General features: G+C 40.7%; 1 protein-coding gene across 1 annotated transcript; it reads right to left on the bottom strand.

The window, feature by feature from the left end:
- Window positions 1–15,115: 15,115 nt before the first annotated feature.
- LOC119731553 (soluble guanylate cyclase 88E-like) lies at window positions 15,116–46,375 on the bottom strand. The gene is made up of 2 exons (XM_038204734.1): window positions 46,285–46,375; window positions 15,116–16,833 (listed from the first exon to the last, which is right to left on the bottom strand). The coding sequence occupies exon 2, from the start codon at window positions 15,812–15,814 to the stop codon at window positions 15,116–15,118; it is 699 nt and encodes a 232-aa protein (XP_038060662.1). The 5' UTR covers window positions 15,815–16,833; window positions 46,285–46,375.
- Between the last annotated feature and the right edge of the window lie 25,714 nt (window positions 46,376–72,089).

Here is a 72,089-nt window from a genome sequence, read left to right as displayed (position 1 = left end):
AGTCCATTCTTGATTGATTGGGAAGAAATAACACTCGTGACATATTTACTTGGACGTTGGACAGTGGTCGGCCCTTTTGCTAAGACGTTGCTTCTTTCTTGGCTCCCATGCTCCACTCTCAGATAAAATGAGGGGACATTATTCAATTGTGTACACTTGTGACACCGATAGTAGGCACGCATTGCACAGACTTGATCAAGTGATTGCAAGTGCAAATTGCAATGGCGAATAATAATGCATTAAAAAAAACCCTACTGAATGACGCATTAGGCATTACCAAACAAGACACACTGTTGCGAGTATGTTAACACTGGCAATCGTGATCTGGTACACGGTACCCTCTGGAGACATGTGCACAATAGGGAACAAAAGATTGTACACGTCCACAGAGCAATTTCTATAGGTGAATACGTCTCCACAAGGTTATCACGAAATAGATATATGGATTTTACAAAAAAAACCCCAGGAATTTCCAAGGTATGTTGATTGGTCGCAATTTGAAATATTTTATGTAAGGGATATCAAGTCCGAATTTCAGCCCAGGAAATTAATTCTGGTTAAAATAGGAGCATTTTGAAAGAACACTTTCAAACTCGAAAACGTGTGGGTGCATGTGTGTACGTCAACATCTACTATTTTTCCACAGGATATTTCTTACAATCGAATCGGCTCAGATGACAATTTTTTCCTAGTTTGATCACTGGTTACATTTTCATTGTTTTGCAAAAACATTTATCTCACTTTGTTAGCCCTGGATTGCTGCATAGCGTTTATCGAGGTTCACTGACCCCAATAATCCACTGCATGTGCAACTTCCATGCTGATATTTGAAGGATAATACTTGATGATTGACTAAAATTGACTTTTATTACCAGTTTCTTTTTATCTGATACTGGCGTTAGTATTGATGTATTTCCGTTTGTTCGCAAGATATTGTTTCCCCTTATATTGGACAAGCTGATTTACCCGATCATAGATCGGGTAGGGCGTATAGTGTTGGGGATGGACATTTGGGGAGTTAAATGCAGTTATAGAAAAGCAATTTCTGTGGTGTGATCTGAGGCAATTTCTGACCACTAAAACCAATTTCAGCAAAAGATCATCTTTTAAAGTTTTGAGTTTGGAGTAATTGAATCAGCTACGTATTCTGAGTAATAGAATCATTGTTGTAGGCTACAATTTTTATTCGGGGAAGAAAAAGTGGGGGGGGGGACACCAAACAATGTCCCCCGGTTTAAAATGGGGGGGGGGGGGGGGGGTTCCCCCTGTCCCCCGTCGATTTACGCACATGATAATTATGTACCATGGCAACTGTCTGTAAATGTTCCCGTTGGTCTGTTAAATGGGCATTTTGTGAGGCAGTCGCATTTGGAAAACGCAGTGAAAAGGTTACCGTAGTACACAGGCGAAGGCTGATTGTACAGTTTTGACAATAAATCATAATGCAATAAAACGTAAAGGTGTCATTTGAAATGAAAATGTTGAGTGTTACCATAAAATTACAAACGGTCTGAATCATGGAGGAAGGTCATAATTAAGTTTCAGTATTGGACTCTTCAACAAACGTAAACTTGAACTTCTTACAATTTGCGAGACCGTCTGCGAGGAAAAAGTCGATTTAACTTTTATTGAAGTTGGTTCAACCATCTATATAAGAGCAAGTTTTACTCGGCCTCCGAGAAATGTTTGCTCCTGAAAGGATCCGAGACCGCGGTCTCCCGCGACACCAAAATGGCTCCACGTCCGTGGAAAAATGTGGGTGTCTTCCGCCGGGTCGTACACTTTTTCGTAGATTTTTTTGTGAATGCATCGATCCTTCGTTGACCCCAAACAGGCCCCCGAAATTATAACACGACACTGAATTATACGTGGCGGGCAGCGAACTCACAACGCTCAGCCTTGGTGGTGGAAGCATGGAGCTGTAAACACATTATGGAAGCAACAGCACTGTATCACGCGACGTCACATGCTTGCGCTTCAAATAGCGAGCACCGTAGACCCAACCTCGTTTCCAGGGTGTGGAGCATGCTGCAGTACGCGTTGCCATCGACAGTTTTGCATAGCCCGGAAATAGTACGCAGTGTAGACTTTTGATTGGTCAGACCACGCAAGGCATACTAATGTGTAGTTCTTCTGAGTATTCGTTGCACTCGGTGCAGGGGCGGCAAGCAAATACATGAAAGCATAGGGACACTTGGTGGCCACGCACCATGGAGAAAAAATATTTTACCAAGGTCACCCCATGCTAACGTTTGGTGAACACTTTTGCAGAACAGCCGAGTAGAACACGTAAACGCAACCCCTAATTCGAAGCCGCTGACCTCGCACAGTCTAGACACGCAGAAAAAGCCAGCACAGGGGGCGACCAGACAGTCAACGTGAAAGCGCACACGACGGCAAATTCCTGCGCAAAATGCAGTCACGAAAAATAGACGAAACGGATCGCCGGTCCGTACGGGAAAATCAGGACGACCCGAAGTGTCCGACCCGGCGGAAGACACCCTCCGTATTTTTCCACGGACGTGGAGCGATTTTGGCGCAGCGGGAGCCCGCGGTCTCGGATCCTTTCATGAGCAAACATCGTCTCGGAGGCCGAGTTAAACTCTCTCTTATATATATAGATAAGTGTTGCTTTTCCTGCCCTAAATTACACTGAATAGCATTTATCGAAGTTCACCGAACCCAATGTAACGTACTACACAGCTTGTATTAGACTGATTTAAAAGAAATATACTTGAGATTCAATACTTGCACGAAACAAGAAGGCCCCAGCTTGTAGTAATCACTTGCGCATGCGCAAACCCATCAAGTGATTGAAAGAGTATCTCGTGCCATTTGCTATAACGATGTACGGTTTTTATTTCTGTGCCTATAAGGCCAGTGTTTTGGACAATGTGAACGTGGTGTGTTCGAATCTCATATGTCTCTTTTGTTTTCTGTTTTTTCCCTCCCCTCCCAAATGTACAATTCTCTTTTTTTCACGTTATACTTTCCCATGAAATACATGTTATCTTTTCTTTCTGTTTCGTGGCTCAGGAGGATTTTATAACGGGACTAAAGTCTGAGAACACCACAGTCACGTTAACAACTGACACATACGCATTATGGCCAATCATTTGCAGAAATAAAATAATTGCGGCCGGCAGAAGACTTAACAGGCGCATGCCTATAATCGTCTGCGACGGGGAGGATTTCCCAAGGCGCCGGGCGGTCATCTTTCGTCTCTCCCGACTGCGCTTGATGACTTCTGGGCACATGGCAAATCGGCAAGGCACGATAAAGGAAAACATTATCCTTCGCAAAATTGCGCTATGTTAGTCGGAGAATGCTGCGAATTTCGTGGAACGAGACGCATGGCCCGTCATTGGTTGTATCTATAGGTATGTGGTGCTAGGATCAAACGCGTTGGAATGAAGCCAGCATGATCGATCCGGGCTGGCTAATTGAGCATGTGCCGTAACACCATGTGCCGTAACACCAGAATCACGATGAAATTCAATAGAAGGCAAGAATACAATGTTGACACAATGCAGGCCCTCTATACTAAAAGAAAAGAGTACAATTAACATGGTGTGGTATTAATCTATATTACACGTCATTTCTATTGAGTTATTTTAGTCTGTTTATTTAATGGGGCACTTCGTTGCAGGACAGGAGCAAACTTCACTGAAACAAAATAATGCACCCTGCCCGGCAAAAAAAAAAAGGTACACGTTGTAAAATGAAGATTAGGATACGTCATACAATGAGAATTACTTTGTTCATACCATTTCTCGAAAACTTAAAATACTCTACCATACATGTATTCGCAAATTAGCAAATATCAAATCACAGGGTAACTTCCGTGTGTGGTCAAGACAGACAGCATTATAGAGTTACCATAGTAATCATGGTAGAAAAAACACCTGTAGTCGGCTTTGTCCATCAGCACCCCAACTGACCCCAAACCCTTCTGGCAATGACCCTGCTCTTTTGATCCCCGTCGGGTGTCTCAACTGCACGCAACAGAATTTCATAACAAAATGTCCCAAAGCCGACCTTTTTTTTCAAGTTGACGATTTCGAAGCGATTACATACATGAACTGCATGTTACGGGTACACGTCTAACTTGGTTTGCGTGATAACCCACAGATCGCTCTAACCAAAATGGATTTTCCAAATCAGGTGCTGTTTGTCCAGCTTTACCAAAGGTATACAATTCCAAATGAAACAACACAAACAAAAAAAACAAAAACCGACAATAGATGAGTGAAAGAATGAAATTAAAAAAAGTGTCAATAAGAAGCGTCTTTCCAATAGCATTAAACTATAATAACTTATATGGATACCAATTTTTGCGTGTAATACATGATGGCAAGATAAGCTTTCGAGAAACCACATGAAAAGCAGAGGGCATTTTTACTGTTCATCTGTCTCTTTTCCGTTCAGAAACGTATTCATCTGTGACAATTAGTTACCATGGGAGTGGAGATTTTGTTTCTCTCCAGGAGAACATTGATTTGATGCCTTTGATGTCAACAGAGCTATTTGTCATTGGAAGAAGATGTGAAGTGGATCTGTTTTGTCTCTAGTAACCCATGCGTAAAACCTAGACAAGAATTGACAATTACACTATAGAAGCATTTGGTATATTAACGCTTAATCCATATTAGAACACAATATACCTTATTCGCGAGGACGGCATTTTCGACAGTATTACCTAAATCTAAATTGTAAACTATTGAAAGGGATGGTGCCAGACCATTTTGTGATTGGAGTGCGTCCCAAGCCTCGCTTTCCATTTTTTAAAATGCTGCTTAACACATTAGGGTATGCTTCACAAATTTTAAATTGTTCATCAGAGCAGACTGGTATTAATTTGTAATGAACTTTTATTTCATTGCTTTCATTTTTACTTGCAAGTTCCAAAGATGAAGAGATAACCTCGCTTTCAATTTAATATGGCCGGCTCTTGATAAATCTATATACCAGATTCTCCTTTCAACATAGTTCGCGCAAGCCTATGAGATAGAACTGGAATCTTCCAAATGTTCACCTCAGTGGTATACAATTAACTCGGGCATTGACAAGATAACATCGGTATATACCTCACATGCAAAAAAACCCCAAAACATCAAAACACTTAAATGATGGAAATAAACCTACAGCGGAATGCTTTTGTAACTGATCTGCACTCGTTTATCAAGTTCCACCGACAGCAATATTTGCATGTCTCAAAGACTAACAATGAGACGATGTTACCCATTCATGTCAATTTAGCAATGCATTGACATCGTTGCTCTTAAGTTCTCTTAAATTACAATTTCAAATCACGACGCCGCTCTTTTATTGTTCAGTTACTGCATATGATATGGTGGAAAGCATTCTGTAAATTCACCTGATTGCCTGCACCCTGTTTATATTTGTGTATCGGAGACGACTGATAAAATGGTGCGTACCCACAACGAATTCAGAGTTATACTGTGTCCTGTGATGTATTTATTCAATATGCAGTAATTGCTACAACAGCACATGGAAAGTCTTGCATCTAGATTATCATTAAGTACAACGAATCTATTACACGCATATAAGTGCAAAGATAATCCGATACCCGCGGAGTTAATTACTACCCACACATTTTTTTTTATCAGAAGAGAAAAACTTCCGATGTGCGCGTATCGCTGACATTCCATGAAATGCCTCACACACGGAGAAAACCATTATAGAAATATCCGTGCCTCATAACGCAGCAATCGCACAAGATTGCATCCGTTTCCATAGACACTGATAGCCCTAAGGCACAAACCCACCGACGGTGCGAGAACGAAAAGAGCTTTGTTTTACTTTCCTATAGCTGTGAAAACAGGCGTGCGACAGCCGGTTAGTCAACGACACGGGCATATCGTGTCTTCTATATTGTCTACCTGCACGGTTATAACAACGCGGATTCCGCGCCTGATGTAACACTCTCCTGCACTCCTTGCGAACATTATTAAAACGAACTTGCTATGACAAATTCCCTTTTAGTTACGGTTTTATTTGCATCTGTCTGTTTGTCAATCAAGCCGGGCCATCTTAAACCAACGGATTGCTGACAAATAGTAAATGATGACGTCACATCAATCAACCCCTCTCCCTCATTGTAGGCATGACATTATCCAACCATTACATTAAGTTTACAGGCACGTCGTCACACTTTACACTCTTCATCCAGGAAAGAACAGGCGAAGCCGTCACTTACTCAAATCTTAAACCACTGCCTAATACCTATGTATTCGCATACCGATCCATCTTGAATGTAGAATGGTTCAAGATAACGCGGGTAAACTGCACAAGAAAGCAGTGCTATATTAACACTACAGTATGTCCCCCAAAATGTGTCCGTCTGACTATTTTTGAAATAACTACAAAACCATGAATTCAGTTGTGAAATTCTTTAATTGTGCAGATACTCTTTATCCTTGGCCTTGAGTTTTATTTAATTTCAGTCACGCATCACTACACAATTGTCAGTTGATCACAACAACATTTTTGGACACTGTGACCAACGTCCTTGCCTTAATGAATGTCAGTGCATGCTGTGTTATGTTATGTAAGCTGTGTAAAACCCTGCATGTTGTGAAAAGGGTTGCGGTCGGGATTAGAATCATTTGCCTGGCTATCAGTCATCATGGCAAGACCTCAGTTTAATGCCCAAGGGCAAACGATTCCAATCCCAAACCACATCAGCCTTTTTTTTCACAACATGCACAATTTTACACAGCTTACATAACACAGCACTGAAATTGATTAAGGCAATGAACTTAAATGAAACTCACAGGGTTATATAATGCACAATTTAACATTTTCAAAATTGGCTTCATGGTTTTGCAGTTATTTCACAAAAAAAAAGTCAGACTGACACTTGTTTGGGACATACTGTATAGGGGCTTTCACAACACGGATATTTCGGGAACCCCTTTCACACGAGCAAGAATCCAACATGGTTTTTACACGGGTACGGTGCTCTACACGGGATGGTCGGAACCAGGGTTGCGAAGTTCTAGCCAGGTAGAAAATATAAAATCTACAGCCGACCTGTGTACGTACATGTGGACACCGTCGTTCAGTGTGAACGGTTTGCCTGGTCTACCCGTGTTCGACGGGTATGTTTACGGTAGATCGGATCGGATGCATGTGTGGATTTCAACACGAGCAGGGGAGAGCATAGTGTGAAAAAGCCTCAAGACTGTGTGCATCTACACTTAACGAGTGCACGATCCAGCATCATACAAGATTAATTCGACACCAGTTTTGGGCAGTACTCGCACTCAATCCAACCATGGAGGAATGAAAAATCCTCCATGATCCAACATATATAATAACACCACTTAAGAACAATTTCTACGGACTTTCCTAAACACTTATTTTAATCTCGGAGTCTATAAATCGATCGCTTCCTTCCTTTCTTAATTGAGGCACTGTAGTGCATATCGCATGACAGTGTATTAAGAGATACCAAAATATTGATTTGGAGACAGGATAGCTCATGATTCAAGCATTCCCGTAATGAGTATCGAATATAAACTGCCGTGCATGGCAACTCGAAGGAATAAACGCCAGATTTCAGACATACGCAAACTAAGTTAAACAAAATCCGATGACAAGCAGACAGGATTGACAGAGAGAGAGACAGTGAAAGGAGAAAGTGGAAAAGTGAGGACTGAGGGGGAGAGGGGCTGATTAAATACAGGAATGGAACATAATGGATTGTGTGTAACTGTAAGTCGGTGCTCTCAATAAACACACCTGACCCTATAATCCTTGTCGCGATAATGATGACATTATTTTTCTGTTGCTAGATCCAGTGCAATTTTTTTTTGAACTTTTTTATTTGTACTTGTACTTGTATGTGTGTTTTTAAGGACCCCGATGGAATTAAGCCGTCTTATAAACAGCTTTTCGGGTTATCCTTGGCTTTGTATTTACATGAAATACGTTCGTTTTTTTTATACCATTGTATGTTTGTTTGTTTTTGCCAAAATAAACAAATAAAAAGCCATTTCTGAAATATTGGCTCCCATCTGGAAAGACATGAGAAATATCAGCTTCATGTTCAGGCAATACGATCTAACAACTTTATAGTGCCCCTTTTAATTATACTACTTGAGGAACAGGCTCGCCCCAGATTCCAAGTGCCCCTTTTAATTATACTACTTGAGGAACAGGCTCGCCCCAGATTCCAATTGGCTGTTTTACATCTAGGCCTGTTTTACTCAGATCCAGATCTGCTTTAATACTCAGATCTTCATGATTTCGTATTGGCATTCTAGAGAGATATAGAGTCAAAGTCACGGCCAATACCCATGCTTTCAGAAAGAGCCGGAGGAGAATTTCTCTTTGTTTTGTGGGTCTTGTTCGAAACTGGCTTCCAAAGCTAAGACTACGTCTATAATCAGCTGGTTCCCACGTAGTGAAATGACAAAAAAGACCTACAATCAACCGCTTTAGACAACAGATTTGAAGGCGGACATTTTTAGTCTTTAGTCTTTCTTTGGCAAAAAAGAAGCCACATTAATGCAAAGCGTCACCCTTGAAGAGTCCACCAATTTCCTTCGCACGGTCATCAGATGACTCTGTCGCTGCAAAAAAGGAACAGCTCGAGCCAAACATGGATTCCTTTCTGAGACACTTGCCGGACAGAATAGTAACACCGACTCTAGATTTGATAGCTGACTATAGAAGCTTCCTCCATTCAATGGTTCAAGACAATAGTCAGCGAGTTATCCCATGATAGTACGTAGCAACTATGTAAAAAAAAGACTGCAAAGTACGCTCAAGTAACACCCTTGAAGAGTCCAACAACTACAGAGTGTGCCAAAAGAGAGAAACATTCAGAGAGCAAATAATTAAAACTGTTTAATGTTTCTTTCCCCGTCAATTAAATTATATATTACATAAAAGCTGGACCATTTCTCAATCCACAGTTTTAACTATTTGGTTTTTTTTGGCACACTTCTGTAGTTGTTGGGCTCTTCAAGGGTGTGACTTATCCCTAATTTGTAGTCTTTTTTTACATAGTTGCTACGTTCCATCATGACAGTTCTGGGCAGACTCTGTATTATACACGGTCCGATGGTCGAAGCTACTTTTTCGCCATTGCAAATAGAAATATCTCGGGCCAAACACCTAAACCATTAACGATACATTTTACTTGCTGGACAGAAGAGCATATCCCTGACTCTCTAGTTTGGATATAGCTGACCAAAGAAGCTTCCTTCGCAAGTTATCGATTGTTTTGTTCTTCCTCGTCACCCTGGTCAGAAAAAAAGCTAATCCGATATCTGTCCTCGTGCTGGCGTGACACTAATGAAAGTGTCTTCTCTCCTTGACACAGTCCATAAGTAACTCTCGGAACAGGACAGTCACGCAAATGTCGAGGCCATTGTTTCTCAGAAAGATTTAAAAAGAGGGTGGCTGTATGACAACCCTACTCCAAAATCGACCGCACTCCGGCAGTTTTGACGCTGAATGACTCCGGCTTATCGAGCCGGGGCCTTGAGCCTATTATGACCCGGCGAAATGGAAGAAAATTGTTCAATCTTGGCCGGATAGCTGTCACTTTTCTTTGCCATATCTCGGCTCTGGAATTTCCGGTCCTTTGATTTTTGAGCTGAGGCGCGCCTCTTCACGGGAGCAAACATGCAGAAAACAATTCTGTATAAGTTCTCCGATACCTGCAATCATCTGTTGGGAGGGGGGGGGGGGGGGAGGACACAGAACGAATCTGTCTTCTTGCCTCATATCTTATATAGACAACGACTGTTTCGTGAAATGTGTTTGATAAGGGGAATAGATGAGTAAGCAGTCAAGATGATTATCTTTCTAACTAAACATTGTAGGGATTATGGAAACATTATAAACATAAGTTTGTACATTTTGAACATTTCCTGTAATATGGGTGCTGTATCTTTTACCTGTTTGTATGGTTGCTGCCTAGGTATAATTTTGTTGAAACCTAAACTTGCAAATTCATTGCGAGGCAACAGTTATCCCCAAGTTCTATTTGTAAGAATCTCATGGTTTGATTATCAAACCATGTAAAATTAATGGATATCACAACAAACATCACATAAAAATAACTTAGATACCACAAGGTTTCAATTGAAAACCAGAGATTTTTTCCGAACATTTATTTTCAATAGCTTTAGAACATTTTCCTAATTTCCCAAATTTTTTCAAAAGCTTCGAATATTGTTTAATGTCTTAGATAAATTTTGCATAGGGGAAAGACAAATTTCAATGAAAAATATATACCTATTATACTTCGGACCATTTGTTAGGTTCACGAAGTGCATTAACTAATTACTCCACAGACAGATTTAATACGAGGCCTACTTCCAAAGGTGTAAATGTATTTACAGAGAAATCTACTGAGATGGTCGGCACTTCAAAGATCACCTTCTTTTCAAAATCTTCGACCGAAATTTGAAAAGGCAACGGTACATGTAAGTGCAACGTCCAAACACTGATCTACGCTGTTCCCTTGTTCATGTTAGACAGAAGGGAAGAAAAAACGCCGCAATTCCACTGCTGTTCCGGACAACAGTGAACTGCGGTAGACTGCTCAGGTGTTTTGAGATGAATCCTTAAACAGCCGTCGGGTTTCCTAATCCAATCTTGACGAGTCCATTTCATTATGGTTGCTTTTAGTGCGCGTAATTCGATTTATGAGTGAGCGCACGCTTGGGCTGCACGCCGTCGTACCGCGGAGCGCCCAGCCGCTCTTACGTGACCGCAAATCTCGTATTATTCCCCCGTCAAGTGTTGGCTGCTCTTTGCAATCTCTGATTACCGCGATAACGATAGCAAAGGGAAAATGTTTGATTTACGGGCGAATCTTAAAGCACCGGGAGGGCCTGCTCAAAAACAGGCAGATTGGATGTCTTTTACAGAAAATTCCTTGAAGGGCAGACATAGGTGGTTGATACATGGCTTGTGGATAATGATTCTGTCATTTAGTACAAGATTCTCAATCATAGTTAAGGCTTCGGTCGCTGGCCCAAAAGCATGATGCAAGAAAGTTATCGACACCGAATGATCCAGCATTATATTTTCCAGAGAAGATGCGATCAATCCCCGTACGGTGGGAAAATATCTGTAAATATTTAGAGCTTGCCGTTTTATGCTGGGAAAAGCAAGGGATGATTGATTTACATTAAACAACTGCCCCTATAGTTTGTTTTGATAAATCATTTCGGTAATGTTATATTTTGCTATACACGACATGACGCAAAGCGGTCATGAGCTATTTTGGGCTCACGATTGTTATTCCGTGGACACGTTACACTTCGCCAAAGTGTCAGGGAAGTCGTTTAAGTCAAGTTTTAGCTGTGAAGAAAGGTTTACTGATTACGTCCAAATTTAGAAGTCAAAAGTGTCAGCAGAGTAATGTCTCATTGGCGTCGCAGCTAAAAGGTTTCTCCGTGTTGGGTATAATACAGGGTGTTTAAAAAAAAGAAGGAAACCCAACTTCAAAGATTGAGTATGGACAGACGATATGTTTACTGGCTATAAAACTGGTATCATCTGAAAGCGTAATCTCTATGCTTTTCAATGATACCGTGTTTAGGTTGTCTGAGTCATGCATCACTGAGCATCATTATCTTGAAAACTGGATGCAAAAATGCAGTTGGTTCACTTTCGTAAAAAAACCCACTGGGCACGGTGTGCCTATTGTTACGGAAATGTCTGTGAAATGGCTTGAACGTTAATCCTCGGGAAAATGGCACATTCTTTTGAACGTGGCTTGATCAAAAAGAGAAATTCATGACCAACAATAAAATCCAGTTTTGAAACCAACCCAACGTGTTTTTTTTGGTTTCTTTTTATGCACTTTTTATGTTTTTATGCACTTTATATGTTTTGAACGTGGCTTGGTCAAAACGAGAAATTCATGACAAAATCGTCCTTCTTGAATACTTATCTCATGCACACCATGCCTATTGTGTTTGACATGAAAGTGAACCAACTGCAATTTGTGGCGCTCAGTGATGCATGAACCTTGAAATGTAAACAAGGTATCATTGAAAAGCATATAGAGATTACGCTTTCAGATGATACCAGTTTTATAGCCAGTAAACATTTAGTCTGTCCATACTGGTTCTTCAAAGTTGGGTTTCCTTTTTATTGAAACACCATGTATAGGCAGATCACTCAAACGGATGGTTTGCGACAAGCTATACGGTAGTTTTGTTTACACAGACCTGATTGTGCTGGTCTGGAGCTGCTGAGATAACTGGTATCATGTCCTGCTGAACCATTGGGTGACAAGTATTAAGCACTTGTGACTATGCATGGTATAAAGCGCTAACCACCAGATTATTATAATTTATTTTACTGACAGAAGAACACATTGATCGCTGAAGAAAGAAACTCATTCCTATGGAACTCATCCATTTCCAGCCAAAAATAGAACTGAATCAAAACGGCCGAGGAGGCGGAAGGATTTACCGTGAATAGCCAAAAATCAATACTAGGAAGAATATAAGATTGACAACGAAATCCATTAATTCAGGTAGAGGTATAGGGTTAAGGTCATCCTCGAACCTGTGTCCAAAAATTGAAGATCGTAAAACCATACAGATTGTGGAAAGCCGACTAGTAGACAGAGATAGCACAGGTTGAACTTGAAAACAACATGAGTGTCAGGTATGAATGAGCAGACAGAAGGGCCGGTTAATGTGAAACGCGAATTGGACGTCACGAAACTTCGCAGATAAACTGCGTTCAACTTATGCGGATTCGCAACGCGATCACCTCCCCGTGTCGTCACAATTTCGCATTCGAGTTCGCTTTTGCACAGTAGTCCAAATTCACGGCATATTTCCCGTGGAATTCACGAAATAAAATGTATGACACGATAACTATCGGCCCCATTCTCATCGGGGTTTTCCCATCAAATTGTGCATAAACTTTGCTCTGTAATGTCATTCTTTACTGCGTCTGATGAAGTACAGCCTACAGAGTGTGCCAAGAAAGGTGCAACATTCAGAAAACAATACTTAAAACTGTTTGATTTTTTTATCTTCAATTAAATTATATATTACATTAAAGCCTGACTTTTTCTCAATTCATTTCTTTTTACCCACGTCCCAAGACGTCCCTAGACGTGAGTGAAAGGGTGTAAATTTACTTGGGCCACTCTCACCTGTGATGTCACCGACTTCAATGCCTATTCAATGCTTAACCAGGTTCAGCATGTCCAGGTGAGAGTGGCCTAAGTAAAATTTACACCCTTTCCCTTAATTGATTGTATTTCTGGATCTAGGGACTCAAATGGAATGGGGTAAAAAGGAGTGGCTTGAGAAATCGCCAGACTTCAATATTATTGGAAAAAAACATTAAACAACTTAAATTATTTGTTTTCTGAATTGTGCCTTTTTTTGGCACACTCTGTAGTTGTTACTTCGAAAGCTGATGCAACTTATTATTTTAATAGGTGCTATATACCAAAGAGAAATTCCAACTAAATCTGCCTGACTATCACGGCTACCCACCACTTAGCTCGATAAAGCGGCCACAACGACGCAGGCAACGGCAATTTGTTTCCATCCGATGAAACACCTGTCCCGCTCGCACGGCAATGTTTCCGCTCCTCTCGTGCAACTCAGAAACAATCGGTAATGCTTTCATCAACAAACCAGCCCACATCGCGTGGCTTCACTTGGTATAAACCTAACGCCGATATCGGGATCGCGTTCATCCGACCGTCTTTTGGGTATTCACACTAACAACATATTTGGTATAAACATGAAACAGCCACATATATCTATGAAGTGAGGAGGACACTGCCTGACACGATTCTATAAAAACCGTAAAATACTGCTTAACATTTTGAAAACGGTAATCCGTTAGCGCTATGGGCCAAATTCTCTCGACACACCCAAATAAACTTGCGCCATATAACTGTGGTTGCGCACGATAAAAACGAGGATTTGTACGTGTTCACAATATTCACTCAACTAAAATGTTTAACTGACTTAAACGACTGTGTTTATCCACATGTCAAATCCTGTTTTCATCCACTTGTCAAAAACGTCAAACCACGTTGGAAAACCAAATAAGCTTATTGTTGCAGCTGCTTCAGAAAAAAAAGTTGACATACGAAGAATAATTTTTCAAATTTCAACAGGGTTGCTCATGTTCAAAGAACATAGAATCAAAGAAACCGCACACTACGACCGCCAAAGAGTCCAAACCAAAAGAAACAAACAGTCAAATAAACCAAACGTGATCTGATTGACCAACTACCAGCATTACCATGCCGTGAAAAAAAATGTAAAGTTTATAAATTCAATGCAATATGCCATCCTCAAGTTTTACAGTACAGGGTACGTGACTTCTAGCGCACTACCGCGTTACCTTTGCACTAGTTTCTGTGTCAACAGAAAACATCATCGGCGTTGGACGTGTCAACACGTGAACGTCTTCGTATGAACTTGCGCGCAAAGTGCCTCATGGGCGGCTTTCACACCACGCTTGACAACTGACGCTTGAAAACCGACGGCTTAAAGGGTCATTCGCGTCACACGAGGTCTGTTCACAGTCTGATCGTATCGAGACTGCACTGGAGGGACTACGCACGGTATAAAGTGCCAACTGACTGGTTTTTTTTTTGCATTTTCTGATTAAAGAATGCAGCTTCGGTTTTTAATAACAAATTGACCAAGCGTCAAGGCATGCATGTGCGTTTGATAGTTTCATTACAGTTTACGTATGTCATGTATTTTTTGGCCTGTTTAAGTTTGCCAGAGTCTTGGATTTTAGTAGCCGTGGTTGTTGCTCTTTTAGTACATGTCTGTTATTTTATTTTTACTTTCTACTTCTGCTTTATTTGTCACATCCATATCAACTTTTCAAATATGTTTAAATGTAATTTTCAGGTAGAGCTGTTTATTGTAAACATAAACATTTAAGAAGTAGGTATCAAAATGAAATTAGTGTGTCTTATCTATCAACGGATATATAAGATGGGTTTTTTTAAACCCCCAAAGGGTTATATATACCCTGCTTCATCCATTGATGTATCTTCAGGGTCGGAGCCAGGTTTGGTTCAGAAGTGGGGTTTAGCTTTCAGGAGGGGGGGGGGGTGGATTCAGACTGCGTACTTACCAATATTCTTGATCTTCATCTTCCGGTCAAACATGATGTGAAACGGAAACAGGTCAAAGAACAGCGATGCCTTCACGACCGAAGATTTCTCCAGTGCATAGCTGTGCCTGTCCCTCTCCATAAACTCTTTATTGTCAAACAAAAGTTTGAAGACCACAAAAGTCGTGTCACCACGAGTTTCCTCAGACATCACCTGCACAGCGACGTCGAGGTTGTAGAACATCCGCCCGACGGATTTCAGTTGACCTTTGACATAATGCAAATAACCCGGCCTGCGTGACCTGTAGTGGAGGGTCAACCCCTGGCTGCTTTCGTCCGAGCAGAAGAAGCTTGGCGGCTTCATTTTGGGGTAACTGAAGCGAAGATACTCGTGGAGGTTGTCCAAGCCGTTCATGAAGTCGCTCATGCTCCGGCCCAGCACGCGAAGCATCCTATCGTACCCGTACTTACTGAGGAATTTGACGAACTCCTTGCCCGTGAGATCCATGAATTCCTCGGCGGTGCAGCCGGCGTACTCGCTGACGGCCTGGGCCAGCCGCGGGATGATCCGCTCGCTGTACATGCGGTGCGTCACGTACGTGTACTCGTGGATGCGCGACTTCTCGCGGATAATCAGCCACGCTTCCTCGCCGTACGTTTTTTTAATCACCTCAATGGTGTTTTCCACTAAAAGTCCGTACATGTTGACCCACACTCACACTAAACAGTATCAGAAAAAAAAAACTCTTTGTCAATCGACTTCGCACTGCAATCATCGAAACATGGTTTGACTCAAAACTGAATCACCGTCAAAGTGAATAAGGATCCATTGCGAATACACAGTGCCTTTCGACATGAAATTATCAGTGGGCTATAAGACCCGTCCACGTTAGCCTGCGACGCCAAGTTTACTTGAATGCCTTTTTGATAACATGGATCTTTTCCAATCGGTGTAAACATGGTCTTCCTAACGAGTTGCTCACTTCGCAGAACCACCCTGGACAAAAATTATAAGAGTGCATTCAAGAAATAACAGCGTGATGCTTAAAGAGTCGAAATCCTGGAATCCGAGGAGATTCTGCACTGCAGAGATCATACGGACAGTAAGTCACGTAGCAAGCCGACCACGGTCAGACGAGGTCTGTACTCTGTTTACGCTAGCCTTCAAGATCTCACATCAATCATCTCCGGGGAACCCGCCGGCTCTCGTACGCCTGTCCTCCAGCCTGATGACGAATTTACGTTCCCTCTGCATCGACTAATCGCAACCTGTAAGCCCGGCGCAGAGTGGATGAATGCGAACTGATGATCGTTTGATGTTGGGTAACGCGCACGCGGTGAGTCGACGGTGAGTGGAGCCTGCTGCGCGCGCGGAAATCTCCAAGGTGGAAGTTCAACCAATAAGAGTATCGTCTGCTCGTCACTGCTAAACTCGTTGAAATGAATACAAACAGGAGTAAAAAAGAGGCACTGCGTGTCAGGCTGAAGATGACAAATCAAATGGCCCTGCCTTGATCTCTGTCCCTCGGGATGGGACGCTTGTTTGATTGAAAGCACCGGGAAGTTAACTAAATAAACGGCTGACTGGTCACCGCTGGCACGATCAGGCTGCAGACGAGGGAAAGTGAATGAAGTGTCCAGGTGCGCCACTAGCGGTAGGAAAGAAGCGTGACGTGTGAAACGCTTCGGCAGGGAAAGTCACGGTGATCGTGAATCACTATCCTGCAAAGAGAATGGAGAAAGGCCGTTTAATGCTCAATTAAATACAGGTTAACTACGAATATTAAAAATTTGGTACAGACACAACTGAGTATTGCTAATATAGATTTTCCGGCTATTTTAAAACGTTTATCATTCGAATTTACCGTTTCTAACATTGAAATTCGTCCAGATCAATCAACATCAATTTAGTACACTTCGAATGTTTAATTTAATCTTTTGTCAGACAATTTAAATTCGGTTCCAGCAAATTAAAACAATGAGCACACGTTTTCGTCCAGGAATATTCGATTTCGTCTCATTTACGCCCAACCCTGTTATTCAGAAATCAAATGCGTCTAATTGATTTATATAAGACGAATTCGATCTTTGAATGCTGCCATTCATCAACAGCTTAGACGAATTTGATCTGAAATGACGAATATTCTCAACCTGGTGGCTAAAGTGGGTGACCAAATTTTAAAATTGAATGGTAAATGACTGAATTGGTTTTGTTGAAAGCATGTGAATTTGTTTCTCGGCCGAAATTGAATGTTGGAGTTGGTGAATTTGAATGAAAAATGTTTTAAAATAGCCGGGAAAACCTATACTTGCGCATACACACAACTTCTGATAAATCATGATGCGCGCAATAAGCAATTATCGATAACCGCATCAACACGTCAACTAGACGCTTCTATATTATACCTTAATAAACCCCCAGATATCCGGTGTTGCAATGCTATACGAATGTTCGATTATCGACTTTAAGTAATGATCCTTTAAGTCTTAAAGTCATGGCCCTTTAAGACTTAAATAAGCTGAGCCTTCAGCAAACGGGTATGGGCTTTTGACCTTCTCACGGCCAGATATTATTAGGCCTACCAGTGCAATGGCAGATTCTGTTGAAACTTGATGTATATCAAGACATCCATGGTTAGTCTATTTGTAAACATTAAGTCCAAGTTAGCAAAGCCTTTCGTGACTGTCATCATTAAGGATTTCTACCTAAGGGTCATTCTATAAATCTACGGTCCAGAGTTTGACATTTGTCCTGTCCCTGTTGTCTCTAGCCTCTGTAATTTACCATTCAAGTTTAATTAAAAATGACTAAAAACTATTTTAAAAATTATTTTGTTGGGTAGGTAGTTTGCTATATATAATTACTCTTGGAAGACGACTGCATTGAAGAGTGCATTCAGAAACATAAGATCATCGATAGATGTCAGATGACAGGACAAAAGTGGATCTCAAATTTATCGAATGGCCCCGTATCGCAATCAATGGAAAAAGTGGCCTCTTGCTCCACCCTAAGTCCAAGAAAATCATTTTGAGAAAACTGTTCGTTCGAATTTTTAAATGATGCTTCCAAATGAGAATAAAACATCCTTAATTGTTTTTTAAGGGTAGTGATATTATCAAGTGGACGGAAATGCCTCCTGGCCGCAAGAACAACCGTGAAGCGTCATCGAATCTTGTAAATACAAATTTAGGCCTGAATAAATGTTCTGTCATCATAAGAATGATGAATGGTGCGTTGTGTCATTTTTGTTTTGCGGATCCGCAGCTGCTGAAAAGGCGCGCCCCGTGAAGCGTGACACGGTTCTCAAATGAGCATCAATTAAGGGAAACCGTGTGCTTACCAATGGCTTGTACCGATAGTCAGTTGAATTATTTACTAGTTTTTGATATAGCTATATATTCGCAATCGTGCAGGTTGTGTCAGCCAATGCTATTATGATTTATTAAGTGTTAATGGCAGGGTTCGACCGTTACTTGTTATTTTTCACAAGTCAGCCGGGCTACTGAAAAAGACTCTTAATTAGCCCGCGGGCATTGTCACTGGCCCGCATGTTTTTCTTTTATAAATGTCTCAGAAGCAAGAATGGGCATACATGTACAACGTGTATCCTGAGGCAATCTTGTCAGTGTTTTTAATAAACATATCTAATAATTTAACCCTAAACAGTTAATAAAATTAGCCACAAATTGATACAGGTTTTTGGCTAGCATAATTAATTAGCAGATAATTCCAAAACCCTTTAACCTATAGTCATGAAATTTATTGGGTATGTTTATATTAAGTTGTTCTATGTATGCACCAAATTTCACCAAATTTTTCGTCAATCAATGACCAAGATCTGGGGGGGGGGGGGGGGGCATCCGCCCCCGCCCCCGGCTGTGAGATGGTCTAAATAACCCGGCTCCTTTAGGATTAAGCCTTTGAGCAATATGTTGCTTCAAATGAAAACACAAATATGCACGAAGAGCAAAGGATCTTGTGTATCTTTCAGATCTGAAGTTGTAATTTTCATGGGATCGGTACTTAATATTGAGCAAAATATGGCCATTGTCATGGGTCCGCTTATACCACAGAAAAACACACAGGGCTGAGAAATACAAAGACTACCACATGTACAATTAAATTTTCATGATATTTGATTTGTTTTATTAATGCGTCTATATATACGCCTCCCCAACAAAGACGGTTTGTTGTTCGCGCCTGTTGCTACGCGATATCGCATGTTTACACCAAAACGCGATGAATATTTCATCTCTATCAGACAGACAAAAGTCATTGAATATTATTTGAAAATATGATAAAGGCAATTTACAGATGGAAATATTCAACACATTTTCTTTCACTTTGGAAAATGTTCTCCACTGATGGCAATTTTACAAGAATATAAATAGCGCAATGGGTGTTACAGAATGAGGTATTTACGCAGCTTCAATTCAATTAAATTCAATAGACATTTATTTCCAAACATTGCAGAGAAAATAGACAAAGAATACTTACAGGTAAGATAATTAAAGGGAATGTACATCATTGGCTTTTGCTGTAATTTTCAGAATTGAACTATTTGGGGGGTTAGTATAATAGATCAAATATTGTTACACTGACATGTTTGAAGTTTTGGGTTCGAAAATGCTGGAAAACCCAAGAAAAACAAAAATATTCAATTAGTCTGGTTCCCTGACTCCACTAAAGATGAAATGGATCAAACATACCAGAAAATTGTAAGGTAAGGGAACCAGACTAGCTGGCCTGCACCCGTTCATGAGCATGGAACCAAAAGCTAGCAAAACTAAATTTAGACTAAAAAAAAATGGTAAATTTGGTGCAGTAATTGAAAAATAGTTAGGTTTTTCGAACGATGGTCAGCCGACCAGCGTTGGAAATGTAGACAAATATACCATTTTCTTGAAAATGGCTTCACACCAGGTGCCATATTTTTACAGGATGCTTAAGCACGTCATTTACCAACATCCTAGTAAGGTATTTCGTAACAACTTGGTAGTTTTATTTTTCGATGTTTGCAAATGTTGTTTTTTCCCTTTATACAAACGTATGGAGGCCATTTCACAGAAAGCAAAAGCTTGTTACGGAAGGCATTGATATATATATATATATATATATATACACTGTATTCAGTTCTTACCATACCCTACTTGTGGGGTGATGTTCCTTTCAGGACACATCACCCCACTATCTTAACAATAGAAAAACATCACCCCAGAAGAGGATCTTTAGAAAAAGGGATAAAAGGAACACAATGCTATCACCCCACAATTCTGTCTGGCTGGGATGTCCGCTTGGACGGAATTGTTTTCCTAAAAAAAAAATCGCACATGCCTGCACCACTGCCCATTGGCGTCGCGAGATGGGAGCAAGGAAGCCGGGGGTTGCCTGCCCCCTGGAAAAGCCCCCCCCCCCACCAACAAAAAAGGAGGAAAAAAGAACAGAAAAAAAGAAGACGACGATGTGCGAAGTACTATTGCTGTTAATGTGATACACATTTAACAACATGGGCGTCCGCGGGGTGTCAATGGGGTGGGGTGGGCAAGTTTCCCTCCGCCCACCCTCGAAAAATGTTAAGTTGAGAATATGCTAGAGAAAGTACAAGAATTTGGGGAAATAATGCGCTTTGCCTCCATCTACAAAAATTCCTGGCGACGCCTATGCCACTGCCTTGTTTTTTTTTTTTAATTTCAGCCTCGAGTTTTCCCCACATCTTATATTCTCAATCCACCAGCAGGTGGTTGAGTAATTGCACCTGAATTACTCGTTTTCATTTGCCTCACGTGTTTCACTATAAAATTGACACGATCAATTTTCGTTTTAATAGCCTGGTAACGAAAACGAGATAGGCCTATTCATATACACTGTAAAAAGGGACTCCACGTCATGCACGTGAATCGACAAGTTGATGCACGCGAAGAGTCAAGTACGTCAAGTACACCATGTGATACGTAACTGGCAACTTCCTAACACCTCATGCACTTGAGCTTCACTTTTGTGTTGTTGCAAATATATAGCCACAACTGTCTCAGTTTCCTGTCAAGAGCCTCAAGTGCTCATGATTTTGGGACAAAAATGTGCAGTGCAATGGTGCATGAGGTGCCGTCAGTTTTTACTGTGTATAGTTGAGCAAAATACAGAACCGCCTAATGTATTTGTCCTCTATTAAATGCAAAACAATTGAACTGTCTACCGCATTCAATTGACAATATTGACAATATTTTAATTCAGTTTACTATTTATTGCAATTCAATTCAGTTCAATTCAATTCAATTCGATTCAATTCAATTCATCATTTATTTCTATTCAAACATGGCATACACCCCAAGGTATTAAAGCATGAGGATTTCCAATGTCTATGCATTCAAAAAATAAGTGAACACAATATAATGGTTAAATAGCTCCAACTACAACCTCAACTAAGATTTCCGATTAGAAAATTACTCGAGCATTTTTATATGCTTGTATATGCATAAACGTTTGGGCTGATCATAAACAATGCGTAGGCAGAGTTAAATTTCAAGGAACCTCATCCTGTAAAAGTGCATATTTCAGCCATTTTTCGCCTCAATACACATTTGGGCTGATCATAAACAATGCATAGTCAGAACAACATTTTCAGGAACCTCGTCCTACTGTTTCAGATGCAAATTTTAGCCATGTTTAAGTTTCAAAGTATCTGTCCTCATTAGAAACACATTCTCGTAAAAGTTGGTCCGGTTAACTTATTCTTTATGATGAGTCTTGCGGTTTTGCCGAAGTCATTTGAGCGTGATAGGCCTACTGATAAGGTCTGTGCACAAAACCCCCGGCGCTTGGGGTTTTGTGTAGAATTAGTGCCGGACCATTTTTTACGGCAGTGTGCTAGGTAATGCTTCACAGAAAAAAATAGTTGAAAAAACATACCCAATTTTTTTTTTTTTCATTTTCATTAAAAATTACCGATATCCGCTGAGGTTTAAGGTAAGCATTACTCTGACTGGGGTGGACTGTTTTCTATATTGTTGATGTACCCTAACGTGGCGCGGCCCCCAACGTGGCGCACTTTGATTTTTCGCCTGTAGCGCCTAGCTAGAGCAAAAGTTTTAACTGAAATTTCACAGAAAGTGACATTTCATCAAGTTCTAAACACTCCCGTTCATAAATCGTGATTTTATTCACCCGTTACAAAGTTAGAAGAAAAAAATATTTTTGCGTGATTTTCCGATTTTATTTTCAAGTGCAAAGTGAACACCTTGAAAATGCCCCGAAAAATCAGAAAATAATTTTCTGACGAACATCTGGCTGGGTATGTAAGTAGAGATAATAATGATTTATCAGAATTTATCAAGTTAACAGAAATTCTTAAATGTTAATTTGGATTTTTCCGAGATTTATTTAAGTGCGCCACGTTAGGGAACACTCCGCGAATTTGTGCCCAATTTCCGGACGCCACCATTTTTAAATTTTGGATTAAATTTTATGAAACCGAAATAGTTCAAAGAGGTTAAAAAGCATGCATTAATAAGGTCAAAGTACCAGTATTTTACTGCATGAATTTGAGGTTTGTCAACAAAGAGGTTTGGCAACACTACACGAGGAAAGTTGGGTAAGCTTCGAAGTGCGCCACGTTAGGAAACACGACTATACTGTAAAGCAAAGTCATTTAGCATCACCTTAACACCATGCACTGATGACCGCGAGCCAGCGGTTAGTTAAAAACATGAACAACTTTTCCCGGCCATTGCCCTCGACAAAAACGATTTCCTGCTCCAACTTAAGAAGACGCGTTTACGTCGTCGTGACGCACTTGCCTTTACGTGCACCGAGGAAGCTCTATATTAACAAAGATTATCTAAAATCCCCCTTGATAAACGACATGATAATCCCGCTTACGTTTGTTGGTGAATTCAATGCATATCCAAGTCCGCATGTGTATATAGTTAATGTACATCAAGCCTGCCGGTCACTGTTTGACTGCACAATTACAAAGTCATCTTGAAAATTGTGAACAAAAAAATACTTTGGGGTTTTGACATTGACAATTTTGACTTACACAAAGTGCAAATTATGTTTCAACATCAATTCAGAAGTCCCTTTCCTTCAATCTTTAAAAGGGGTGGAAATTATATCCTATAAGGAGAATAGAATTCGGTGTCTGAAAGCTATCTATAATTTAATACTGATGGTGTCTTATTTTTCTAAGTATGCGATGTAAAAGTGTTCTCATCAATTTCTGAAAATTTAATGCATCCAGGCGGCACGACAGAAAATGCATTATGTTCAACACATGAATACATCAATTTAAGATGTGTCTTGGCAAACAAGAGAAGTCAGCGACTGACTTTCTAAAGTTAAAAAACAGACAAGCACGAACATCTGAAAAATAACTGCAAGATTTGTTTTCAAATTCAAGTTTACACTAATAACTTCAGTTATCCGAAGCGTGACACGTCGTCACGGGGCATTATGCGCTCAATGAAAGCTCATAATACTTTCAAGGAAACTGATGCACAAAACAGACAAGATAAAAGTCCCAGATATGGATGGGCACTATTTGCAATGACAATAATTCCAGAATGATGTAAATTTACTTTGCAAAACCAACGCACGAAATGGATAAAAATAGGAAATAATTGAGCGACCCCGCACTGGACGAATTCCCTGACGTGTATACTTCTCATTATCAAGTAATTAATTATACTCTTTTGTTATGGAAAAAGATGGAAAAAGAGGTGTGAAGTCATACTTGCTATTAATTTCGTTCAAATTTAACAAAATAGGCGTCTGCAGGGGTGTCAATGGGGTGGGGTGGGCAAATGTCCCCGCCCACTCCCCCCCCCCCAAAAAAATAAATTGAGAATATGCCAGTGAAAGTACGCGGATTTTTTTCTTTTTGGAGGGGGGGATGTGCTTTGCCCCCCCCCCCCAAAAAAAATCCTGGCGACGACCATGCCAATGGACGGACACATAACACTGAACAGGTCGTTGGAACGATGTTGCCATAAATCACTAGCACTCTTAGTCGTTCCATTTAGTGAGATTACGACAAATGCAAATGGTGGCTGCCAACATGAAGCTATCGGCTTATGCACGTCTCTGCATAGAGACTGTGGGTTTTCAGTCGGTTTTCAAACAGTCATTGGTTTAAAAGCGTACACTAATGATGCAAACAATCTCGTGGATGTACTTTGTTAGCAGATAATGTGTGTTGTATAAAGATTGAAGATAATAATATAAAGACGCACTCAACTATCCTATTACAACATAACAATCATTCAATCAAATCAGTACATGGGGAAATTGAGCGTTGGTGCACAGTTGAAAAAAGTCACCCTCTGATTTCTTTGTGGTGACTCTTCCTTCAGAGTGCTTCAGGTAATAATGAACACAATATATCATATCTGGTAATATACACATACTAAATTGAACAGTAGAGGCTGCTCTATCTACATCGGGTATAATGAACATTAATGTTTACATCTGTTACTGCACATAATTGGATATTATAGCAGATAGAGGTTTCATTCTTCTCGGAAATTCAGGTAATGAATAGAACTATACTTTATTAGCTAATATATTAACATCTACTGAATATCAGAATAATATCTTTTTTTCTGAATCAAGCAATTGGGTATCATTAATATATCTGTCATTGCATATTATTCTATTGGATATTTAATGGGATAATATTGCAGTGGTTTTCCTTGCCAGATAAACAAATAAATAACAATGAATTGTTTTGCTACAAATGATTATGTAAATTGAGAATTGCATTTTATTTGAGATGGAGATAAATCACAAAATATTGCTGATTTAAAAAATGATTGTTAGAAACACCAATCAGTTTAAACGTTATAAGGCATATTGCTCGTGGTTTAGTGCTGTTTTAGAGCTGTGTACAGTTTGATAAGACCTTTCTGTAAAAAGATCTGAAAAAAAGTAACAACAATCGAAATGTTGAACTCGAGTGCAGTGAATGTAAAGATGTGCGATATCATACGAACAATCCATGTGCAGCACACGATGTAGCACGTATTAAATAAAAATGAACGCCCACCCTTGCTAGACATGGCGCCGCATAATGCCCAAGTTAATCCCTATGAGAATTATCTGTTCCTTTGTATGCAGTAATAATGAACGTCATTAAGTCTAATGAGCGGGTGCTGTCTGCGAAATTCATTGTACAATAATATGTTTAGTAGCTAATTAGGAGGGACTGCTGATGAAAAAACTCGATGTTACTAAATTACATTTTAATTCTTGTGAAGCGTGCTCATCAAGGTAGCTTTTATGTCTTCGAAGAATTGAGTTATTTGGCCCTCATGAAGTAACTCCACTGGTAAGTTTGTAGGTAGACGGTGAAATAATAGACGCCACAAAGCAACAAAGAAGGGGTGCAGAACGGAAAACCGTTCTCGTGAGAGAGATGATTACATTTAATCACAAGAAGTTATGGGAAACTTCGTTTCTTACTGTGTTTTGCGAATGTCTGTCTATAGTAGTGGCCGTGCCCGCCATATTCCAGGAGCACGTGTAAGTTTTAGGGCAAGGTGGTGGGTATGCCAAAGGTCTGCTTCCTTTTACACAGTCATGTTATTTGAACATAATTTAACTGCTCCGCTTAACGTTTTCAAGCGAAACAAAATCACTTAATTAAAGGACAATTCTTTTCCTAACATTTTAATAGCCTTCTTGACAGTTCTATTTACTTATTCTTTTACTAATTCGTGTATTCTCTGCTTATTTCTAATTTGGTATAGAAATAAATGTGGATTTTGGTATGGAAATAAATAGGATTCATAGATTTACAAGTATTTTTTTGCGCGTGCAGTGATGATCACGTGACAGCATTTTGACTCCTAGGAATAGCGCGGAATCAAAATGGTGACTGTCAACGCACAATACCAAGGTCAGCAGAGCCATGACATTTTGGCCTTCCTCCTTTCCCGTATTGTTTTTACTCTCTTGAAAGATTGCTACTGTAATCCAGCTCTTCTAAGATAATGCACAAATACAGGCTTGTGGACGTGCAAAAATAATCTCAGAAAATGTTTATTCACGATATCCCAATCTTGCCATCATAACTCTTCACGGAACCGATAAGCCATTTGCGAGTTAAATTTGAATAAAATCCGGAACGCTGACTTAATCCAATGCTCTGCACGTTTTCACTTTGCATTCTCCCGACCAAAGAGACTGTTACTATATCACGTGATTCGGACAAGCCTTATGCTGGCAAACCCCAGCTCCGGCATGGTCTGGTGTCTTGTGCCATTTTCACCCATTGTGAACAGTGTATTGGTGCTGAGCGTCTCTTACTTTAGTTAACGATGCAAGAGCTTGCCCCAAATCATGCGATAAGCAACAGTGTCTTTGGTCTGGATAATTTAACGTTAAAACGTGCCAAGCATTCTGAGCAAGTCAGTGTATCAGATGATTTCACATTTAAATCCCAAACGGTATAGGTCACTCACAAATGGCTTGTTGGACAACGGCTTAATCTGTATTTACATCAGTTAGGGGTAAATTTATGCAGCAACTTGGGATATAATTTTCTTCCCACCAACGACCTACATTTTTTTCACAATCAATTAAGTCGTAACATTGGACAGGTGCCAGAGGGAGTTTGCCAAACCCATTGACGCTTTGCTGACGCTACAGTGATAATTGATTCGTTTCTACTAATTCTCATTGCATTCTGATTCCTTCCTTTAAAAGTGGGTCCCCGGTGTGTTTTGTCTCTCTTAAAATAGTTGTCAGGGCACAGAACAGTCCATGACATTATTTACATCTGAAAAAAATTCTAATTTTTTTATGGTTATACTTAATTCATAGGGAACTCATACAAATCTGTTCTGAATGGGAAATTTGATCAGATTAAAATAAATTGCTTGGAAAGTTGTCTTCATTTGCCCGTGAGAAAAACCCAAACCCTGTAACTTACAAAGAGTTCACTGAAGTAGTGCTCAAAATTAACATTTGTTTTGAATATAAAAAACCAAGATATGCAAAATAAGTGCTTTGCACAAAAATCCAATGAACGAATTCCGCGAAAAATGAAAAGGACAAAAATCAACATGATATAGTCAGTCAAAACAAAGGTATTTCAAACAAGTGTGTATATATCCAATAAATGAATTCCACGACCAAAAAACAATACACATGACTGTATAGGTTAGACATTAAACACAAAGTCTATGAAGATAACGGGGTTTTTTATTTATGTGAAAAACAAATTAGACATTTTGTTTATCCAAATTGCGAAATGTTCCCCAGTGATAAAAGTTGCAGTTAAAAGCAATATTTTATCTTTGAAATTATTGCTGGTATGTACCCCGCTCAAAAATGAGCTGAAGCTCACAACAGCTTGATGAAAACTGCCGCTGGGCACACTTCCTCATTGAGATGTGGTTTGAAAAAAAAATATGGTTTTTACATTTTTATTACATTTTAAAACTTTATGATTATGATGCCACAAAGACAAGCAATATTGGCAAGCTTCGAAGCGTGACCCTCCACATGCGTATATGAGTATTCTGAAATATTCATACAACGGCTCAAACCGTATCTGATTAATTTCATCCCGCATGGTACGACTGAAAACCCGCTTAACGAATTTGCTTGAAGCCACTAATTGTGACTGCCGGATATGTGAGCAGTCATGCAGTTTATACGTGATTAACATGAGTTAAATTAAGCATAACGTCAAATAATTGGCTTGTAAAGTATAATGTATACTTCTGAGCTTGCTCCTTGGGATGTTATTATTGTTCAATATGTAAGAAGTATTCTTGTATGCTGCTAAGTTTGCACGGAACAGCATAAGTTTACAGAACCGATATAACCACTATGTCAACCTCGTCTCCAGGGGTTACTTTATTTTTTAACCTCGTTTCCAATAGTAACCCCTGGGTTGGAAACTTGCTTCCTGTATCCTGATTCGATACAGCAATAGCAAGTTATGGATTTATATATTAGCCTATTTGGGGTATGGCCAACACAATATAGGACGGCGCTATATGGTTTGGGTAAATACAACAGACTTTACCCAAATCAAACAGCGCCCTCCTATTGTGTCTGCCACAACTCAACTAGACTAATGAGATACTTGGTGTGTTTATTGCCATTGTGTATTAATGTAAATTATCACGTCCACTCCATATCAAAAACAATCCCTCTCTTTTCCAATTTTACTTATAATAATTATGTTATGTGAAACTCCATATTGGCTGGATAAGTTTGTTAAATTTAAATCCTGTTTTCAGATCTCACGCCGCGACGAATTGATTCTGTCTACCCCAGACACCGCTTACTAAAACAAGCACTAATTTAAAGCACAGCCAGGCACCAGACTATTTCTTATTTGCGTACATGTGCAAGATTTTTGAACATGCAATTGATCCACTGCCAGGGTGAGAGAGCAGGAAGTGGTAGTGGTGGTGGTGGTGGTGGGGGGGGGGGGGGGTACTGCTCGACACCATGGGAACAAGGTTGCCGCCATGTACCATTCGCCACCATGTACCATTCGCCAAATGAGACGAAAGCGCAGCTAAATTTGCAAGACAACACCATTATGGCGTCGTTTCTTTGCACAATTTCTCTATGAATATTCGCTGCATTTACATGACCAGCGCTCATAGGTTTACACAAAGAATAGCAATAGCTTGAAATCGGAAGGTATTTCTGTATCGGTCATGCCAGAAAACAATCATCGGAAATTTCATATTTTTTAAAGCGTCTGCCCGCTTCTTTTCCAACCGCAAATGTCTGCATGCATGTAGCTCATTTGAACAGCGTGTGACATCCTATACGACACTGTGTCCATTCAATAACGTAGTTGTAGCACGCCAGTCAAGGGTCTTGGGCGCCAATCTGCCTCGGTATTATTTCATTTCAATGTTTAAACAACAACTTAACATCACATTTTAATGACTTGTCCAACATGTCGCCAGAGGATGACGTGAAGCAATGTGAGGAACCTTTTTTTGTTAGCAGATTGGGACACAATCAATCTCAGCGCCTTTCCAAATATTTACGCGGGGATACACATTAAGTCAATAGTTGTTGTATTTTTATGTCTCACATCGTGACGCCTAATATCTAAAAATGAAATAATAATAATGATAATAAATAAATGAATAAATAATAAAATGACATCTTTCTTGGAATTGTATTCAAGACTAAAAAACGTACATCACATCTCTGCAAAAAATTAAAAAAATGAGCGAGTTATTTTAACAGTTACACAGGGTGAGTAAAAAAAAAAGAAACCCAAATGTCGGCACTTTCAAAATCTAGGATATGAATGTGATTTGTTTTCGTTTTGCTGATAGAACACTTACCTTTTTTGTGATCCGTGGACAGAACTTTAAAACTGTGGTTGTGTTTAAAATTCGGTATACCTTGAAAATTACATGAGTGATTTGAATGATTCGTGCTCAAAGAAAGCTAATGAATTGGGCTTTTATATTCTAGATTTTGAAAGTGCTACATTTAGAACTTCACTAAAATAATGATCCAAACATGTGGGTTTCGTGGTTTTTTTTTACTCACCCTGTATTCCACTTGGACTTGCTACGATATTTGTTGCGTCAAGTTAGGTTACTTTTGTGTTGGTTGCGGACAGACTTACTCGCTCGCTTGATTGGTACTTGCAAATTAGACTTGCTGAAATCTAATAATGATAATAATAATAATAATAATGTGCTTATACAGCGCTTTATACCAAAGGTCCCAAAGCGCTATATAATTATTACCCCTGTTCATCAGGTCATGAGACCAGTTTTTGCAGCAGCTCAAGATCAGCTCATTCTAGTCTCTACCTTCACAGGTACCAATACACCTGGGTAGAGAGAGGCAATTGTAGTAAAGGGTCTTGCTCAAGAACACAAGCACCATGTTCTCCGTCAGAATTCGAACCCATGTACCGCGGCACGTGAGTCGAACACAGTAACCACTGGACCACAGCGCTCCAAATTGGCCAAAAACGTTATAAAGTCTCACCTTGGCCAAAAACGTTACAAAGGCTTACTCCCAAACGCCAATGAATGGGCTAGCTCTGGCTCATTGCGTAGGCCACATGAGTGAAAAAAATCCCGAAGAGCGATGCTTCCGAAAGTAGGATGATAAAGATTTAGCCACGCGGATGCCGCGAATGACTCTCTTAATAGAAAGGGGAAAAGGATCAGCGTACATTCTCGATGTCATGGCGCCTGATTGCTTGATTGCTTCGCCGAACAAAGTCTAATATGTGGCTAACTTGGTGTTGTGGCTCCCGAAAAATGCTTGCCACCCTTGCCTCATCTTGATAAAACGATAAGGAATGAACCCGAGTATCTCAATCATTCGTCTCACGTCTGTCTGAGACATTGAGACTTGCCGCTTTTGGGAGCAGCCTACTAAGAAATTTGTGACACATCCCAGGCCTGAGGTGTGTGAAGATTTTTCTTGGATGCACCGTGAAGCAAAATTGTTTCCTCGCCAGTTTGCAGGATGTGACACACTGTGAGAACAACAGGGCAGTTAGCTGGTTGAGTCTTTTAGCAACAGACTCTTGAAATCATGAAAAAAAATTATCTGTATATTTTGTTTGAATTTTTACATTCTGTTTTATTTTACTAATGTAAACATGCAGAAAAAAAGTTGACTTTTTTCAACATAAAGATTTAATGTGGCAATTACATTTATTTTTACAGCATTTCTATCAACATTGTGCTTAAACTTAAAGGGACAACTTGAGAAACTTCAGCGCAAGAGGGAGCTGTATAACATACAATGGGAATCACCGATTAAGGCATTACAAACAAAAAAATCTAACGAACGGAAAAAAATCTCTTGGACAATAGTTGCATAAAAGAAGGTTTATGGTGAAGCTCATAGATTACTAAGCGGCGGTCGCATTTTACTCTGTCTGCTCGGTTGTTTCATGGTTGTATTAGTAATCGTCTAAAATATATCTACAGTATGACTTCATGACATTTGTAATTATTAGCGCTAGACGTTATGCACCTGTCGTAACGTGAATAGTCAGCTACGGTGTCTTGTTCTCATTAATCCGGCTGTTCGGCCACGTCTGCCTCCGTTTTTTTCCGAGTTGACACTCTTCATAGACTTCACAAAAAAAATCCTTGGGGAGTTGGGTTGGTGCTTGGCATACTGTTCTTTAATTTCTTGCACTCCTACTTCTTCGGATTACTTTCGACTCCCGCCAAGGCAGACATGTTTGTAAAGTTGGTTGGTTTGCTTATACAACCGGTTTTTTCATGGGTTTCCAATATATCTTTTCAGGGTCGTCCTCCTCCTCTTGGTCGTCGTCTCATAAGAAACATATGAGCCACATCGCCCATGCAATTTAAACGGACCCTATTACAACTGGAGAGAATTACCACAAAGTCTTGAGATACAACTATTATGTGCCCACTCTGTTTATTTTTCGACCGATTACACAGAATGATAACAAAAACTTTTTTAAAATGGGACATTACTAATTTACGAGCAGTGCATTTAAAGCAGGTAAAAAAACCAAATTAATATCGACTACCTAGACAAACAAAACGATCGTAAACCTTCATTTCTAAACCCGAATCCCACAATTTGCCAACGAAAAGCGTGTTTCGATCCTTGCGTGACTCTGCCCGAAAAGGAAACGACTTGCAAGTCAATACCCGCGCGCGCCCTGATTACCCGCCGTTAAAGTTTGACTAATTCCAAGATGGTGTATTGCGTTACGTGTACGGTTTCTGGGATTGTCCTTATTTATGTATCCATCAGCGAGCTAGCATATCGGGTAATACGCGGGCATTCCCTGCAAGTTATGACAGCACTTGCTCAACTAATCACGCGAAGTGGCACCTACTGGGACGGCTTGACAGCTGCGCATTCTTCTATTACACCTTATTTGCGCATACAGACATGTTTATCAAAGAACATGATTTGTAATAGGGTATGTATGAGTCTCTCTTCATTTCAATTTCATGTGCCTCTTGCACCATCTCTCCAGAAGGTTGATTGATTCAAAAAGGGTTTCGTGGAAATAGAATGATTAAGAACACCCGTGTTTGGCACATGACAGAAACATTAATGAGTGCTGTAAACCAGGTGATCTGCGGTTCGCAGCACGTGTCGCCTTTTCCGCGGTCGATCCGTATTATGTTTTGTGTTGTTATTCTTACAGAAGCTGTTCATTTCCAATTGAAGAAATGATTGGGTCCTCAAATGTATTTGTTTCTATGAAACAATAGCATTTTCACACTTTTCCATTATGAGTTATGACCTCTATTGCCCCTGGATGACCTTTGACCTCAGTAATTAACTGAAGATTTTTGTCTTCCCACCCAAGGGTTACTGCATCTAAGTTTCATCAAAATCCATGAAACGATGTAGAAGTTCTACAGACAAAGCAACATTTGAAACATATTTGAACAATGACCTGTAATGACCCCTACATGACCCTTGACCTCATTAATGCGATGAAAATGTGTGTCTTCCTACCCAAGGGACACTGCATCAAAGTTTCATCAAATTCCATGAAAGCATGTAGAAGTTATATATTTTGTTCAAAAACTTAACCTAAACTTTATCATACATAGTTACGGGGATACGGTCATAATATCATACGAATCATACGAAGTTAAAGGGAAAATACAACATTTGCAAACATCGAAAACTACCAAGTTGTGACGAAATACCTTACAAGGATGAAGGTAAATGACAGTCTAAAGCATCCTGTAAAATTATGGTGGTGTGAAGTCATTTTCACGAAAAATTGTAATTTTTGTATACATTTCCAACGGTGGTCGGCCGACCACCGTTGGAAATTTTTTTTTTCAACTACTGCTCCAAATTTACCATTTTTTGTTCAGTCCAAATTTTTGTTTGCTATTGGTTCCATGTTCATGAACGGGTGCAGGCCAGCTAGACTGGTTTCCTTTTACCTTACAATTTCCGGTTTTTTTTTATCCATTTCATTATTAGTTGCGTCAGGGAACCAGACTACATGAACATTTTTGTTTTTTGCTTGGTTTTTCCAGCATTTTCGAACACAAGACTTTAAACATGTCAGTGAAACAATATTTTGATCTATTATACTAACCCCCCGAATAATTCATTTCTGAAAATTAGAGCAAAAGCCAATGATGTACATTTCCTTTAAGTTACGGGAATACGGGGTTACGGGGATACAGAGTTTAGGACTGGTAAGTGTCCCCCAAAACTTCGTTTAGGCGACGCACTAAAGTGGAACAGCTAGACGATCAAATGAAGAGAATTATTAGTATCATTTGGTAAAATCCCTGAAAACATAATTTCTTATAACTCATGGAGGACTGGACCCGAAGGGCAAACCCATTGTATCTGACTGCCTAAGTCACTGGCTGGCTGGGTCACTGCAATCAGACATTTGAGTCAAGATCACCTAACAATGTCTTGTTTGCTCTGTCCCGGAGCACTAACTCTTACATGAATCAGCCTATCAAAAAAGCTGTCGCTGAAAACAATGTGTGCGTTACTATAATGCATACAGTAGCAATACCAAAGTTAATGTCCCAATTCCCTGAGGCAAATTTCTAAGCGCCAGATGTGCAATTAACAGTTAACTTTTTTTTTTAGCTGTACCAAAGTTCTCTGACAATTATAAGAGTGCTTATAATATATATATATAGTGCGAGACTCCACAGCTCTAAAGAGTCCACCACATTCTGGAACAGGATGGTTCTTAATGAGACAGGCGGCACATGGATCACGACGAAGCATCAGTCATGTTAGAAAGCCGTCCCATCAAATAACCATTTGGTCCAGATAATCCTCCGTAATTGCGGGCCAATGCATCAAACTTGGCATCACTCAGTGGACGGTTTAACCATGGTTTAATCAAGGTAACCAGACGTTTGCGGTCGGATGGTCTGATGGCTTTGGATGGGATTACCTTATGCCGACAGTATAAGCCATCTTCATAAAGGTAAATATGGAACCACATTCGCGCTCATGCCGCACGCGTTTTTAAAGGGGCACTAGTTCCTGAAAGCCTGACTACGGGCTTTGGAAGTGTGAAAATGCCTTCTTGATTAGTCTAGTATTAAACGTCTTTGGAGGCGTGTAATGTGGGAAACCAGCGCTATCTGCTCTCTTGCCCGCGGGGAACCAACTTGATCGTGCCACTACCGAAGCTAGACTCATCACCGCTTTGCAGAGAGCAAATATGACTTGGTAAATTAAGCTCCGGGGAGGTTGACCAGGGATTTAATCGAGCAATTATGAGGTGGTTAAGAGCCCAGCAAGAGCGAAGCCTGTTCAAATGGGCCGAGTGGGACCGGGAGCCGGAGACATCCAGGCACGAAGTGAAACCGACAGGTGACTTGGTCCTCTTGTCCTTGAGTTGGAAGATGGAAGAACACACTTTTGGTGTTGGTACTCATGTTGTGGGGTATTCGCAGGTGGTTCGTATCTACGTGGAAACGTCTCATCTGGGTCTCACCACACATGTACGTATTATGATATTAACATAAGCAAAGCAGCTGCCAACCATAGAAATAATAATAATAATAATGAAGAAGCAAAGATTTCATGATATATTTCCGTGTCCTTGTTTACCTCTTGAAGACATTTTGATGCCAAAACTCAATTTGAATTGATTGAAGCATGATGAAATGACCATGGAAGAACCAGAGTTGCAGCGTCCCTGACTAAGAATTGCGCCAATGTTAAACACAATCTCATGACTTTTGAAATGTTGTCCTTGTTAGGTGCGCCATGCAATGGTTGCTTTTAATGTGATTGCATCCAATAAACTGTTGCCTAGTAACTTGTAATTTTGTCGTGCTTGGAACCTGTCGCATCCCGATTTCGCTAATTCACAGTTAGTCACGCAACGATGCCAAAGTGACACTACAAAACCTACGTCATATTGTAAAATGTGCCCAGGCCATGAGTCTAATTTTAGCTAATGTGAATATCCCTATTCATGATCAATACAGTGATAATCTTAGCAATCATCTTCTGCCGGCAGGCTAGATTCAATGCCATACTGCTTTATGGCCGTAGAAACAAGAGACATCATAATTATATACAGACAAATTGCGATAGATGAAGAGTACGGGTGAACTCGATTTACGACGTCCTGAAGTCACGACGATAAGCTCATGCAAACAGTTCGAGGATCGGAAGGTATATATCCCGCGGTGGAAGATGTTGTGATGATTGAACTACAGTCATTCAACAACGAGAACCGCCTACGGACATACTGTATAACTTGCCCTTCGTGACTGTGGTTAAAGGGGCATGTTTCAGATATATGTTCCAGGGGAGTCAGGTTGGCGTATCGGTACTTTCCTCGCCTTCCACCGCTGTGCGCCGGGTTCGAAGCCCACCTTGGACTTATATGTGGATCGGGTTTTCAGTACCTACTTGATTCCGTGGGTTTCCCTAGAATATTCTTCTGGGGTTTCCTCCAACCTCTAAAACTGTAATTTCTTCTCAATTTTATTGTCCTCTCTCTATACAGGTTTTTCAGGCTTGCGAGCTACAACGCCTAGAGAACTATTGAGGAATCCCCAAAAATTAATGATTATAACAATATCACAGAATAAGAATATAACAAGACAACAAAAATCCTAGTAAAACTGGTCCCAGAGCACACAATATTACATTCAATCCATCCGCAATGACTTTAAGCCATTGGCTGTTGGCTTGAAGCTTTCTCATGCATCTGGCGTAGACAATGACTTGAAGCTATCTCATGCATCTGGTGCTGACAATGAATCTGATTCAGCCCATGACTGGATTTTCATATACAAAAGCAATGTCCCGCTCTCTTCACCGCTCAACAAGCAGGCTGTCACAAGTGACCGTGAGTCTTTCAATCGGTGAAATATAAAGAGGACTCCAGACCGGTGTCATATGAAAATCCGATTCCTATGAAAATCGGACTCCTTTTCCCTATTATTGGTTTATCCCTCGCACGTGACAGGTCACTCTCCTATAAACAGGCCTATTTATAGGCTATTATCATGCTTACGCATGCGCAATACCACCAAAGAGTCCATATTTCATGGAGTCGGACATTCACGGTAGACCGGCCCTCGGGGACCATCAAAACAAGCTCCAAATGATCTCAGAAGCTGTGGGCCAACGAGTTTGTGTTCATGCATGATGGACGTGATGGTGCCATATAGTAGTGGCATATATATACCCATTGCCAGGGCCCGGAGGACGAGTTGATATATACCACTGCCAGGGCCTGAGGGACGAGTTGATATATACCACTGCCAGGGCCCGAGGGACGAGTTGATATACACCAACTGCCAGGGCCTGAGGGCCGAGTTGATATATACCACTGCCAGGGCCTGAGGGACGAGTTGATATATACCACTGCCAGGGCCCGAGGGACGAGTTGATATACACCAACTGCCAGGGCCCGAGGGACGAATTGATATATACCAACTACCAGGGCCTGAGGGACGAGTTGATATATACCACTGCCAGGGCCTGAGGGACGAGTTGATATATACCCATTGCCAGGGCCTGAGGGACGAGTTGATGTGTACCCACTGCCAGGGCCTGTGGGACGAGTTGAAATATACCCACTGCCAGGGCCTGAGGGACAAGTTGATATATACCCACTGCCAGGGACTGAGGGACGAGTTGATATATTCCCATTGGCAGGGCCCGAGGGACGAGTTGATATATACCCACTGCCAGGGCCTGAGGGACGAGTTGATATATATCCACTGCCCGGGCCTGAGGGACGAGTTGATATATACCCACTGCCAGGGTCTGAGGGGTGAGTGGATATATACCCACTGGCAGGGCCTGAGGGACGAGTTGATATATACCCACTGCCAGGGTCTGAGGGGCGAGTGGATATATACCCACTGGCAGGGCCTGAGGGACGAGTGGATAGTTTCATACCCATTGCCAGGGCCTGAGGGGCGAGTTGATATTTAGCCATGCAAGGCTGTCACTGGAATGTTTGTTACTAACAAACGGAGAGACACGACGGTTTGTTGAGCTGCTCTCCGCAGCAAAAAAGAAAGAAAGAAAAAAAAGGAACGGACGAATGCCGTAGCTTCTGCCAATGAACAGGTAGAGGAATCCATCACATATCTTGTAAAAGTAATCAACAAGGAATGACAGGATTCAACCCCAACGACAGAAACTCTACATCTCAGCCCGACATCTCAAATTCCCGGGAAGCTCTCTTGAGGAAACACATTTGCGCCTGTTCCATCGATTTATGTCTCCACTGATGAAAAGATAAAAGGGAAATATTATCCGATTGGGACACCATCATGACCTCCCTGAATACGGCCACCGAAGAAGCCATGTGCAAGGCCTGGAAACATTAAAACTGCATTGCCTGTATTGCGGCGTCGACACTGGAAGGTGACACGGGAAGAATCGTTTTCAAAAGAAAGATACCGATTCAATGCAATTATCAATTGGTGTTAATCCAACTTGGCAGTTGCCTCAGAGTAAGTCTTCATGGATGATTATATTTGCTAAACTCGAAATACAGTGTCGGTGAACGTATTTGAGATAACAACAAATATAACAAAAACACGGATCATCTTGATTTTTGTTTTATAAAAGCTATTTTATTAAAATGAGAGAGAAGTAAGTTTAAAAAAAAAAACCACCAAAAACAAACAAACAAACCCCAAAAAACAATTTCAACAAAACTCGAAAAAATAAAAGTTTAATCAACCTGCTAACAACAGCTTGATCCGTAACAAGAAAAGGATTAAAATTAAAAGAAAACAATGATTTAAAGACAAAAAGGTCAATAAGGTTTATAAAAAAAAAAACTTGACCCACTTTTGGTGGTAGGTCAGTAGCGCAAAACAGAACTTATTTTTGATGTGGCTTTATAAAGCCTAATCCAATGTAACCGTAGAAAGAGCACGAGTGGCACACCGAGGGCAATCAGTGACAGCGGCTGTAGGAGAGATGCACCCGATGGAAAAACCTTGCGATCAGACAAAGCTTAAAGGGAAAACTACGGGGACTCAATTTACACCTGATCACGCTCAGGAAACTGGGATAGTGTTTCACCTAAACAACAGAACGCACTTTGAGAACAGGCGGAAAAATTGATGCAGCAATCACAAATCTATAGGAAGTCATTCTCGGATGGATGATTTATTTGCTTTTGTGACAACTGCAACTTTGATGCAATATTAATCACCTAATGCTTTCTTTGCTCTGTCCTAAATCCAAACCCTGTCCACACAAAAGTAGTAAACCACTGTTTTCCCGCATACGATGACCTTGCTTATTATTTAAAATAAAAATAAAAATGATATGCACTCTAAAAACATCTGGGTCAGATTGATCCGGAATTAATGGTATTTCGGGTCAACCCTTCTCTGGGTAAAAATGACACTTTTTGGGGGTCAAAAACATTTGTTTTACCCGGAAAGGGTCATTTTTGACCCGTAAAGGTGTCATTTTTGACCCAGAAAAGTGTCATTATTGACCCAGAAGAGAGTAAAGGCCAAACAGAACCCGGATTCTGGGTCAATCTGACCAGGGATTTTTTTTAGAGTGTGATGTTTTGATTTCATTTTCACACCCATCGTTCAAACAACCTTGACTTAATTAAAATCACTATCAACCAACTGATTCGTTTCAAAAGCCAAGAATATGTTAGACACATTCGTGAGTTACAAATTGATCGGCCACAATTGGTCATGATAATGTGCAATAAATGCATTTTAATCAAAATTAAAAAATGTAAATGTTACAATTGCTATGATTACATCTTATCTGAACATCTCAAGAACCAATATCCAACTTGAAGAGCCGGCAAGATATACTTGAACTGAAGGAATTCTAAGACGCCTAATAAGGCCCATTGCAAAGTGTACTTCGTAGAAAAGATCAAAGTAATTCGCTGAGTCGGTCTTGCGAAATAAACCGTAGGGCACTGACGTGCTCGCCATGTCAAAGAATTAAATTTCTGGGTGAGTCAACACAATTTAAACGCTGCCAAATATGCTCTAAGAGGATTTAGTTTCTCGCAGGTTATAATTCAATGAAGCATGACGCGTGCTAAAGAAATACTAATTCACGCTCGCACTTTGCGCTGCACAACGGCGTAAATCGAAAATCCCTCCAAGCGATGGATTCTACCTGATTCACTGAGCATTAGTGTCGACCACAAAAAGCATGAAATGGAATTTTGCACACCATGTTGCTCTTTGGAGTTCTGTAGGCCATAATAAGTGCATACAGCTTATTGGTGAAGATCTTTGTAGGGCACGACCAGCTTTGAGCAGCAAGAAAAGGTAGTCCTTTTGCTCCCGCGGTGCGTCAATAAAGCGATCAAATTACAAAGTGCAAACCGTAAACCAAAGTTTACTTACCCGTTTATAACCGAACTGCAGTGTTGAGAGTGAAATTAGCTCAAAATCTGTCCCATCGGAATGAAGTGCTTACAAATTAGCACACGCAGTAAATGGAGGTAAATTAATGCGTTGTGAGTGGTTCTAAAAGGTGATCTATCTGCTAATGGACCCCGCAGGCGAACAATAGAGGGCGCTGTGTGACCTTACAACGACAGCATTTTGAGTGATATCGCTCGCACTGTTCAGCGTTTTTATTAATCTACGCATACCGGTGTACACGAAACAAGATGGCGCCCAATGCTCCTTCACTATTGGCTCATTATTACCATCGATTGGTTGCTTATTGGGGTCAAAGCATAAAACTCAGCTATGATTTTTTGTGTGCTTCACAAAGAATGTACAAGTTGCATCTCGAAGTGCACAAAGTCAACATACAATGAAGTTTTGCGCATTGAACAAATTAGAAGCACCTCTTTGCATTATGAAGTGATGTAATAAAGGCAATTTTGCAATACAGTGTTTGCACAGAGCGCCCTCAATGTGGAAAGTCTACTCCTCTGTGATACGCACGCATGGACACTGTGTTCATTCATTGTGACGACTTGTGCACCGTGAGGGCACTCACTGTTCAATCTCTCTAATAAGAGTACAATTTTTCCCCTTTTCAGACAGACTGACACTGCTCTCAGGCCTCCAACTACCAACCGAGTCAATGCACAAATTCCAACACTCTGTCAGAAATTTCCATCGTAGGCACCTCCACTTTAAATACCACCATGGCCCGAGCCCACCTGCAACGCCTGCCGCGCTGCGGTCCCTCGGACGTCTACTCTTATTTACCTTTCCCATCGCAATCGTTCATCGATTCCAAGTAGCACAACGCCCTGGGAAGAAGGAAGAAAAAAACGGCAGCCGGAATCCAATAAGGCCCCGTATAACTCCCCTCTGTTTTGGTGCAACCTGCTTCATCCCAGAACTGCGAGGGACCTACCTACGCTCATGCAATACGATCGGAACAAAGTCCTTGTGGGAAATGTCTTCGCAGATTGCAGGGAATAGCTAATGCGGTGACTGACTTGCAATTTGGTTATAGGGTTGTGTTGGTGGAACATACAGATGTCATCTGTGATCTGGAGTGGATTCAGAATCTGCTGAAATTTCAAACTGGGAATAGAATGGGAATACAGAACGTTTTTTTGTGTGGGATGGTACACTGGGATTGTGATGGAATCGCTACAAATGTGGTTGCTTACTATCAGAGAGAACACTCGACTATGTAGATATTGATTGAGGAAGACGGGGAAAAAACACACCGATCCACAATTCTCTGAAATTTCAGCCAAGACATTTCGAACTTCAACCGACATACATAAAACAAACTCCCTAGAGCGCAAATGTAGCGACCATACTGACTTACGACACATAAACAACGTGTTTTAAAGCACCATGAATGTCGGCAACTGTTGCTCAATTTGTTTTCCATCAGTAAAATAAGCCAAAATAAGGTCAACTACCCACACTCTTGGGCAAATAGTTCTGCAAATTGGTTAAATGTTTATTCGACTTAATCAAAACGTGACGAATATTCAGCATACAAACCGTCGGCTGGAAAGCTCTGGCCTACAACCACCACAGCAGTCTAAATATGTGTAATTATATGCCTCAACACATATGCATGTTAACTATTTGTTGAGAGTTTAGTGATGAACACATCCAGATGTTTGCGAGTTCCACATCTCCAGCATAATACAATTTGATTATTGGTAAACAATGGAACAATCTGAGCGCATCACTTTCAACAATGAGTTGATATCCACCAAAAAGCATTCATTTCACACATGACAACACTGCATCCTACGGTACTTATACAAAACCCTCAGGGTAGGCCTTTTTCAAATACTATTTCCAGCCTGTAATTGTTAACTAATAGAGATGGAATTTTATAATCAGAGTGAATTTACCAACATCACCGGGTAATCCTTTTCTGCGTCAGTTTTGCCAGGTTTCAAATCGATCAGGCGCATTATATAAAAGAGGAAACATACCAATTGGTTTTTGCCGGTCAAGCCTGACTTTGCACCTGCACAATCTCCAGTATGCTCGGATGATGATTACACGGTCAATGTGTGTGCGTGATGACCTTGGCAGAACGTCCTGAAAATATTTTGGGCTTTTCGTAGCCCCAACTAAGGAGGATTTTGTAGTCACACGACCGTGGAACTGAGGCCTATTTATTTGTAATCCTGTGACGCGGTGAAAATGACTAATGACTCAATTAGTAACGAGGCATTAATTTCCTCACTGAACGATGCCAAACCGAGCGCTTTGTCACGCCCCTACCCCTAGGCCTTTTTGCTAGGATGTAGCCTCAATCCTGCAAAATCCTCCAATTGGCCTCATGGAAAAATAGCAGATAGCCTAAATCCCGCAAATTCCTCCATTATTTCTTGAATATGGTCCGTGGAGGGGTGTACCACTGCCTGAATCCTGCAAAATCCAGCGGCAGTGATTGCTAATATATGTTGAGATTTGGCCAGTGATATCCTGGAGCACTACGGAAGATTTCAAGCATAATCCAGGTCTAATTTATGCATGGCTGAGCAGAAACAACACAAAGTCCGGCCCAAGACCTTGACAAAGTGCATCCTACAAAATCAGTAACGCACTTTTGCAATGTAACCTCAATCCTCCAAATTCCTCCACTTTGGCAAAGAGGATTTCGAAGGATTCAGGGCGGTGAGTGTTCAGACCAGCAAATCTGGATATATCAGGATTTGACAACGATGTACCTGTGTATTAATCTGTGAATTCCTCAAGGCTCTTCACACGGGTATGTTCTATAATTAATATTGCCCTGAACAAGATTAAAGCCGCTCACGGTACAGGTCTACGAGAGAAATAAAAAGAAGAGTAGGTAATTATGAATCCTGACGCACTCAAGGGAGGGGGGGGGGGGCTCGGGGGGCTTGAGCCCCTCCAAGAGGTTGTCAATTTTTTTTTGGTTTTGGTAATTATTTTAGTCCCTTGATTTGACCTTGATGATATGTATGTGGTATATTTTCGAGTAGTATCATAGGGGTCTAAGTGGCGCCACCAACGTCAAAATAGTCCCCCCCCCCAAAAAAAAAAACCAACAACAACAACACAACTCCCCAAAACACACACACACACACACCCACAAACCCACCCCCACGCTCACACACAAACATTCTTTTTCTGCGGCCAAACATTTTGGGAAATTCTTTTTACACATTTTAACTTCTAAAAAAAATAATATGATCCCCCAAGCCAAATCCTGGGTGCACCACTGGTTGGAAAATGACAGATCATAGGTTGGAGGCAAACAAGCACAAGGTAAGGAATTACAAAGACATGTAGCTCATAGAAATGAGTGTCCTTTTGTTCTTCATGGATGTACACCATCGGTATATAAGACAACAGGCAGAAATCCAAGTTTCTCTCTCAAACATTCTGACTGGAGGAACTAGTTAAACAGGCTGGGGTGGCTACAGACTGACGGTGCTCTTAATGCAAAAGAGTGGTAAACACTCGAAGTTGTCGCCATATATGCTCTTTAAACAGTGTGGAAGTTAATTCACTCTTGTAGATTGATTTTTCACTATGGGCCAAAGTGAGGAGTGCGAGAAGAGGCATCAAGTGCCGTGTATCCATTAACACACATGTGGCTGCCCTAACGTGGCTCTCAAAAGCCACACAGCTCCCTCAATTAGCACGGCACAAACCAAATACACCTCGTGATCATTTTTATTTGTCGTTTATCATAAAACGCAGGGCAATGGAAACCTCTCTTCTATCCCGCAATAGCATTGCCTTTATGTTTAAATTAATCTTAAACATGTCAAACTGAAGACAGTTTTGTGTTTTTTTGCCCTTCCATGGTTGTGTCATCTCAAAAAATCCCCTGACTTAAATTTATCATCCACATGTTTGAAAATTGGATTCTAAACACACGGCATTTCAATTCTTATCTTACGGAGCACAATCAAGAGACCTATCCACACAAGCTGCAAATCCGTAAGTCCACATTACAAATGAAAGGATTTTACTTTCCCAAACGAGGGGGCCTTTGCAAATAAAATTAAAACTGCAGAGTAAATACCAGAGCAGCATAACAATTGTCCAATCTCTCGCCCCAACGTAAACATACCACACGAGGCCATTTTCAATGCAGACCACTTTCCAAATCACTAACGTTTTCAAAATTAGTTTACAGTTCGCCCGTCACTTAATTTCATCGTTTTGGCACTACGATTGAATTGTGTTTGTGACCGCCTTTTTAACGCATATTGATTTACTGAACGACTGGCTACGGGTATATTATATTAAGAGTGATTTTTAGGGAAAAGGGTTTTCTTTTAAGTACGAGTCAGGCACAATTACACTTGTTTCCAGTGCTTTCGTTTGGCTGGTGTCTAATGGGCGAATCAAATGCTTATATAGATTTGTGCATGGATGCCCCTGGGACCGAGTACCAGGTACCGGTCATTTCGCGACCAAGCTCTGAAATTTATTGTAAAGAAATTGTGCATCGACCGCTTTCCCCTAAAGTATAGCGTAAATGAATATCAATGTATACATTTCTCAATTTCTTGACGAGGAGTGTGTCTACATGTTTTTTGTTAATTTTGGGGAAAAGTGACCAATGATATCTTTGAAATCCCGTTCCGTTTTGCCCAATACCATTTTTATACCGAAGTACTTTACTTGCCTACTCTGTTTCCTTTTGATATTACAACATTCTGGTGTTTATCTAGCTAACCAACCTTAACCACTACCTACAATTTGACTGCACCATAAAATACCACCTGGGATACTTGAGTAGTTCCACTTGGCTGTGTAATATGCTCCATACTGCTGTCTTTGAAATGTTGCACTTCTATGATTTAAAGATGTTTTGCGTTCCGAATTTTTAAGATAAAAACAAAATCTTCAAATAATCATTTTCAAAGGAGGGTGATAAATACTATCTTAGCAACATAATAATCTTTACGAATGACAAAGGACGTTACCCAGATGCCTGTATAATCGTCACGCACAAAACAACCGATTCGTTTGATTATCATGTACAAATGCTTGTAGAGAAGCATAAAATGTACCTAATAAGCTATTTGCGAGTGACCTATGCCCATTGGGATTTAAATTTGAAAAACGTCCGGCACACTGACTTGCTCAGAATGCTTGGCAGGTTTTAACTTTGAATTCTCAGAACCAATGACACTGCTGCTATTCACATGATTGGGTCAAGCTCTTGCATAGTTACACAGACGCTCAGCACCAATACATTGTTCACAATGGGTGAGAATGGCACAAAGACACCAGACCATTCCTGGAGCTGCGGGTGGCTAGCATAAGGCAAGCCCGAATCACGTGATATAGCAACAGTCTAGTTGGTCGGGAGAATGCAAAGTAGAAACGTGCAAAGAATTGGATTAAGTCAGTGCTCTAGATGTTATTTAAATTTAGCTCGCAATCATGTACTCGATCACAGATCAATACGGTTAGCCTTTGAATGTCATTTTAGTAGACGCAACAAGAAGGGAAGCTTTTGGGGATGACTGTCTGTCACGTACCGGCTTAGTAGAATAATTCAGCAGAGATAGTGAAGTGACGTTATCAGATTTTCAATTGGGAAATTGAGTAATTCAACAATTTAGATCACACCTGCGAAACAGCTGTTCATATATCAAAGAAGCCGAATTTTGAAGTGACCTTATCAAATTTTCAATTGGGAAATTGAGTAATCAAACAAGTTAGATCACACCTGCAAAACAGCTATTCAAATATCAAAGAAGCCGAATTCAAAAAAAGTGTCTTGCTCCAAATTCCCAAGTTTAAGGTACATTAATGATCGCGTGCAGGACATAGTGACTTCGCAATTTACAATCCAAACTAAAGCGGAGAGTGCAGTGAGTGTTTTTTGTTAGTTTCATAACGTAAATCTTTCACAGGGAAAATCCATCGGATTGGATAAATGTGAAGGTAACGACCAGAATGCGCTGATCTCGAGCTGCTGCAAAAACTGGTCTCATGGCTTAATGAACAGGGGTAATAATTGTGCAGCACTTTGGGACCGTCGGTATAAAACGCTATTATGCATACACATTATTTCATTGTTATTATAATTACATACATTGTAGGCTTTCAGGAAGGTCACCGATTCGAATTCCAGTAATAAACCTGCTCGACTTTTAGTTCTTGCGGTATCATAGGCACTGGATTTCGAATGTTATTATGTAGTATAACATTGGGACAACATCTCACACAATTTTCATTATATGGTCACGAACTACCTATACCAATACACATCATATAAGCATTTCACGTCACTTTCAGTCTACATCACCTTCGCATATGAACCATTTTCCAGTCTTAAATAGAGATGATGTAAAGTGTATATGTCTCGCGATGCAATGTGAATCGTCACCAATAATAAAACATAGAATATTCACATGACAATGTACATGTATGTTCTCAGTCTTCCAGTTCGAGTACATAGAATAACAAAGTAAATATAAGTACTTTACTTACGCAATCCAACAACTTGCTAAGTTTCTTCCGACGTGGTCGGACTGCGTCAGGAAAGTGATGACTTGGCAGACAGTATTCATAAATTGCGATGTGATATTGCGCACTTGGTGGAGCAAAGCACGAAGCCACATTCGAGCCCAAATCCCAATAAAACATAGCATTGGCCTACTCCTCCAACACATTTGCACATCTTCGATATCTCATGTCTATTTGTTGATTTGCCGCGCATCCACGATCCGTACGGCAAAATAATAAAAATTTAGAAGAAAAGGTAAAATATATATACATAATCATAATTACCTTCACACGCTGTCCTTCTTGGCTAATTCGTCTGTGTGCGTTCTCATTCCTCCACTGATGCACATCCTGTCCTTTACATCATGCTAGCCGCATTCTGCAAATTCGATTATAGATTTGATCACTCAATACCTTTACATACTGAGTGTTTACTTCCCGACTGCGGCCGGCCACTGTGTGCATCTGGCCGCCCATAATATTGTCGTAATTTACTGAACAGAGTCGGCCGGTAATGAGAGCCACGCGAGACATGCAGAGGTTAGGAAGCGGTCAGAATTAAAGTGAATAGTCTGGGTTTTTACCAAATGGACAAAATTGACTTCAACCGAAATATGCTCGTCTTGTGGGCCATTGCTGAGATAGGGTGCGGCAAAACATGGATCTTATTTTGTAAGCACTCAGCCAATGGTGTACAAAGGGAGCTTGTGAAACAAATCACAAGAGTTCTAGAGTGAGACTCGAACCCACGACCTCTTGCTTAATAGTGCACACGTCCAACCCGAGTAAGGTGCAATTTTTTGTCATAAATTCTCAACATCACTAAGAACACAAATGACACAAGTGAGGGTTCAGCCAAGTAACATTATTTACATCTCTCAAACACAAAATTCCATCTGCAAAGGTTCATCTGTAAATTTTGTCGGAAGAGTATAAAAGTATTCAGGAAACCCAACATGAGGTAATGCATCAGTAAATATCACAGTATGAACACAATAATGAAGCAAGCAAAAGTAGGTCTCAGTGTGACATCACAGCCTTGTCCCCATATGAAAGTAACGTTTACTGTGCACAAAAGCTGTATAGAAAATTGGTGTCAGAAGTGGGATTGTATAATTCTCCCTACACTCTAAAAAAGCATTAGTCAGATTTGACAATAGAAACCAGTTAAATTTGACTAGCCATTCAGGGTCAGCTGGGTGTAACTGAAAATCAGTCAATCTGACTAGATTTTTTCCAGTCAGTATTATTGACTTTGAAAAAAAAAAGTTATGCAAACTGAAGTTGGAGTCGAACCCAACTACTTTTTCTAGTCATGGTATGAAACTTAGCATGTTTAACTAATTTCCTAGTCATTTTTTAATAACTAGGAAAACCAGTCAATATTTGACTAAGTTGTTTTTAGAGTGTATACATCTTATACTCTTTAGATAACTTAAGTTTAACATCAATTCTGTTTATATTAGTACACAGTTAAACGTTCTGTAGTGGGTAAAACATACGTTTTATTTTCCCCGTGGTACATTTTATGCAAGTGTTAATGCAGAAACGGAGTCTCTGAAAGTTAGTGTTGGAAGTGGAGCGACAACAAAACCAGCCGGCGAGTGCGCGCGCCCGATTCCAAGATTGGTCTGATATCAGCATATTTAATTGGCCATCTCCAAACCTGTTGGAATTTGATCTAATGCATGTTACTATCTATCGCAAAGTGCGATAGCCTATCTGTAAGAACGTAGGCCTACATGATGTGTATATCACCAGCCAATATATGTAGACCTAATGTTTTGTCGTTACGAGAAGTCATAGCACTTTCCAAAAACATGAACTGTGGTAAATATGCATTGCGGTATCGATCGCAGATCGTACCGGATTCAATTCATCAGTATCTTGACCTTTTTTCCCCAAGCGCAGCGTGCATCGGCCGGATCGCAGTTTATCTCATGATCAACGTCGGATAGCCCGCAGATGTACTCCACGCGTAATGTAATCACGCAGTAGCAATACTGCCCTGCATTCTGCTATATGGCAGACTATACGATATGTACTTAACGGTACCCTCGCCAAAAGTGCACTTTAATGCGTCATATTATCATAATTGTGGTATCAGTATCCGGATACAGATATTAATTTGCATCGGACATTGCCAAGGGGCAAAAATACCAGTGACCAATTTCAAATACGAATTAGCAAGGAAGCAGGTCACGTTCAGCCCGTGGATAATTGGCAATCACTTGCTTATCTGTATGGTTGGTTTGTCTCTGTATTTAATTCTGTAAAGAATGATATCAACACAAAACATGAAGTAAAACTGCTGAATAAAATTGTTGGAAATATATAATTTTTGACTTGTATTGACTTTTTGACCGAAACGTTTCGGCTCGGGTAATTATCAGTATCCTGACTCCAACCGGTCTTAAACATAGTGTTTAAAACCGGCCAAGCACATATTTACACCCTTAATATTTACTTTCACTATCAATGTTATTAGTATATAATTAGGATAAAAGCGTCAACATTAAACACCTGTGGTCGATCATGGGAAGGGGTTCCAGGAGAAACAAAATATGACAAGCAACACAATAAAGGGGGCCACTTTGCTACCGTCATGTAAAAAGTTTTTCTAATTTTTGTGATTTTTTGTTAAATACCTGAAACCACCAAAGCAGAATTACAACACATGAATGGACATGCAGCCTTTTGCTAAAGATAATTTGAGTTGATTATTTATATTACTTTTTGACATTATCCTCAAATCCCATTACATAGTGGACGGAAAACTTGGGTAACTTTTTCCGTCCATTTTTGATAAAAAATTGAGGGTGATCAAAAAAATTAAACAAGAAAGAAAGAAATGATTCAACACATATTACATGTATTATAAGCCTAGGCCTACATGTCCATTCACATTTCAAAAACTTTTGGGTGGTTTCAGCTACTGTAAACAAAATTACAACCATTGGAAAAACTGCTAACGTGACGGATGCAAAGTGGTCCTCAATATTGTATTTCTTGTCATAGGCCTATATCATATTAATACTGGGGTGTGAAAATATTTTGTTGAAAGCTAGTTAAAACCACAACTTATCACACAAGCCACTGATTTTGTTCCATAATACCTTTGAACAACCAAGTGATTAAACACCCATAAGCTGGATACACCCGTAGGATATCATTTCAATCTTCCTAATCACTCAATTTCTGACATGATTTTACAGGGCAGTGAGGCACTAGGAAACCACAGAGAGATTGTTCGTCTGAGTAGAGAGAAATTATGGATAAGAAGTCTCCAGACCATTCAATTCCATGGTCTGAACATCCAAGAAGGAAATGACTAATAACTTTTTGTCTTTGCCTTCTCCTTTTCACCATAGATAAGCCCCCCCCCTCCAGTCTGCCTCATTCACCAATTAACTACCTTTCTCTCCCTCTCCCCATCATTGACTTTGTCCTTTGTGTTCCCCACCTCTTGTGGTCAACCATCCCCTTCCCCCCATCCCCCTCCCTTTTGTTACCCTCCTTTCTGTTTAGCCGCCTGCTTTCTCTGTGTATTTTCCTCCGCATCATCTATTTCCACTTGACTGCTTTTGTTACATCAGTAATGTATACATGCACCTGTTTATGTTTATAGTCTTGTCATTTACCCTTCGAGAAAGACTCTGCTAGGGTCGAAACGTCAGGCCACTAACTATTTTTTTTGCATTTATACCATAGGTCCTTTTGGTTGGTAAGCAGTTTGCAACAGCTAATTCTATTTTTCAAGTGATTATTTGATAAGATTGCCCATAAACAGACAACTAACAGGATGCAACTATGCGATTTGATTTCGCCACGTCCCTTGATGCCGTCAACCCCCCCCCCCTCCGCCCCGCGATGATGTCCCCCACGGTCATTGTGTCGTGGCATTTTAGGCATATCTTGTCTGTGACACGTGTAATAAAAAAAGTGTTGACTGAGCATTGTTTTGTCAGCTGTATCCTTTGAGTTGTCCTCGAATTAAAAATTTGCCTGCTTCCTTGCAAAGAAAATCAATATTTGCCAAACGTAGGCAAAACTATACGCCTACATGGCATGACAAAAGGTCCACTGAATTGCTGTGTTTAAGCATACTTAAAGATGTAAGCATAGTTTATGCGTTTTTTTTGTGTAGGCCTGTCCTGTTTACAATAGGAACGTGTTGTTGCGAAATTATCCAAACGTCGAGAAATTCAGATTCCATACTATTCTATACTTTCTGATTTTGATGTTACATTAAAGATCGTATCAGCGAACTCAGGAGTGAGATTGAATGTTTGTTTTTTACATCCTTCAGGAAGTACTCAACCACTTGATATTGAGATTTTGGAATTTGATGCCGAAGCTATCAACGTGCAGCGCGGCTTCCATTTCGTATACAATCAACCCAGTATTACCAGCAAGGGATGCAGTCAGAAAATACGTATTGCTCAGTGCACAGAACGGAAATACGGTTCATTTACCCGGGAAGTCATTCACAGAGAACGCAATTATGTTTCCAACTCCAAGTGCACATTTTGTCACTTCCACGGCAAAAAGGATGAATGTTTAAGGAAACTGTTGTGTGGAAACTGTAACAATGATGGACCATCATCTTTATCAGCTGGAAGCGGTTAATTCGTCACTCGTTCATAGGTTTAATGCTTTGATTGTATTTGCAATAAAAAAAGACAGTGAGGGTTCTAAGCAACTGACAAGGGAGGCATTTTAACTGTGGGACACCATCTGTAAGTAGGTGATCTGTGCCCTGGTTGCTGCGCTTCCCTATAGAAATTGGTTGAACGATTGATTCACTGCATGTCTACCGAGGGAGTACATGAGACCAAGGATAAGGAAGATGTAATAGTAATAAGGAGGTTATCGCAGACGACGTCTGGATACTAAACAAGATCGAGAGAAGACAACCGATTATCGGTGGGGGAGAGGAAGAAAAGAAATGGCTCGAAGTCCATTTTATCAAACACCTATTTTGAGAGGAAGGTGTTATGAGATCTTATCTGTATCAGGTGTCAACGTATGCCCAAGAGAAACGGTATTAATTCTCATTTTGCCGACAGCATAACGACTTATGGTGTTAAGACACTGATGGAGTGTTATCGACTTGACGTACATTAAGCCTGATGATTAGCCTGGGCACATGATGTCGTGTAAAGAGAGAAAAGAGTATAGAAAGCTGTCTCTTTCACATGTCTGTGTACCACATTTCTTGTTAATTAAAAAAATCTTCGATTTCTTTTAGAGAATTCATATTATTTTTAAAAAATATTGAATTTTTTGTCAGCAGCAGACTCACGCGTTCTACATGCATCAATGAATTTGATAATGCAGATGAATTTCATATGTGCACCTTTTAAAGTGCTGATATATGCCCTTGTCGATTTGCTAATTACGTGCATGTATTTCGTAATTTTGCTTTTTCTCTTTTTAAGCCTATTTTCAACGTGACGTGTACAACTCGTAGTTAGCTACAGCATAAGGAAACGACTGCATTCGTCATTCCTTGCAAGTGCTTAAATCAAATTAAACGTTAAAAGTAACATTGCAAGTGTTTGTGTTACACTTCCAAACACTCTTTCAGTTGAATTACAACATCATAACTATAACACAAGTGTTCGTGTTACACTTCCAAACACTCTTTCAGTTGAATTACAACATCCATAACTACAACACAAGTGTTCGTGTTACACTTCCAAACACTCTTTCAGTTTAATTACAACATCCATAACTACAACACAAGTGTTCGTGTTACACTTTCAAACACTCTTTCAGTTTAATTACAACATCCATAACTACAACACAAGGACTTCTACTAACATTCATCTTCCTAAACATAGGACCCAACTTCTTCAACACACAATTCGATATACTGGCGCAATCTACTGGAACAAACTTCCCAATGATATCAGAAACTCAACTACACTTAATATATTTAAAACTAAAATTTAAATGTACCTGTACAACTGCTCTTTGTAAATTACTTATCTGTTTTACCTTACTGAGTTTGTTTTATCCTTATTATGTTATGTTTTTGTATAGTACCCTATTAAGGCCCGTAATAATTTAATATATTTATTTATCTTGATTCAGTGTTTAGTTTGTCCGAATGTCTTTGTCTGTTGCTGTCTGTCTGTCCGTGTTGTCTTGTATGGCATCCCCCAGCTCAAACAACCGCTTACTGGGACATGCCTCCATTTTCATCTTTGTTGATTTTAAAGTTAATATTTAATATACATTTACACTTGTTTGAGTATACACCAATTGTTAATCTATATTTAAGCTATATTTTATGAACTGTGAAATGGAAATAAATGTGAATTAATTGGAAATTGGCAAAAAAAAATCCCTGATTGGTTGAAGACTGGTTGTAATAACCAATATATTTGTTGAAACAGCCAAATATTAGATATGTGTCCAACGAAATCGGGCTGGTTGGACACATATCTACCAATATTGGTTATTTCACCCAATCTGTTTTTAGAGCGTAGTAACCGTTTTTTGTATAGGTCCTCATAAAATCGGTTTTCAACAACAATAACCCACATTCGGACTTGCCACATTTTGGTACACTTAAAACGCGCCGTCAGTGCGGCGGAAGATAATTCCGCGTATTGCCACTGGGGAAAAGGTTGAGTAATGAAAGTGATATGGTAACAATTTCCTCAGTCTTTGGCCACTGACCCCAACCACATTCGCCAATTCGTAACACTCCACTTAACTTCTGCAGCACATTTAAAAATGCACACACTCGAGCGTGCAACTCCGCGCCTCTTTTAGGTATTCATTGCCATCCAGCTAGCACCGCGCTTGACTTCAGGCAACGAACGCCACTTCTCTCTCCGTACCCATTCCAGTTGTCGATTCATGCTTCTACGAAACTTAAAAAAAGCAATTTACATTTGCAACCTTTATCCGGGAGATGTAAAAAGCTTCTTAAATCTTTCGAAGGCCCTGGGGGTACGCGAGGGAGAGACCTTTTTCTCCTTCTTCCGCGACGTGATTTCAATTACTGCTATGCGCCCGCTGCGCGTCTACGGTGCTACGTTTTAGCCAAGCACCCTGCAATAACGAACGAAGCTTCCATCTGCATCTCTTCCCCTATGCTTCAAACCACTGTTCAAACACCGGAAAGGTGATTTGTCTCTAAAACTGGCAGCGCTTCTGTGATGTCAACTGTTAAATAAGTCGATCTCAATAAACTCCTCAATTGCTCGGTCCGTGACGCTAGAAAATCTGAACATCTAAGGTCACTGACTTCACGATGCTGAGACTCATTCACGAGATACAACGTGGAACATACATTTATACCCCGTCACACTTGTTTACAAAATTGCGTGATTTAGTCACATAACACGGACTTTTTTTTACCGGGAAAAGCGAACGACTGCATAATACCGTTTGAAATATAGATGGGTTCAGCAATGCTGATGTTACACTGTTTCACTGTTTTGCCCGTTGGCAACCTACAGGCGCGACGTCACGGGCAGCACGGTCTGTGAAAAACAATTTGTCTGAAATAAGGTCCTTATCTACAAACTGGAAAATGATTGTAAACTTTAGCTACCAACTGTTGCAACCATTTTTGCCAAAAGGAAACTTATTGCACATTTTGCGATTTATTGCAAAAAAACGACGCCCTTCAAATTGTTAAGAGTAATATTATTGGAGATAATGCTTATGTGGTGTCAATGACCAGCTATTGAAAGCGACTTATATCGAACCTTATTACCAGCATGGAATATAGTCAGATAATATTTCCTGTTAAGTGCACAAAACGGAAATATGGTTCAGTTACACGGGAAGTCATTCACAGAGAACCCAATATGTTTTCAACTTCATGTGCATTAGTCACTTCCACAGCAAAGATGATGAACGTTTAAGGAAACTGTATCTGTTGTGTTCTTTAAAGGAAATATACATTTGAAAACATCAAAAGACAAGACTACCAAATTATTATGAAATATCTTACCTTACTAGACTGTTAGTGAATGACCGTCTAAAGCTTCTTGTAAAATCATGGCAACTGGTGTGCTATCATTTTCAAGCAAAGTATTTTCGTATCAATTTCCAACGCCTCAAATTTACCATACTTAATTAGTCCGCATTTTGTTTGCAATTGATTACACACCTCTGAACGGGTACAAGCCAGCTAGACTGGTTTCCTGGCCTTATTATTCCATGACGTCTATTAATTGCTACATTTCATCTTAAGTGGGGTCAGGGAACAAGACTACAAGAACATGATTGTTTTTTCGTGGTTATTCCAGCATCTACGAACACAAAACTTCAAACAAGTCAGTGTAACAATGTTTGCTGTGAAATAACAACTCCCCAAATCCATCCATTTCTGAAAATTACAGCAAAAGGAAATGTAGTATATTCCTTTTAACCAACCATGATAGATCATCATTTTTATTCGCTGGAAACAGTTAACTCGTCACTTGTTGATGGCGAAAATGAGTGTACTGCTTTGTATCAGAGATACAAATACTATGCGGGTTCTGAACAATTTCCGTTCACCATGACAGCACCCAAGCGGTAAACAACGGAGGTGTTTCGTTTCTTATCGTACTTCTGAAAACAGAAAAACGTTCCGGGACCAGGGGTAAACCTTGTATGCAAGGTCACACTGTGAAAGGTGTTGTTTTATTTGGCTTGAAATAGTCACAATTTTTTTCCCCAATATTGGTCATCTTGGGTGCAAATGAATGAGGGAGGCTGTAAACTGTATTTGTCGTCAAAGGTATGGACTGGAAAAATCTACGATGAAGTTGAAACTATAATCCTTAGCTAAACAATTCCCGTGTTCTCTTTGTAAACAAGAACTATTGAGAACCCAATCAATATTTTGATTAGTTGCTTTAAAAGTGCATGTACAGGTGAAGAGAGTACTAAAAAAAAACACCCCCTTTTCAGGTTTCAGGACACAAACTGGATGATACCTGTGCAGTGAGATATCTTTTTACTGTGCCGTACTTTGGTACCAATAATGTGAGGCAATTTTGTCTCCAAGGGAGTTAATAGGACCTATCTACAACCCTACAGGGTGTTTAAAAAAAAAACCAACTTCAAAGAATGAGTATGGACAGACGATATGTTTACTGGCTATAAAACTGGTATCATCTGAAAGCGTTATCTCTATGCTTTTAAGTGATACCGTGTTTAGGTTTTCTGAGTCATGCATCACTGAGCATCATTGTCTTGAAAACTGGATGCACAAATGCAGTTGGCTCACTTATATAAAAAAAAAACACCACTGGGCACGGTGTGCCTATTGTTACGGAAATGTCTGTGAAATGGCTTGAATGTTAATCCTCGGGAAAATGGCACATTGTTTTGAACGTGGCTTGGTCAAAACGAGAAATTCATGACAAACAATAAAATACAGTTTTGCAATACAATACATGCCTATTGTGTTTGACATGAAAGTGAACCAACTGCAATTTTGCATCAAAATCTCATGACAGTGGCGCTCAGTGATGCATGACCCTGGAAATGTAAACGAGGTATCATTGAAAAGCATAGAGATTACGCTTTCAGATGTTACCAGTTGTAAAGCCAGTAAACATTTAGTCTGTCCATACTGGTTCTTCAAAGTTGGGTTTTTTTTTTATTGAAACACCCTGTATAGTGAAGTATCTAGATGGCATCTAGCAGTAAGGCAGAATCAGGTTAGAACAATTTGATGTGATTGATGATGGAGGTCTGGGTTGGTGAAAGACGAATTCCTGAAGGTGCTACCCTTCTTGGTGATGTATCAAGACCGGGGATGAAGTGACGGCGGCGTTTTTGAGCCGCCATTTATCACGTTCGTCACCGGTGTGCACTGTGTCGGTGCTCGCAAAGCATGGCCTATTTTCTCAAGTACCCTCATCGCGCTGGCCCGGTAAGTGCCATCATCCAGAACAATTCATGGTCCATAGATGCCCCCCTTTCGTGGTTTTAGTCCGTTCTGTGCCCTATCATTAATTAAGTTTAGAATGGCCTAAATACGCCATTGACGCAAAAAAAAAAACCACACCCGGAAGTGTATTTTAAGTTCGCTTAAGTAATCAACTATGGGTGTACCGTAGCTACCAGGATTTACAACAAGATCACGAGCAGCGCCCAACTCGCAAGCAGCGCCCAACTTCATGGCTCTGCTATAGCCACATCACATTCCGCGCTTAATTACGATCACCATTCTCTACTAACAGCGCTAGCAGAAAAATTATGCGCTAAACTAAGCACAGAATCGTCAGTTACGGGATGTAAAACATCGCACAGGTATTTTACCTAGACCATGTGCCTGAACTGATAGATATTTGTGGACACACGCGCATCTGCGACATTGCCGCGCGACAAGATTGTTGCGACGAAATTGTGTAAGTGTAAATTGGGTAAAGCAGGGATTTTTCGCTAACGGTAACCACAGCCATGACATTGGCACTCAAGGCTTCAACCAGGAGAATTGCAACTGCGTATTTTACGCAATCAAGCACGCATTGCGCAGTGTTGAAAATGTTCAAAACACGCGCGCTTGTTGCTCGAAATGACGTGTTCGAAATACGACGCAGGCGATGCGCGTTATATCAAAATGCCGATGCATGTGGATGGTGTAGGAAATGACGTCATTTGAACGAGACCTTTACGGTCATAGACATAATAATAAAACCTAGACACGACATTTGCTATTGCGCCTGTGAGCAAAATGCTGCGCGTATAGAATAACTAAGAAGTATGCGCGTAAATCGAAGCCATAATTATGCATAACATTTGCGCATCGCGTAATTAAGCCGCGTGACGCAGCCCGTTTTGCTCACAGAATTTACAGCAGTAAAAGCAGATAATGTCGTGTCTAGGTTTTATTATATGTCTATGTATACGGTAAGCGTATTTCATGGGTTCGCGCAAGGAATTTTGGCTTATGCGCATGCGTACATCCCAAAACTAAGGAGTCTGCTTACTTGGGTAGCGTACAATATGCTACTGCTAGCGCTGTTTACGATCACTATTTTGTGCTAATAGCACAGAATGGTGATCGTAATCGTGGAATTCTGTGGTTATCAGCGCCATGAAATTTGGCCCTGGTGAGATGTGCGCGTGAGTATGGTTCCGCCTGGAAGACATCACTGAGCTCAGTTATGCCTTCCATTTGTGGTCGCCTGATTTGTCTATATTTAATGAAAGACACGTTTTGTTGTCAACTGCTTAGGAGGGTCTCGTGAACTCGGCAGAAAGTGCATGTACCAATACGACGGCAAATTGCCATTGGTAAACACAAGAAATAAATTGATATCACGTCGCGGTAAGACGTTTATGAAATTTTTGATGTCACGATACAGCCCTAGCAGCACGTTATGTATATATGTGACCTAATTGAGAGCTTACAATGTACATGAAATATTCTATGCGTCACCTTTAAATAATTAAACTGGAGAATGACATTAATGTATCTTATAATTATCGTTATTATTATAGTTACTGTACCGTGTTAGTAATCAGATGATGCAGTTTACTGCTTTCCTAAAAAAATGCCTTCGGCCTACGACCTAATTTACTGTCAACGCTGCGGTTGTTATCTTAACAGAGGCCAGACCGCATGATTGAAACCCCTTCTCTTTGCTGGCGAAGCCGAACGAAAATAACTAGATATAATTGCAGGCGACATTAAGTTTACCGTCCGTTCACGGCGTTGCGAGAAGGGGATTGGCTCGGGTTACGCAGTGGATGTACGCCCATAATGTACAGTACAAACAAATAAGGCGCGCTTGTGGGCACTCGCGCGCGGTGATTTGTGCCGCGTGCGACTCACGCACGCACACGCACGACTGACAAATGAAGTGACGAGAACTAGCAGACAGCGCGTCATAGATCACCTGGGACCGGCTAAACACTACGGGCGGTGAAAGCCGTAAATCCTCCTGGTCATGCGTGTAAAACCAAGGTTAGAAACCAAAACACGGTCGGGCGATGCCAATATACACTACAGTGACGGCCAATCTAAAGTGTACTTCCTCCAATCTGGAGTGGCGTACGTGCCGCTCCGTTTACGCGTCCTAAATTGCGCCAAACAGCGAAATCCAAACCATCGAACTGCAATGGATATCTTAATAGTAAGCACCATGCAAATATTAATGCACTCCCACTTGAGACACACAAGTTATCTTCAAAATGCTTGCTAGAAGGGCCCCAATCTTATCAGACATGGTGATCTCCGGATTCACATTATTCTATTCTGTTGAGCACGATATCGTCACGCAGGGCGTTAAGGGCTCTATCCAATCTACAGGACTCCGACTACGAGTTATCTCCACTGACAGGGTTCCTGATCTTCATCAAACTTGAGTCTATTTTTAAAAGGCGCACGTGTCAGATTGAAACTCGGCTACATTCACCGTGATTGCTGCATGATCGAAACGTTCACATATAAGTGTACCGGATGTTAGAATTCACTCGTGCCTATTATCTGTTAATTAAAGGGGACACTAGGTCCTGGAACAGCCCAATTGGGCTACAAAATGCGCTTTGAACAAAATGATTTTAATCGAAAATAACATTTAAAAGTAGGATATAAACATCCACACAACTATCCTTTCAAAACTGGGCGTTTAGGGGTAATTCCTGTATTATGCGTGCGAGAACGAATTTCGGGGCCCACTTTTGCGACCCCATAAATTCGAGCTGTTTGGATGCTAGTTGTGATTTCATTCGTGAATTAAGCGTTCGTCTTTTGCGGACGTTGAAGAAACCACTATTTTTGCATTGGTGATTGGTCGCCGCTGTTCCCAAGACACACAACGTGTACATCGTACACTGAGAACGACACGAAAAACGTATTCGTACTCCGTCGTGTCCGATGTAAACAAGCGTTTTTTCCCCGTCTTTTCTCGGGAACGGTAAGACATTAGGTTGGTTTCCTTTCAACCAGATATTTGAAATAGGCTAAGTAGACAATCCAAAAACATGAAATTTTCGAGGATTTCAGGACCTTGTGCCCCTTTAATTTGGTTCGTTTCTGTACTCTATAAAGAAGAAACCGCATTGTCAAATAAGCCTGTTATAAGAGCAGCAACTCCACTTATTGAGCGTTGAAAAACGAGGTTCGCGCGCGCGTCGCCGTAGCCATGTGCGTCTGCAAAATTAAAACGTTTTTTTTTTCAATGTGAGATGATGTCTCAAAACCGCCAAACTCACTGGTTCGACTGTAATCCTGCTGCTGCACAATTTTAATTTTTTTTTTTTAGATGGGGTTACGCTCGAGTATAAGCTTTATGTGGCCTTTCTTGGTTCCCATATATTTTGCACAGAATAGTCGGACACCATTTGCAGACGGTGTTGTATTTTTGTGATTGTGTGCGTGGAAGCCAGACGTGTGTGTTGAAGCGATGGTCGTGTATCTGGAACATGTAAAAGTTTTTTAATTAGCGCAATATGTAAGGGAGCAGACTAATGATCAGCCTGGCAGCACAGGCACGATGTCGATGTCGCTGTATGGTCTGACGTTACCGTTTTCTCAGATTTTTGTCTTGACTATTCAAATTTCCCGAAGAATGTTCGTGTTGGTCGAGATCGTAAGTGAGTGCAGAATTCTCAAGCCTTATGGCCTTACTGAGGTCACCTCAAGCTCCACCCTGAGGGATATTTTGGAGAGTTTTAAGGGGATCGAAGCGTCATCATCTGCAACATCAGCTGAAAAAAAGAAGGGGGAAAAAAAGCCGCGTCGCCGCACCACTATTGGGGCAAGCTCCATACCAGAAACCGAAGACTTTTTTGTTGGCCTTATTCGTCTATGGCATTTTCATTAGGCAAGCAGCTACATATACTATCCGGATAACTATATGTTTAGCACATGCCACAGTAATGCAAATTGATCCTACATGTCAATTAAGTTTCCAGAACTCAAGGACATCATATAATTGGCTATTTATTCAAATTAAGCAGCTGACAAAGATTCCGGGGGTCATTGTATATTGCTTTTTGAGCTTGCGTCAAATGTAATCAATCCAAGCATTTGGAATAAAACAAAAAGAAGCTAGTTCCAACGAACCCGCTCCAAATTCGATTTAATTGGAATCGAAACATATTTCAAGCGTTTAATCATCACTAGAGTTATAATGTATATAAACAACGACAGGCGAATTCAAGGGATGCAAATGTTGTTTTTACGACCTTGTCACCTTTGCCTGACACCACGCTTAAATAAAACCCCGACTGCCCTTGCAGATTTCAATTAAACTGAAACGTAAAATAAACCATGCACCTCGTAAACCGATTTTTCCGAAGGGTACTTTGATTAGCACAAACGCGGTCGAAAATAGCGAGGCCGCTAAGGCAGGGAAAATTAAATGAACGCATTTGTGTGTGTGCAAATCTCTCTCGCACTGACGAATTCCCTCGCACATTGCTTCAATCACAGAAGAAATTTAATTGAAACTGCTCAGTCAACTGACATCGAATCACATTGCTTCTTCCAACCTTGTGGTTAAGCCTTAATATTTACATGTCCCCACTCACTCGGCAAAAGTCAATTCGACACGAATCCAGACTGAGTTGCGAGCGTATTCTCTATTCCAATAAACTGTGATGGCCGAGATTTGGTTATGTCGGTCGGGAATTGACATCGATCGGCAGAATTTTCGTCTTGATCTATAACGGCGGGGTCTTGCCAGCTATATACAAGTGGCTCAATCTTTTGACTAGAAGTGGCACTAGCTGAGCAACCAAAAAACAGTTGATCTCAAGTAAACAGGCCGACGCATCCACAGGCGGTTATATATCGGAATTTAAAATCAAATGAGTTTCCTTGACTCTCAATATCAGTACATGCAGGTGTTGAAGCCGAGTCTATCTGCGTATCGGACGGGTATGTTTTATGTTTATGAATTAGAAATGTTTGATTTTTTTTTTAACTCCGCTGGCTAGGTTGGAGTGTTAGAGAGAATCAAAAAAATTGTAGTCTATATTGATTATTGGTATAGACTATATGAATAGTTGGCCAGCATGTCTAAGTATTTCCCGGAGGACTCGAACTCGGACTTGGTCCTTATGAAATAGCTTAGTGACAGCCGATAAAGTAACAATTAAAGGCAAAAGTAATAACGCATACAGTTTTATTTGGCAAGTCCAATCTCGCTGTCCTTCAAATCAAGTGCGAAGAGCAACCATGACATTAAAACTTGGTAATGTGAAATGTCCCCCTCGCAATTTCAGAAAAAAAGAGCGCACGCTCAATTTACTACAGTCAGGCGGTCCGAATTTGAAAGGCGAATGATGCACGACTTGACACGTTGTTTTGAAACCCCAGTCCTGTTGTGAAATGAATATGCGGTGCATGCTATCAATTTGCTCACGATATCAAATATGGATTACTCTCTTCGAAAGAGCACTGAGGTTCGCTTAGTGTACGCGCATATGGCACGTCAACACCCGCGAATCCCGGGGATTTTTAGGTTATAGCTTCGGCCGGCTTAAATTGGCGGATCTTCCCTTGGTTATACCTCCCTTCGATTCAGCTTCTAGTTTCAGCTGCGTGAAGAATAAACAAGAAGGGCTGAAACTGCAGCTTCGCTTGAATACATTGTTATACATGTACTGTCCGCTTCCTACAAAGCATATTTGCTTCAGAAAACCCCCTGGCAAATTTACCCATAGTGGTAAGGCTCGGCGGGAACTTCGGCTAACCTTTAAAAGTGATTAATAAATAATAGGTGCACGTGGATGAAACTCCTTTGACTTAAAGCAAGCATTCGTTGAGTGTAAAGCACCTGCGATAGTGTCGATGTAAAGCAACTTCAGGCTATCCTAGAGCTGCAAGAGGGATCGAGACTCTTGCTTCCTCTGCACCATATTCTTAACTAATCATAATTCAGATGTATATGCTAATAAACGTTCAAGACAGATAAGTTTATAGACTCACAATGCAAATATTGTTGGACTTTAAGAGGTGGAGGAATAAATATTGCAATAATTACACCTGTATCTTCTTGCGACGCATGGTGGTTTATATATTACAATTACATGCTTTTACGCAATTACAATTTATTTTTGGAAAGCGAGGCGAGCACTGCAGTCATTACAGCATAGTCTGGTATCCTGGTGAATGTGTATTACAATTAATGGATTCGGGAAACGACATTAATACAGATAGACTAACCGCTTTATAACAAACCGCCACTGCAGAGTCATCAAGGTGCCGCGGCACAGTGTAATGGACTCATTCTCCGGAGGGACCCGTGGAGCCGCTTTCGAGAAAATGTTTCAATCATGAAAGGATAATTATAAGAAAACAATGGCAGAGGTGTTGGTCAAACATGAAATTAAAGTTCCAATAGACCTGATCTTTCCTGTCAATAAGTAATAACGCAATGCCATCAAATGGGTCACGGAATGTGATGGAATATAGATTGGTAATTATTTTACCGTAGCTTTTATGTCATTGTACTTTGATAAAAAAGCACCGCTACTTCCGGAAGAATTGAACGTAATGACCTGGATTTTAACAATCTGAAAGTGGCGTTTAGTTTCTGCTGTCACAAAATTAATACAAGAACAAAGAACTCTTCTAAAATTATAAATTGGCTCTCTATCAGCCTTACAGTCGTATCAAAACACCTGTTCCTAAATTCGAAGAAATTTCGAAAAAAAGACCTGTGAGTACCAACGTGATCATGTCGACATCAATGTCTCAAGATTCCCAAAGGATGTATTTTCTCGTCTGTCCGGTGCCAAATTGCTTTCTACGACGCAAGTGGCGTCGACGTCCGGTACTGAACGTTCAGCTGGCGGCGTGTGAACTATCACGTGCGCACGGATCCCGTTGACAAGTCAGCTTTCACTTCGTCAGAAAAAAAAACGAGCAGTTTCAGACGCATGCATGGTTGTTTTCCTCCGTTTAAGCTCTTGTACGCCAATAGCTCTGGTCAGCCTACAGCCACTCTAAATCGCGTCCCACTGAGAAGGGATGCTATTACAATGATAAAATAACACGACAGTGGCATTCTGCAAAATGCCTGGCATTTCTTTCCCTACTCATGCTTTTTAAAAGTGACCACCGAATTAAGCCACGAGCGGAGCAACATCTTGAGTTACCCAGCGAGACCGTCCGGTAGATATTTTCATTCTGATCGTCGGAGGGTCCTTAGGAATTAGTTGCAGTATTGGTTTACGGGGCAGAGTGTGGGCGGGAAACGAGTTAAGAGTTAAGCTTCTGTCTTGTCTGAATGGACACCTAAGAAGTAATTCGTGCGGAAAATGACGGTTTTGTTACATGGTTCTTATAGTCAGGTTGGCGCAGTGGTTAATGTCCTCGCCTTCCACCGATGTGACCCGGGTTTGATTTCTGCCCTGGTCCACACATGGACTGAGCTTTCAAGTTCCTATCTGATTTTGTGGGTTTTCCCCAGAATATTGTTCTGGGTTTTTCCTCTCACCTCTAAACTGTAATTTCGTCTCATTGTCTTCTCTCTGCAGGTTTCTCCAGGCTTTCGAACTACAGTGCCCAGGGCACTTTTGAGGAATCCTTGGTTTCATTACCAAAAAGACATTTTAAAGGGAGAGGGGGAGGATGTCGGGGAAAGTCTGGTTCCTTGACGGCCCACTAACGTCTTTTCATTAAAAAAAATGACGCAGCATACTTTTGCCATTAGTTCATAACGCCTAAAAAGTATTAAATACAGATGGACATTACACATTGCATTTTATTCGAAATAGCAAAGTCAGATTTCAAAATGAGCTGAAACTTACTGCAAATTACTTATCACAAGCAACACTCGAGAACATATCCAATTCGAAAAGAGGCCTAATCCTGCCCGATTGATTACATCTAAGCGCCTACCTGACCTGACATTTGGCAGAAAAGTCAGAATCTTCAGGTCTGGGACCTAGACTATAGTAAAAGGCATCAACTCACTTCTGGCTTAAAAAATGAATTAAAGACATTGGATTAACTCTTGAGCCGTCTTGTCAGTCATGATTTCAAATTTTACGTAGAGAACTAAGGTTATATTACACACAAAGTGCAATACATAAGTGGGACAAACAAAAATAGATCACTTTTTAATAAGGGTATAACCGTGTGCTTGGCCGATTTTAGACACCATGTTCAAGACCAGTTGGAGTCTGGATGCTGATAATTACCCGAGGCGAAGGCAAGGGTAATTATCAGAATCTAGATTCCAACCGGTCTTAAACATAGTGTTTAATACTGGCCAAGCACATTCTATTCCCATTCATATATACGTTTTCGGTTTAAAATAATCAGAAAGTTTCGGTCCAAAAGTCCAAAAAAGGCAAAAGGTATACATTTCCAACGGTTCTGTTCAACAGAACTTCATGTTTTTTCGAAACACCCCTCTTTCTATGTCATGGTATGTCCTCGCCAGAAGACGAAAACAACTCATTGTATGGGCGCGCGCGTCGCGGGTACTGCGCAATGTGGCGCACGCTTCGCGCGTATTGCGCGATGTGGCGCAGAACGCAGCTATGACGGTGTGTTGTGAATTTTGGACTTTGAAAAACTGACTCACTGGTAGTGTTAACATTGTGGTAGAATCGCGTCAACGCAGCTTGTGAAACATTGTTACATGATATACAAATGACGCGGAACGCGCAAAATCTGAGACAAACAAAACTTAACGTACGAAATTCCATAGGGTTGTCTAAGGGGCGTGGCTAACTCGCAAACGGTGATAGGTTAATTGCGAATGCCTACGTGAGGATTATGAACGTTCAACCAATGAAACGGTAAAAGGGACCGGATTTCAAAGGTGTCCAAATTTCATGGGACACTCGAGAAATGTTTAAGACCGGCCAGCCAGTCTTTATCAACCGTTTAAAACCGGTCACGTGACGGGCTCTCCACCAATAGGAATGGGTAAACTGTCTTAGGTATTTATGAATTTAATTTGAAGTTCACGGATTATGCAACTGTATGATGCATAATATTACTCTCACAAAAGTTGCCAATACATCTATGCATCATGGAGCGATATGGCAAAATGCAAAACCTGGGGTATTAAATTAGCACCAAGTGGTTTAAAATTATTACCAAGTGATGGTATCAATACAGAAATCACTCGACAGATGCGCCAAAAATAAGATACCATAATGGTGTCAATTAAACTGCAGTTTGAGCAGGGCTACAATGGTTAAGTATACAATGCCCAATGGTGCATCCACACGATTCAATGGTTTGGACCGACCTATATTATCTATACCCCTCGTTCGAACATGAGGAAGAGTTTCTTATATCTCTTCACACGAGAAAACACTCGATACAACACTGGAAGGGAATCGCAGGCGGGGTTGACAAAAGTTCCCCGACGTGACATTTATAGCGGTTATCGAAACGGCTGGCGTGTGTGCAGTGCGCCAGTAGTATGGGCCACCGCTGATATGCCAACGGGGTTGCAAGTCCCGGCTGAAACTTGGTTAGAATCAAGTGTGAAAGTTGAAACGATGGCTGCACGATCGAACAGTGCACCTCAACTCGACTGCTATACCTGATAGTCCTTTAAAGGCGTACCGGTAATGTTGCAACTAGTCCCAGAGGAGACTAGCCCATTGAACATTTGCATCTACATGACATTATCATGTGAACGGGTTCAAGATCCGCCATTTTGGAGGTCTAGCGTGCTAGATCGATCGTACAGTATGTACACTGCATTATGCGTAACATGCATCTGCGGTATTTGTCAGGGTCAATATCCGATTATTTTTCAAAAAGTCCTTGGTTAACCCCCGAACATTGAACAGAAAATGCACGATGATGAAAAAAGCCTTAATTTGATATGTGCCTCAAACACCTTCGAGAGTTGCGAGTATTTTCTCTAAATTTCGGAAGTGGACGTATTTATCACTGGGATCTACGGCAGTTTATTTACTAGTCTGCATGCATCCGTAGACGTCCTATACAGAGTGCGTGTGGGTGAACACTGACCTGTGACGTCACGTGAAATGCCTCAATATAGTCCACGTCGTACCTGACTAACTGACTGACTCACTCAATGACTGTCACTTGTAAATTAGCAATTGTTGGCTGATGAAGAGAGCAGGGTGACCGTAAGGTCATGGCCAAATTCTGCTAAATGCACTTCAAAAATCTGTCAGATTTATCAAAAATCTGCCAAGGCCCAGAATTACTCGAAATACACTATAAACACTTCAAATCACATGCAGATGTTGTAATATTGCGTTAATTAAGGTTCAAATTACATTATAATTTAATCTATGGACGAAATAAAATTGTTATGAAACTGCGTAAATTTTAGGCAAAATGCAGTTACGTCACGACGACGGTCTTGCTCCAGTGAACCTCAGCGCCTAAACCAGGCAACCTATCCCATTTTGCAAGGGTTTGTTTGAAAAGATTGACGCTTTTTTAAAACAAATTTACCATTTTGTTTCAAACTTGCTATGTTTTTCTGTCAAATAACCATTTTTGCAAAATTCTGCCAGAAATCTGCCCCCAAAAAATCCATTCTGCCAAATTTTCTGTCAAACTCGTTTTTTAACAAAAAATCTGACAAAGTTAGCCGAAAACCGGCTAAAACGGTCACTATGGAAGAGAGCCGGGCAATGTTATCGTGCAGGACTATACCATAAATCTGGCCTATTGTGTCAACCTGACGCATGAAAAGACTTGAAGTGAATAGGCATTCTGAATCAATTGAAGAGATTTTGCGCTCTCTGGGACCTGCTTTACTAGGCTTGCCTCGTCCTATTGTGCGTTTTCTGCAAATTAACAGAAAAGGCGGTAAAAAAGCCTGCTTCATTATATTCAACCTTACTGCCGGCAACGACAAGTATTCACTGCAATACTCTTTGGTACCACGATAAACCACAACAGTACTTTGGTCGTGCTCTAATGGTGTCACTTATTAAACTATACCACTCTTTGGTCGTGCTATAATGGTGTCACTTATTAAACTATACGATTACACCCAACGCAATGCTACCATACGAATGTGCTACAACTTGAGCTAGTGCTAAGGTCTTTGCCAACGGTGTATATTCCGATCTGTTAATTGGATTAACTGGCTGCTGCGTTCATTCATATGGAAATGTATACCCAAAAAAAATAACCATGACAATCTTGATCCAATATCTGCACTGTGTCCTTTCACAAACCGTGAATTCTACCATTATACGACAAAACAAGGCGCCTTGCTTCAGCAAAAGGCTGAAAAGCGGTCTGCTTTCCAAAGGCTCATTGTAACATGACATTGAACTATCTACCTTCCTCGATCGCTGCCAAGACAAGAGTGTGTCCTGAATAATGTTACCACACACTTAACTCAAATAGGCCAAAAATTCACAATGTTGCCTGTCACATATCCTGTGATATATACACTCTTTTTGTGGAAAAAAATAGGTCAAGCAAAATAGCAAACAGTAAATCAATGTTTTAATGTTTATGCCGGGAAAGTTGAATTTTGCTGAAGGCGATAGTCTTACAGAAATAAGTTGCAAGCCTACCAAAATTGATAGGTTATCATTCAGTGCAGTATGCGCGCGTGCATACGCAGTTCAATGCGCCCTATCTGGAGAACTGTTTATATGGGAAATTATGTTTGCCGTACTTTTTTGAGTCACCGTGCGCCGGTGAGGACTTGGGGTAGGGCCGATGCGCCCTTCGGCCCGTTTATACACCAGGGAGCGACAGCTGCAGAAACGGAAGGCCTCCGGTGTAACTTGGCTGCTTTGAGACGAGGAAACAATGCACGATCGTGCCGCTACCCTTGTCTTATGCGAGCCAGTCGCAGGCGTTCAATGACGGGCCTAAAAATAAACAGCAACTTTATTAAAAAATTCTACTTCTCATGGTGAGAGTGTGACAAGAGTACGGCTGTTGATATTAAAGTGCTAATGCAATAAGAAAACATGTAATGGAATCCCGGAATTGTATCTTTGTGTCACGTTGTATACCTTTACTTTCTGTATTGCCTTGTTAATGCAGACAAAATGTGTCTTAAGCCCCTGTCACACTTGTCCGAATCTATAATTCCGTTCATAAACCGATCTGAAATATTATTAATTCGGACACGTTCGGAGAGAAATGTCAAAAAAAAACAGCCAGAAATGACAATACACCGATCATAATCCGGTCTTATTCCGGATCTAATAAGTTGCTATTCCGATTGCAATCCGTCTATATTCAGAACCTCTCCGATCATCACCGGACGTGCCAAAAATTCATTGATCTCAAGACCGACCGCTTTCCGAACATTCCGTTTATATTCCGTTCGTCTCCGTTATATATATGGTATTACATCGTGGTAATGCGGTATATCATCGGATAAAGTGACATCAAAGTCCGTTTTTTGATCGGCATTACAATGTGGGTTCGGAATGAACTCTGAATACATACGGAGGCCTGTTCCGTACTCTTCCGTACCTATTCCGCATTGCAACGAATGGCAACGAATGAGTACAGTGTGTATTCCGTGCATTCCGTGCATATTCCGTGTGTATACCGGATACCGTCCGTATTGGAGTTGCCGCGACAATTCGGAGAAATTATTAAACAGGTTCAATAATTTCTCCGAGTTCCTCAGTGCATCACCGAACGTACACGAGTATATAGCGTTGGAAAACCGAAGAAAACCGAGGGAAATCCGTTTGAGTTCAGTTCAAACCGATTAAACACCGAATCCACAATGTTTTACTCGGAACATGAACGGAGTGACGATTCGGACAAGTGTGACAGGGGCTTTTACGCTTCTTCTTTAGCTACTAGTTTTATAGGGTCTAAATTCAAACCTGTGCATTGGTAAGTCAGAATGGGTACTCTCCTCGCCGTCAACAGCTGTGACCCGGATTCGATTCCTACCTGGGCCAATATGTGGATTGGGTTTCCAGTCCCTACATGATTCCGTGGGTTTCCCTCAGAATATTGTATTCTGGGGTATTCCTCTGTAATTTCTTCACATTGTCTTCTCTTTACTGGGCCCCACCGGAGACCAGTGCATTCCACTGAATGGGCTACCCATGTAGTTCAATGGGGGGGGGGGGGGTGTTGAGAAATGTTGTTTTTACTTGGGGTGTTTCTTTTTAGAAATTGAAGGGTAAGAAGACCAATACACCAAAACGAAGTAAAACCAGCTTCGCTCGTTTGGCTTTGTGAATTCACGTATGGTTGGATAAACCAAAAATCTCAAGGAAAGTATCAGGACATGCAGGTAAAAGCTCTATAATTGAAGTTGATAGTATAGGCAAGGCCACAGACTGACGATAACCTCACAAACAGTGTTAAGTCCAAACCATCATTAGTACCACACTAATGGCCGCTCCTAACACGCACATTAGCGGACAAGGTGCGTCTGGTGCCCTCTCACGATAATATCCGACGCCGTGGTTTTCCGCGAATGGTCTGGCGCTCTTAGTCTTACGCGACTAATCGTCTCGCGTCCCGGGCCGTATCTCAAACTTAAACAACCGCCATTAATTGATGGATAGTCTTAAGATGTCGAGAGATACACACGCGGCTTGAGTGCAGCTGTGATGGACGAGGTTGCACACCATGAATGCCATTTGGCTAATAGCAGACACACTCTGCACTGTACTGAATTACATCCGTTCGATTGACATTAATAGATAACTCAACGGCCTTGCCCGACAATTTTGCAAATGGAAAACAAAACAGTGAGATGTATTGGAAAACAATATGTCAAGTCATAGTGAACTGATGAATTAAAAAGTTCAATCCAAGTACAATTTAAAATGGCGACAATTCATTACAGGTCATCACCACACGGGATGCCAGATGCACAGGTTCTGTACATCTTTGGGACTTTCAGATTATCTCGGAGACAATTCCATTGACAGTGATTTTCTCGTGGAGACTGGGAGACGTAACGCTTGTCTTTGAGTTAATGATGCTCGACATTTATGTGAATGTTACATATCATGTCCACAACGGGCGCTGGGCTGGGCACGAGTAGATCAAATTTCCATTTTCACAGCATAATTATTGAGACTTACAATACATAAATAAACCCCTTTCGTCTTCCATAAGAGGCTACACTTAAAATCCTTACATGTAAGCTATATTGTGTTAGGATTTAACAATGTTAAGGGAGTTAAGGTTCATAGACGGTGACATTCAACTAAAGGTCGTTACATGCATTCAGTTTTCATGTAATTCCTTCTGGTAACGAACCAAGGATGTCATTTTTTTAAGATGTAAGATATATTGTGTTAGGATTTAACAATGTTACGGGATTTAAGGTTCATAGACGGTGACTTTCTACTAAAGGTCGTTACATGCATTCAGTTTTCATGTAATTCCTTCTGGTAACGAACCAAGGATGTCATTATTTTAAGATGTAAGCTATATTGTGTTAGGATTTAACAATGCTAAGGGATTTAAGGTTCATAGACGGTGGCATTCTACTAAAGTTCGTTACATGCATTCAGTTTTCATGTAATTCCTTCTGGTAACGAACCAAGGATGTCATTACCTTAAGAAAGCTATAAAGAAAGGAGAAGTGATGAAGTGGTCAATTGAAGAGGCGGGGGAAACCTTCCGGGAAAATGCTCCGAAATTGGTCAGGGGTGAAACCCTATTCACATGTGGGCCTAGGTGGAACTCGTGGTGAAAGGTGAGGACACTACTACGTCGCCAACCTAATTCACTCTGGAGAAAAGGGATTATAGACTCGCCAGATATCTTGCACGGTAATGCACCTATAGTGTTTTTAAGCTCTGGCAGGAGCTTCTAAATGTCACTTCATGGTTGGTTGGTCGGTCGGTCGCTCGGTCGTTCTGTCCCCGGAAAATTGACCAAAAATATTCCACCAAAATTGAGCAAATGCCATGCCGTCGTAAGTAACTAAGCACAACAAATTTATTTGTAACAATTCGTAAAGTTGTTTATGAAAATTTTGGGAAAGGAGGCAACATAATGTGCAGTAATGTTACAGTCACGTGGTATTTTGTGTAGTGGTTGGACGGTATCCAGAAGGAGGAAATGAAAACTGACCAAAAGTATGGTGTTCCGCGGCCGCGGCCCGAGCTTGTTGTACGTACATACACTCATTTTATGCAAGACTTTCATTCAAGATGGCCACAGCTCATGTTTATTTTCTAACACAACAGTCTGGGGTAATCAATGTTTAGGCGACTTCAAACCATCCTTTCACTAGTACCCACGTACGTATACCCTCTGTATACTCTATTATACTACACAAATTCACAGGGCCAACCAAGCAACACCCAATGCAGTGGACAAGCACAGGGCTCGCAGTAAGAAGGTGCATGGATCGATTCCCATCAAGATGTTCACATTTTTCCCCAACAGTTTTCGATTTTTCCCCTAGATCTGTTATTTTTCAGTTGGATACTAATTTTATAGCAATTTGTTTTCTTCATGCATACTTTAATGCAAGACGGCCAGAGCTTATTGTACACTTCTAAAGAATGAAAATTCCAACCGTCCGATAGAAACTGGGACAAGACGATTTAAAGTAATTCATTCAAGGTAATAGATCAGGTTTCCGCACAGTATTTCAATCTATCTTAACAACAACAACAAAAACATGGCACGAAGTGCGCAGTTCCTGTTTTCAAACGCTTCTGTACGTATTCACTTTTGGAAAATGCCGGAACATCCGTTAGTCTTGACTTATTCCTGGATCGCACCAGGGAGCTATGTTGATTAGGTATGCTGCGCTGCATGATGTACAAAGACTCCAATGGTTCCCTTTCAGGAGGTCTTCCTTCTTATTCAAGGACAGAGCTTCCCTTCCCCGATGCGTTCAACGCTCTTGATTAAAGAGCATACACATTAGCATAGTATGAGCCGTATGCTTGCGACAACCCATCTACAAAATATAAACTGATGGATGGATGCGGCAAAAGGTGAGTGGACTTTCACATAGAGGAACGTTTTCCTCAGGCAAAATAATACAACAATGATACTTTACGGAAGGAATACTTCATGAGCCTTCAGGCATATTGGGGTATCTCGGAATCTTAGGTCATTGACATGCTCAGACTAATAACAAATACGAAAAATCCTTCATTTAACCTGGTATTCATTTCTTTGATTTGCTTAATAGTGCATATATGTTTAAATAGAAATCAATGTTGAACTGAAGTCT

Source organism: Patiria miniata, unplaced genomic scaffold (genome assembly GCF_015706575.1).
Source record: "Patiria miniata isolate m_02_andy unplaced genomic scaffold, ASM1570657v1 HiC_scaffold_1, whole genome shotgun sequence".
NCBI classification, from domain to species: domain Eukaryota; kingdom Metazoa; phylum Echinodermata; class Asteroidea; order Valvatida; family Asterinidae; genus Patiria; species Patiria miniata.
Note: the sequence above shows the minus strand (reverse complement) of the source record. Positions and strands in the feature narration are given on the sequence as shown.

Coding starts and splice junctions, on each gene's coding strand:
- LOC119731553 (XM_038204734.1), bottom strand. CDS start 15,814: ATGTACGGACTTTTAGTGGAAAACACCATTGAGGTGATTAAAAAAACG.